The sequence below is a fragment of the Tenrec ecaudatus genome, chromosome 12 (assembly GCF_050624435.1).
Source record: "Tenrec ecaudatus isolate mTenEca1 chromosome 12, mTenEca1.hap1, whole genome shotgun sequence".
Lineage (NCBI taxonomy): Eukaryota > Metazoa > Chordata > Mammalia > Afrosoricida > Tenrecidae > Tenrec > Tenrec ecaudatus.
The window spans coordinates 127481478-127536184 of record NC_134541.1 but is presented as its reverse complement, the minus strand read 5'-3'; the positions used below and the strand labels follow the sequence as shown (position 1 = coordinate 127536184).

Below are 54707 nucleotides of genomic sequence, written 5' to 3'. Positions count from 1 at the left end.
AAGAAAGAAAAGCTTGTAGTTAGTTCAAGGATCGTTTGTAGGCCTTCAGGAGTGTTTTCCAGTCCAGTCTGTTGGGGCACCACGCCCTGGCCCCAAAGTCCACCTTCAGCATTCCCTGGGGATCTCGCTGCTCCATTCCCTTGCTGTTCTGTTGCACCCCCCTTAGTGTTTTGCCTCGGTGTGGTGGGATGATATTTTCTTTTCTGATAAAGAATGTACCTTGTAATGCATGCTTGCTCTTCCTGAAGTTGTACCCTGTAATGCTCCCTAACCCTAGAGAAGAGTACCATTAATTTTGCTTTCTGCTTCTGTCCATGCTTGCCTAAGTCCTAGACAAAGGATAAATGAGTTTTTTGCCTTTAAAGATGGACTGAAATGTCAGCTCAGGACTGCAATCACAGAATCACTTTTAGATTCTAGCAGTGTGGCTATAACCGAATAAAGACTCTTCTAAATGATCAAGCCACGATAGTGGCTGTCATTTATCTGAACTCATGGCACACAGGGAACTCCACTTCAGTATGAGACAGAACTCCATTCACAACATCTGGGCCCGCCATTGAGGAGCAGCGTGCCTCTAGCAATCCTGCTGTCGGGGAAGACTCTTTCCGCTCTGAGGGCCTCAACGCCAAGTGATGTCAACAGGAAACGGCCTGGCTGCTGGCACTGAGGGAGTCCCGGGGTGGTCATTCGGGGTGGGGATCCCCATCTCAGCAGCAGCAGCAGTATGTGGTCTCAGGGCACCCTCCTGCTCTCCTTTCCAAGGCGGGACTTCAGTGTCCGGCAGGCCTCCACCCTCCTCACTCAGCCATGTGAGCAGGAAACGGAAGCTCATGGCCACCTTTTTGAAGTTATAGCGGGATTTGCTGCTGGATTCTTACCCACCATGAGAGGGTCTGGGTTTAGATTCAAAGTAGGGGACGGGGTCGTTTGCCAAGTGGCTCTGAGGTAGATGGAGGAGAAAATTGGTTTCATGCTGAATGCTCAGTGTCTGCTACTTTTAAGTGGGGGAGAAACCACCGCTGGGCTCAAACCGGATGTGCCTTGGACAGGGAGGAGGCTCCGCCCTCCTCCTCCAATAGGAGCCCGCCAGAAACTTTGAAAGGAAATCACTGTGAAGGCACAGGCTTTGGCGTGCACCACTCATGCAGTCAGTGGCTGGGTCAGCCAAGCCTCGTCCACCAAGACCCAGACTCCTGGCATCGTGTAGGCTACTGGAGTCCCCCAGAGCACTGAGTGTCGGCATGTGTGTACACAGCACAATATGGGGCCTCTCCAGCATGACATGACCTAGCTCATGTTCCCTACCTACTGTCTCGAGTAGGTGAGTGCCTGGTCCTCGGGCTGTAGGAAGCCACGACATCATGTATTAAGTATCACGCACCTCACTGGAGAGCAGCGGTTTCCCGCCGGCACATTCACACTGCCTCATGCACTGCTGTGGAGGCCTTGTGGAGCAGGGCACAACTGCTCCTTGACAGGACTAAAGTCCTTTCTCTGGTGGAGGTGCTGGTGGTTTCGGACTGTGACCTTTTAGCTAGCAGTCCAGTGTGTAACCGCTACCCCATCAGAGCGCCTAGCCCGAGTTAATGCAGTTTGACCGACGTGGCCCAGAGAGTGACTTTACAAATATCTGAAGAGCCCTTGGCAGAAATAAGGTTCCTCACCCGGTTTGAGTGTCTAGTTAGAGAAACCTAAGAAATGGGCTATTTTTAGTAACCTAACAGAATTGGACCTAGCCTATCCATCGGTCCTTAACTGGGCCCTTGGACGGTGTGGTGGTGAAATGTCTTAAAATGGCTCTTGTATCCATGGCTTGATAACGCCCACAAATGACTGGGTGGGGTTACACAAATAGGGTGTATGACACACCAACACACACAGGAGATCTGCCTGGCCATAAGGATGAGCTCTCTCAGCAGGCCGAGACATCTCAGTGGGAGATCTCCATCCGAAGGAATGGGGGCTGAGAGCTGAGGCCCGAGGCTAGGGGACCTTGAGGCCGGGAAAAGGAGCAGCAATGAGACCACAGGGCTGTGAGGTAGAGCAGTGGGCTGCCTTCCTGGCCCATGGAGGCAGGAGGCCAAGGACCAGAGACTTGGCTACTGGTCCAGGAGAGGTGTGTGGCTGTGGACCAAATGACAGAATCCATGTATGTTTTCTGATCCCACCTTGTGGGAACCTATTAACTTCCCCAACAACTCCCTTGTGAGTTCCGTTGAGCCCAGCATGAGTGCGGTGGGGAAGCGGCTGGTGTGAGATTAAAGGCTGGGGGGTGGAGGCTTGTCTGACCCCTGCCTTTGGGCAGCAGGGATGAGGTCAGACACGGCTCCCCAAACCTTTCACATGTGGTTCTGTGACTTTGCTTTCTACTTGTGATGACTTATAGAAATGCAGGCTCTACATCAGGATTTTATGTCCACACTTTTTATTTTAAGAAATTCCAAATGTACAGAAACTGAAATAAATAGAGCACTGCTGCTCAGACAAGACTTTTGGATCAAAACCCCAAAACTTGGCATTCTGGACACCCTGGGCTCTGCACGGGTGTTCAGAGCACCTCCTCTGGGGTTCCCAAAGCAGCACCCCATTTCCCATGGCTTTTTACTTTTTTCAGGAAGTCTCTGTCATGGCTTTAATAGTGGGTCGACGCTCTCTTTTGGAAACTCACAACGCAGCCAGGCCGGGCGGTATGGAGCGACTCCGGTTTAAATGGAAACGAATTTGGGTGAGGCCAAGTGGTCTACCTGCTGCTCGAGGTTTCTGGTCATTCAGTGACCCAGCTGAGACTGAAGCCAAAGACTTCAGACCAGCACCTACTCACCCATCTCAGTAGCCTGTGTCCAAAACAGAACGCCAGTTTCTTCTCAAAAGAAGGAAGCTACGGCCAAGGGGTCTGGTCCCAGTTGTGAGACACGACGAACGGGCAAACAGTCACCCCTTGAGTGAGACTGTCAGCAGCCAGAAATCTTCCTTGGAGTGAAAAGGGAAAGGCCACTGGTTGTAGAGGGCAGACTGACCACTGGCAAGCTTGACAAATGCCCCCGGTCCAATCTGACTGTGTGGAACGCGTTCCCCTCTGCGGGCTGGGTCCGGGGCTTGGGTAATAGCAAATCAGACAGACAAGGATTCTGTCTCGTGGAGTTCACAAGACTAAACCACCACCCAGCAGCCACCACTGAGACACACTGGGCTGTGTGTGGTCCACATTTAGTGTTTTGTTTGGCCCAAATAAGATAAAAAGAAAAAGTTGCCAAGTCCTAGCTTCTCAGAAATGGGTAACTTCAGAAGACTCTGGAAGCCTAAGAGCCAGACCCTTCCCTAGCCCTATGACCTCTAGGCTCCTCAGTTCCTACCACTGGCTACTGTCTGCCGCCCAGATGGCTGCTGGCCTGATTCATGTAGTTAAGGCATCCAGGCAGCTTCCGGCAGCACTGATGTCCAGCCCACACAGGCGAACAAACACCCGTCCCAGCAGGATGGCATGAAGTAACACAAACCAAAGAAACTCCTGCGGTGGGTGTGGCATGACTGGTGGGGCTCTCTGAAGAATGACTTACACTGAGACCCAGTATGATGAGCATGAGGGGCTGTCAGGAGACATGGGAAAGCACCCAGGTCAAGGGCACAGGGAGGCAGGATTTCCACTCGGGGCTGTTAAGAACAGGAGAGGTGGGTTACACGGGGCCTTGGTGGCCACAGGAAGGAATTGGGACTGGGTGCCCAGGAGGCCAGGGAGTTACTGGTGTTTTAGACCAGGGACTTCTCAGCTCACCTTTACCAAAGCGTCCTCTGCTGTGTGGGGAAGTGACATGATTCAATGAGGCAAGAACAGAGTCCTGATGGGACTCTTCTCGCCTCTAGCTGGGGGGGGGGGGGGGGGCACCGAAGAATGGGAGAGAAGTAGTAGCATACTCAGGATGTCCTGTGGAGTACACCCAAGAGAAGGTTCGACTCTTGTGGGAGGGTAGGGGGTGGGCGTAGATGGGGCACAACGTTTGGCTTGCTTGGACATTCAAGGGTTGGGAAGATCAGTTCTTGGGAGCCACAGGGAGAATGTGATTGTGGAGGGGTCAATTTTGCCTAGACTGTCTTCCTGGACCTCTCCCTTTCCCCAACCTCCACTGGCAATGTGCTCTCCCCAAATCTAGCCCTTGAACTTCACACCCATCGCTTCTCTGGCTTTGACTCTCACCACAGCTGAGCCCTAACACACAGCACTTCCGAGATGAGACTGTCCACATCTCACACCCACGCTGCCTTGAATGGCAAAGCCCAAGCCCCACTGGTTCCCACGAGGGCTCAGCGCGGTGCTGGGCACGGGTAGGTGCTCAGACCTTGGATGGTGAGCTGAAAGGAGGATGCCCAAGACACGATCCAACTTCCTAGATGACAAGAGTCCTGATTTTGGCACATAACACAAAGCAGAACTAGGTAGGTCGCGTTTGCCCCACTCCCAGAAACTGCCTTGAGGGTGGGGGTGCAGATGTGTTTGTCTCTCTCCAATGTGGTTTCCAACAACCACACCGAGCCTCACTCTTCCCGGCAGCTGCTGAGTGGTACCGGACAAGAGCTACCTGGGCTCCTGAGTGGGCTCTTCCACATGCAGGGTACCTTGACCCTCATGCCCACCATCTTTACAAGGACAGTTACATGCCACTCAACAAATCAGAAAACAAAGGCGCAGAACAAAACCCCTTACTTTCTGAAGGAGCTAGCTGAAAATCCGTCGTTTCCCGACTCCAGATGAGAATGTTGACTTCAAACACAGCCCACCTCCCTGCCCTTCAAAATGGCTGCTCGATATTCAGGTGTCCCTTAAATGTTGCCTCCACATTTGCCAACTACAGGCTAATGGCCATGTTCTCTCTCTGCACTGTCTGTGGCCCCCTTTTCTGGGCTTCTGGAGGAGAGGCCACCACGTGGACCCGCGAGAAAGAGAAGCAGCTTGGTCCTGAGTCTAGGAGGTCAAGTGAGCCCCAGAGCTCTAACCAGCAAAAAGAAAGATCTAAGAATTGTTTCCATTCCACGGCGGTGGAGGGTGTGTATGTGTGTGTGTGTGTGTGTGTGTGTATGTGTGTGTGTGTGCGCGCACGCGCAGGGAGTGGGGTGGGGCGTCATGTCACCGATTAGGAGACTCCTTTCAAAAGGCTTCTAGCTGGGGAGGACCTGGGAAGGAGGCGGTGGCCCTGGAGGCCAGGCCCTGCCCAGAAAGTCATTTCTTCAGAGCCCCCAGGCTCCTCAGGGCCTCCTGAGCCTGGCTCAGCTGCTGCTGCAGCCTCTGGCGGGTGCTCTGGTTGAAGGCCCGCTTCAGGAGGCCCTGCATCTCCTCCACCACCGCACGGTGCCCGGGGGCGTTGTGGAAGAGCCGCACTGCCCGGTCCCCGCAAGAGGCCAGAAGCCGGCCCGTAATGTCAAAGGACAAGTCAGTGATACACTCCCCATGGACCTGTTCAAAGCGCTCCTCCTCCTCGCCTCGCCGGGTGTTGTACAAGTGGATGCTGGTGCCACTGGCCAGAGCCAGGACCTGGGCGTCGGGGGAGAGGGCCAGGCGGCACGACATGGTGCCTGCCTCGGCATAGCGGCCTGTCCTCAGCAAGTAGGGGTCCTGCTGTTTCTTGTATTCCACGTCTGTGTCCCAGAGTTTCCACGTACCGTCCTTAGAGACAGAGGCCATCCTGCAGCAGGGAAAAACAAGGCTCTACCAGCCCCCCAACACACGAGGAGCAGAATGGGTTACGAGTTGGGCTGCTATCGGCAAGGTCAGTTGTTCAAAACAGATCAGCTGCTCTGCCAGAGAAAGACGAGGATTTCCAGTCCTAGTAATAGTTTTGGAAATCCCCAGGGACAATTTTACAGGGCCTAACAGGGGTGCTATGAGTCAGAATCAACTTGATGGTGAGTTTGAGAGCCCTCCCCCGCCCTTGAACCACTGCAGGAGATGGAAGGACCATTGGTCAAGAATCAGAAGCGTGCCACTCACCTCCGCGAATCGTTGGAGAAAGCGAAGAAGTGGACAGCTGCGCAGTGGCCCTTCAGTTCAAAGGCTCTCGTGACCTCCTGGAAGTCCCCCTTTTTTCCGAAGCAGACTTCCCAAACCTTCACATCCGGGGTGAAGCCACAAGAGGCCACAAACCTGCACCCAATCCCGAGATCCTTTAAGACTTTATCAGGCCCAGGTTTTCTGCAAATCCACCTAACTCATTTTCCAAGACAATGAACACTATCTCACCCAGCCACCCAGCCACCCATGCAACACAGTAACCCTGGGCCTTCTAGAAGCACTTCTAGAAAGTGCTTCCATGTTCTAGACACCGACTGAGAAGATGGTGCCCTGCATGAAGCCAAAGCATTACAAGGGGGAGCCTGGGGCCCACCCTGTAGGATTTTCTTTCCACTACTGGAAATGGTCTCCTGGCTTGGCCCTCCTGCCTCACCTGCTGCACGGGGAGATGACGGCATGCGTGTTGTTCATCTGGTTGGTGTTGATGGTGGACAGCACCCGGCCTTTCAGGCTCCAGATAAGGATGGTAGTGTCCTTGGAGGCTGTCATGATGAACTTCCCTGCAGAGAGAGGTGGTGGTGACAGGCGCTGGGGAGGGCAATGGCCCAAGGGGCTGCTGTTCTCCACGGAGCCTTGGAGGGGGATCTCCGATGCCCAGAGCCAGGCCGTTCAGAGGCAGAGTACCCTGTGGCACAGGGCTGAGCATTAACGCCTTCGGGCATGGCCCAGCTGCCGAGAGGGCTCTACTCTTGACTGTCTCACCTGTGTCAGCAATGCCAATGTTGACAATGGGCGCCTTATGCTTTTTGGGGAAGTCCTCTGGGGCGGCTGTGAAGGTGTAGCCCCCATCCTCTCGCTTGTTCATCTTGAAGACACGGAGAGTGTCCCCATTGGCCAGCCAGACGATGAAGGCTCTAGAGACAGGGAGCAGGCAAGTCCTGCACTCAGGGGGACATGGAGGCCTCTGGGAGCCAGGGGCTCTGCTAGTGTTGTGTGTATGTGTATCGCTTTCCCCTCCTGCCCAATAGCTTGGGTCCACACTAAACTGCTGTTTTCTTAGAAGGTGCATCGGGAGCCAGGACTCTCAGCGCTCCTTTGCTTTCTTCCTAAAATTCAGGAAACGACTCTCGCTTCCAGGAATCCCAAGGCAGCCACGCTGTGGCACATCCGTATTGCTAAGCCCCGGGCAGTGCTCCTGCCACCACTTGCAGGGAGATCCTGGGCTCACCCTCATGACCCCGAACCAGAAATGGGATGAACCGACGCCTGAGGCCAGGTGCCTGCAGGCAAGCCTGAGAGTGTGCCCCGTCCCACCTGCAGTCGGGGCTGAAGCGCACCAGGGTGGCGTGGTCCAGCTCCACATTGGCCCTCATGCTGCGGTGCTCGCGCTGCAGGAAGTCCTTGGTGCTCCAGATGCGGACTGTCCGGTCATCGGCACAGGTGGCCAGGTACTTGCCATTGCTGCTAAAGTCCAGGCAAGAGATGCTCCCACTGTGGCTCTGGGGAAAGGGGGGTAGGGAGTATGAACAGAATCCCCTTGGGCAGCCCACCTGCAGCCAGAACTCTGGGACTATGCATAGGCAGGAGCGGTTGGGGGTGGCACATCCCTAAGGATTTGGGTGTCTGCGGAGTCTGCAACATGCATGGCACACTCACAGAGGGAGGCTGAGATGCATACATGCACGTATGTGTGTGTGCACGCGCGTGCCTGGGTACCCACATACCTTCAGCGCTGCAGCCAGGAGCCGGTGAGTGAAGGTATGTTGCTGAGGCTTCTCCTTGCGAAGCCGCTGCTGCTGTTTCTGCTTCTTGGAGCCCACAGCTTTGTCAGGGGGCACTCCATTTGCTTTGTGGCCTACAAGGAAGGGGCACATCATTCACCCACTTCCCTGGTCCAGGAAGCATGTCCTGGTCACCCATGAGATGCTGTAGTCTGGGGTGGGGACCGACACCCCAAAAGCACTCTGCTTATGGAAATATCAGAGGATCAGGTCTACCCAGAGGAACCAGAAAGAGCCTGGCCGTTGGCTTCTGGTAAAGCAGCAATGGGAGGCCAGTTCTACGAGAACACAGTTGGCTTAGGCAGTAACTGGCTTTACCATCTGCTGAGCCCCGGCTGGGTCCAGAGGGATGAGCCAACCAGATGCAGCAAGGACCCATGTCCTTGAGAAGAGAATCCAGACACAGAGGGTTCTGGAATGGCCTGGGTTCAGGTGCTCGCTACCCCAAGTAGTCCTGAGGAGGCTGCTGCCTGCTCAGTCATCTAATCCAAAAGCGGGCCCCCTCCCCTGACAGCTCTGGGGGGCTCACAGCCCAGGGCCCTTCAAAAACTCAAACCCACTGCCGACAGGTTGATTCTGACTCACGGCGACCTGAGGTAGGGAATAATGTGTACGGTGGCCTTAGCTGGTGGTCCTGGCTGTGGCCAAGTTATTTCATCCGTCTAGGCCCGGGCTACCTTATGGAGGTTGGGAGAAGCGGGTAACGCTTACCACATGCCCGCCACAAGCATTCAAGCTCACCAGCTTCCAGGCAATCAGGGATGAGCAGAGCAAGCTATGCCGAGGATCGACACTGGGTCCGGCACTCTCATACACTTTTGTATAAAATACCTCCTCTGAGAATCTGGTAGGCATTCTGCCAGGCTGCTACAATAACCTCCACACTCCTGGACCAGGAATAAAAAAGATGGCCATGACGGGGCCCCTGCTAACCCCCTCCCCAGCCTTCTCTACCAATCTCACTCCTCTCCCCTCACTCTGGAGTCAGACCTGGTGTTCCTTCAGGGAACTTGACCAATGGCAGCCATGCACTTTTCTTGTGATCTCCTGTCATCTTCTCATGCCACACTCGTTCCTGGTCCTGACTCACCTGCTCCCTGCTCTCATATTTCTCTGACCCTTACCTCTCTCTCTCTCCCCCACCCACGGGGGCTGGCATAGTGGTTCCGCTTTGGGCTGTCAATCACAAGGTCTGCAGTTCGAAACCATTAGCTGTAGCTGCTTCGCAGGAGAAAGAAGGGACTTTCTCCTCCTATAAAATAATCTATAACTTATCAAGGGTTCCTGAGGGCGGGCGGGCAGGCGAGGGAGGGGTACGAAATAGGGAGCTGATAATCAGGGGCTCAATTGGGAAGAGAATGCTTTGGAAATGATGATGGCGGCATATGTGTGTACATGTGCTTGACACGTAGGAGGAATGTATGGATTGTGCTAAGAGATGTAAGAGCCCCCACTAGATGTATTAAAAAAAAAAAAAAAGTCCTGAAACCATTTTCAAAGATACAGTTGCGAGTCATTAAAAAAAAAAAGTCACAGGCTTGGAAACTCACAGGGGCAGTTCGAACCCTAAAACCTTTCGGACGTCCTCTAGACCAGACCCCTTGGAAGAAAAGCCTGGGGCAACAACGCCCGCTCGGGGCGACCCCGCGCGAGCGCCCGCCATCTTCACAAAGTAACGACCGTGCGGGGCCGGGCGCGGGTCTCTCGGCGACGTTAAAGTCGCGAGGCCCGGGCCCGAGAGGGGCAGCGCCACGCGGGTGCTCCCAAGTCCTGCCCAAGGGGCGTGACCACCCTCCCGGCCACGGAGCCCACTCGGCCGCCCACGACCCTCCAGGTGCAGGGCCGAGCCGCCCCCCCGGGGCTCCCGCGACGCACTCTTCCCGGGAGTGGAGAGCCCCGTCTGGCTCCTGCAGGACGGCTGGTGGGTTCAAACCGCCGACCTTGCGGCTGGCGGCCGTGCGGAGCCCGCGGAGCCACGTGGACGCTGCGTCCCTGGAAGCGCAGCCCGAGCCCAGGAGGAGAAACGGAGGTCCGGGAGTCAGCGCCGCCGACCGCGGACGGCAGGCCGGACCCCCGGCGGCGGCTCCCCGCGGGCCACTTACCGGCGGGCGGGGCGCGCGGCTCCGGCTCCGTGCGCAGCCAGCCCCGCGTGACCACCGCCGTGGCCACCAGGGCCAGCAGCCCGACGAGCAGCGACAGCCCCATCAGCTCCGGCATCTGCAGGAGCTCCATCTTGCCGGGACTGCTGCCACCTCAGCCTCCGGCGGCGCGGGAGCCTGCACGTCTCCGCGGGACCGCGCACGCACGCACGCACGCAGGCACGCACGCGGGGCGGGACCGTTGGGGCGGGGCGGGGCGAGGGGCGGGGCACAGCCGTTGGGTGGACTAGGGTATTGGGGAGGTCATGTCGACAGGTTTGCCTGGGCGTCTCCTTGATGGTTTTACGGGTGTTCCTCGGGCCTTCACCGCTCTGGGTCTTTCCAAGGAGCTGGGACTGGTGATCCCATTGACGGATGGGAACGACTTAATAGTATCAGGGCGAATTCATTTGGGCCGTTACTCAAAAACAAAATAAAAATGATTGTACAGCTCTTACTATGATGGAACTATCGAGTTGTATGATATGTGAATTAAATGCCAATAACTGTTAAAAATTGGTTCCACCTAGCAAATAAGTTTGAATAATCGAGATGTTAAGAAAGTAGACGAATGTAAAAAAACAATTATAAACCTCACTGTCATCAAATCAATTCCAACTCCTAATGACCCTAGAGGACAAGGAAATGCCCCTGTGGGTTTCCAAGACTGTAAGTCTTTAATGGAGCAGAAAGCCTCATCTTTCTATGGACAACCAGGTGGTGCTTTGAAGTGCTCACCTTGGCGTCAAGTAGCCTAACTCTTCACCCATTATGCCAGGGCTGTTGGGTAGGGTTTCAGTGGGGAATGAATACGAAGCGAAAGGGCACTGCAGGAATTGGCGTGCAGCAAGGACCTGAGAGTGAGGGACCCCGGGTCTGAGCACCAGAAAAGGCGACAGAGAAGGTTGGAATGGAAAAGTTGTGGATGCTGAGTCCATCGAGCAGAGGTGATCGAGTCTTTGATGGTTGTGAAAAGGAAGCATAAGGTCAAAGTTGGGAGCCTCCGAGAGTCTGAAGGGATCTGGGTGGGAAAAGAACAAAGAGAAAGAAAACCAAGAAGTCCACCGCGTGGTGGCAAGGCCCCAGGAGGAGGATGCTGATACGGCCTGGAGGTGGAGGTGGCTTGGGGAGAAGAGAAGTCCTGATGGCACATTGGGTTAAGCACAGGACTGCCCGTCAAACTCATTGGGCTGCTCTGCAGGAAAATGATGAGCCTGTCCGCCTCCATAATCTTTACAGCCCTGGAAACCCTCTGATTGGACTCTGTCCTAGAGGCTTGCTGTGATTTGGAATTGGCTAGATGGCAACGGGCTTGGTTTGGGATTGTGAGCGGTGCACAAATGCTGGTGTTTGACGACTAACTGAAAGGTGGGTGGTTCAAACCCACCCAGAGGTGGTTCGTATCCACCCGGATGAGCCTTGGAAGAAATGCCTGGTGTTGTGCTTCCGAGAGGCAACAGCCATGAAAACCCTGTGGGCTCCGGTTCTTTCTCCTCTGCAGCACGCGGGGTTACCGTGAGTTGGAACTGACTCGAGGGCAATTCGTTTGTTGAGAGCAGAAAGGAAGTTGAAAAGGAGGTTTTTACGAATAAGGGCAACAAATTTTATTTTGAAATAGAGCCCAGAAAATGGAAAGAACCAAGTGCATGGGGTGGTCTCCTGGGGTCGTCATTCTGGTTCCCCAATGTTCCCCAAAGAACGCTAAGCAAAACCACCTCCACTCCCGTGGAGTCTGTTTCAACTCGTGGCCAAGCAGAGCTGCTCCGTATAGCTTTCAACCTTGACGGAAGCACACAGTCTCATCTTCCTTCCCACAAAGCAACTGGTGGGGTCCAACCCCGGTTAGCATCCTACTGCTTAATCCATTGCTCCACCAGGGGTCTCTGTAGACCTCCCCCCCCCCCCAAAAAAAACCCAAAAACCAAACCCACTGCCACTGAGGCACTTGCAACGCAGAGTGACCTTATAGACTCGGGGTTCCAAGGCTGTCCGTCTCCGCGGGAGCAGACAGCAGTCTCATCTTTCTCCGGAGGAGTCCCTGAGGGGTTTGAAGCACCAGCCTTCCAGCCCAGTGCCTAACCCACAGCATCCCCAGATGCTTTGGATAACTGTGGTCAGCCCATCAAGCAAACGGGTCATCCTGGAGTGGATTTGGATTCAGGGCAACTGCGGGTGTGACAGAGCTGCACTGCTCCGTGAGGGTTTCCTTGGCTGCCACCATCACACAGGCCGTTGGCCAACACTTTCATCCTGGGAGCTGCTGACCCTGTCCTGACCACCGGCTCTCCAATCAGCAGCCAATAGCTTTCCCCACCCAGGGAGCTGCATCAGCATAGCATCAACTTTAAACCGGGCATGGGGAATGCCTGACGCTCAGGCCTTATCAAGCTCAAAACTCATTGCTGTCCAGGGAGTCAATGTTGACTCATCGGGACCCTACTGGACAGGGTAGAACTGCCCCTCTGAGTTTCCTAGATTGTAACTTTTTTCCCCTTTCCCATTTTATTTATTTATTTTGTTCCCAACACTTTGGCATATAGTTCACATGTCATACAAGAGATTGCAACTCTTTACGGGGGTAGAAAGCCCTGTCTTTCTCCTATGGAGTAGCTGCTGGTTTTAACTGGTTTTAAACAGTTTGAAGCCCAATGTGCCCGAGAGATCAATACTAGTTAATGCCACGAACCTCAACAAAGAGAAGCCATTCTAGCCAGCACATCACCAAACCCACTGCCATCGGGTTGACTCGACCTCATACTGACCCTTTAGGACCAGAAGAACTGCCCCTATGTGTTCCTGAGACCAACTGTGGAGTGTCCCCCTTTCCTCGGCACGATTGGCAATCAATCGATCAATACATCACAGGGACGGGTGGGCTGCAGAGCTGGAACAGGGCCAGAATTGATACACAGACATTATGTTAGAAGAATCTACAAGATTGGTCCGGGGCCTTCTGACCAAGGCAGTTAGGGCTTAACTCTTCGACCTCAGTGGAGCCGTCTCCCTCCATAAGGGACGCCCCTAAGGGAGACTGCCCTGTCCTGAGCTGGTCAGAGAGGGTGGAGGAAATCCACTGTCAAAGACACTCTGCTCAACCACACGGCTGTTCGCATTTCAGTGAAATGATCAAAATGAATTCCCTGGAGGCTTGATCCACATGAGGACTCTGCAAATGGATTCGGGGCTTCCCGTTATCCACAGCCTTTTGCAAGCTGTGTTCCGAATGTGAACTCCAATATCAGCCTAAGTTTAGAAGAACCTCTGAGTAAACAGGCTGCCGCAGACAGACGGACCCACAACCCCGGCGGAGGAAGCAGAGCCAGTCAGAGAGCAAATAGGCATTTCCTTCCCTTTTGCCTTTTGAGGGAACTGGCATGGACTCAACTGTAGGCAGTGGGGAGGCAGGCGCAGAGGGCGTCCGGGCCACCCCGAGGCTTCTCTTCCTTCCTTTGCTGTTTGAAACTGCAGTGCCAGCCCTGGTGCACCACTTTGCCAGCCTGGAGAGAAACTCGCTGCCTGCCATCCAGTTAGTTCCAACCCCGAGCTGCCCTCTCGGACAGAGAGTTTCTGAGGCTGTGAATCTTCCCGAGAGGGGACAGACTCATCTTTCCCCCTCAGGGCGCCTGGTGGGTTCCAGTTCCTGATCAGGCTCCTTATCTGGAGACAAGGATGCTCATTTCCGAAGACTCTCATTCCCGGAGGATGTCGGATGAGTGACGAGAATGGGTCCAGGAGCTTCCCATTTCCTTGAGTCTCCCCACCTTCCCATTCCACAGATTAGGGAGACGGAGGCTGTACGTGGCATAGTGGTTACATGTTGGGCTGCTAATCCCAAGGTCCATTGTTCAAAACCACCAACTGCTCTGAGAGAGAAAGAAGAGGCTTTCTACTCACATAAAGAGTTAGAGTCTCGGGAGCCCACAGGGGAAGTTCTACCCTGTCCTGTAGGGTCACGATGAGTGGGCATCGACTGGATGACAGTGGGTCGGCTTTTGAGAGGCTCCAGGAAATTAGGGTAATGGACTCAGAGGTGGCAAGAGATGAGCTGGGGACAAATACAGGCCTGCCTGGCTCCCTTCCTATTGATCTGCCTATTGATTGGACAAGTAAGAGAAACAATTCTTTGTCCAGCTCAGACTTTGAAATTCACAACGATAGGTTCAGTGGATGCTTATAGCAACTTTTAAGACAAGGGATGCTAATAAATAACTTCCCTTTTTAAAAAACAGATGACTGCAACTGCGACAGTCACATAATCTGGTGTCAATTTGGAACTTGAGAGGATTAAGAATGGAGTCTAGTCTGTCAATCAGGTCAGAGCCAATGAGGCCTCTGTATGGGCATGGCCTTCCCCTGAGGATTCTGGGAACTCCTGTATTTCCTCCTTGGAGACTGGAGACACTCTTTCTTCGGACTCAATCCCTGAGAGATGCTCTACTGACAAGACACATGGCACTTACCACCACAAGGATTTGCACGACTGGTCTGTGATCTTTCTGCATTCAGTGTCATTGCATGTGTTTTGTGAGTCTGAAAAAGACTTTAAAGATTGTTATGTGACCTTTGGGCTAGTATCGAACTTATGGACTTGGTCTGAACTGGCCTGGGTGTTTTCTCAATATTCAACTGCTCTTGTATATAAAGCTCTTTCCTTTACACATATGAGTGTCTCTATGGATTTTTTTCTATAGTTTACCCGGACTAACACAACAAGGAGGCTCATGGCAGTCAAATAACTTGCCCAAGGTCAACCAAGAAGCAAACGCAGGTCTGCTATACTCCAAGATCCACATTCCTGCCTTCCATTGACTGGTCTTACGCTGAACCCTGATGGAGTTGGGTGGGTCACTGTGAGTCAGAATCGACCTGACAGTGGTGAATTGAGAGATTCTTCTGCTCAAGTGTCATAGTGCCCACTGGAAGCAGAGATGAACACGTGGATAGACAACTAAGGACACAAAGCTGATTTGGGAAAAGCTTGGCAGATTAGGAAGGGGGTTGACCCGATTAGATCCAGCCAAGGGGAGCAGAGTGTGGGAGCGAATTCTAGGTGGAGAGTAAGGCAGGTGTAAAGGCGTGGAGGGGGAAAGATTCTGGACAAAAGGGAGGACTAGGCCAGCCTGCTTGGGTGAAGGTTGCAGGTTGTGCAGGGGGGAAAGATGCAGTGGGAGGTGGGGCATGCAGGGAACTCCCAGCCTTCCCTTTTCACGGTGACCATGCCAGGCAAGGGCATCCCAGAGAAATGCCACCCAGGCACCATTCAAGATTTAGAATGCCTTGAAATGTGAGGCGGGGGGGGGAACTATGCAAAAGAATGAAGCTGGGGCTTTAGCAAGGCTCGATCCCTAAACACCTCGGACATGTGTTCAGAGACCTGGCCTTCCTGGGGATGAGCATGAAGTGAAGAAGTAGTCGAAGCCCACGAGAACCAATGTGCATTTCTTGGAACTCTTCCTGCCTCTGGTGAAAGAGGTCTGAGGTCGCTGTGGGCTAGGCATTGGGCTGCTCACCACAAGGTGGCCGGTTGGAACACACCACCTGCTGTTAGAGGGGAAGATGAGGCTGTCCACTTACAGAGTTATAGTCGTGGAGACTCTCAGAGATCATTCACCTCTGCCCTACAGGGTTGCAGTGAATTGGGCTCTGCTCTACAGCTTTGGGGTTGACTACCTCTGGCCTCTCTTAGGCAGAAGGATCTATTTCCTCATTGTGTAAACAGGGGTTCTTAAAAGATGGTCCCAGACAAATGAGAGTGTCGACGATACAGATGCTTAGTGTGCTCGTCTGGGTTGACTAGAGAAACAAATCCAGAGACACTCATATGCATATAAGAAAGAGCTTTATAGAAAAGAGCAATTGAATATTGAGAAAACACCCCAGCCTCGCCCAGATCAAGTCCGTAAGACTGATAATAGTCCACATGTCCAATACCAGTCTATAAATTCCTCTTCAGGCTCATGCAACACACGAAATCACACCAAATTCAGGAAGATCAGAGGCCAGTGAGTGTAAAGTTTTGTAGATTCAATGGTGGTGGAAGCATCTCATTACTGGCATAGTTCTCCATGTGGCTCCTCTAGCTCCAGAGCTCTGGCTCCATCAGCATGGCTCCATGTGAATTGTGATCAGAAAGACCAAGCAGAGAGAGTGTGGGTCCCACCTCCAGGGAGGAAGACCAGAGTTCCCAGAACCCTCAGGAGAAGGCCACGCCCACACAGAAGTCTCATTGGCTATGACTTGGATGACAGACTAGACTCCACCCCTTCACTCAAGTCGACAGGAAATTATGTAACTGCCATAGACCACCCCTTTTCAATGAAACACTTTTCCACAACTCTTTAGCCATCTACAATTTTAAAATAAAACAATAATAATGTTATATCTGTACCTAATAGGATACAACTAAAATGCATGCAATTCAATATGTTCCAGCCTCATTTAAACATAACAGTCTATAAGTAAACAAAGCAACAATATTCTATGCCTAACAATTGCCTACCCCAACCTATAATTCTATCAACATACCCGCCCCCCACCTATGAAAGTTTGTAAGCCTGCCAATTCATGCCTTCAATCCAAATTTTGGGTATACGACTTCTATGCTGCCTACTTATATCAACCCAGTGCCCTGAAGAGACAAGCATTTCACTAGATATGAAGAATCTTCATTCCAGTTGGAACATTGTGAGTCCGTATCCGTAAGCAAGGTCAAATCAGGACAGGTCATCCATAAAGTCAGCAGCAATATGGACCAGTTCACAGCCTCAAATATCTTTTATTTTAACCTGGTCGGGTTCTGCTCAACTCAATGTGGGCCACCTCACTTAGCTTCACCAGGGTGCCCATTGGTCGCCTTGCCTTTAGACCATGGGCACTGTCACAAATTCTCAACAACCCTAATCCCCTTGAGTTAGGTCAAGAACTTCAGATCAGTCAACCCACTCTTGTCTTCTCCTCTAGTCCCTGTGAAGCAGGTCCATAGGTGTCAGTGATCAAACTCACCTGTCTCTTTATTGTTGCATTTCTCTCACTCCCAGGTGGTCACCTCACTAGCATTTCAGCCTGCCCCCAGGCTCCCTTTAACAGTTCAGTCCTAGAGTGGAGCATTCCTTCCATGGATCCAAATTTTTCTCCAGCTTCTGGCACAAACCACTAGTTCAAAATTAAAAAAACACCCTTCAATAGCCCCCTGGGCAGGTATCTTCAAGACACTGGGTGGGGCTCAGCTTTTCAGAGCCTTTTTACAGGCACGTCCTACAGCCATTTAAATCCCAATTTAATGGCTGAAGGGAAGTAGGCTTACAAACTCTCTATTTTTACTTCCCAATAATCATATCAATCATTATATCAATACCCACCAGCAGAAGAAAACAGGATAAACCTAGTAGACCCAGATGCTAAACTCAATCTTAAAACAATCACATTCTATCCTTACCTAAACTTATCCCACATGGGTTAACTCAGGCCTTTGGCTGAGTTCCTTCAAGGCAGGGCGAGACCTTCTGTCAGCCGTTCTGACCTAGGCCAGTCATTTTCACTAAGCAGCATGATCTCAGAGAAGTTCAAGAGGCAATGTTGCCACATGAGCTCAAGATTCACATTTATCACAATAATTTTCACTATTTCAGATAGGATTAACCAAGAACAGTTTCTAGGAATCAAAACTTTAAATTCCCATATTCTTTCCAGAAAACAACCCAGTAAACTGCATGGCCATATCTGACCTCTGGTTAGCCAAAGAAGAGAAACTACCATGAGGCAAAGGTCACACAAGCATTTATTCTCCATCTTTATGATTTGTTTCCCTAGTACCGCACTCCTAAGGGATAATGTGTTCGTCTGGGTTGACTAGAGAAACAAATCCAGAGACACTCATATGAAATAAGAAAGTGCTTTTAGATAACTTATAAGTGCACATCATTGAACTCCAACAAAATATTGTAAAGGATAAATCATAATGTATTAAAATTTAAGGAAAAAGAAAATAACTTTGTATAAAATAGTAATTGTATATTAAGAAACATTCCAGGCCAGTCCAGATCAAGTCCATAAGTCTGATATTAGCCCATATGTCTGATACCAGTCTATAATTCCTGTTCAGACTCATGCAACACATGCAATGATGCCGAATGCAGGAAGATCACAGGCCAGTGGGTGGAAAGTCTTGTGGATCCGGTGGTAGTGGAAGCACCTCGTGCTGGCGTGGGTCTTCACATGGCTCCTCCAGCTCCACGACTCTGGCTGCATCAGCATAACTCCATGTGGCTTGTCAACAGGAATGTGTAGCAGAGTGTCTGGCCTCCAGTGAGCTCTTTATCTCCGTTGCACCTGCAAGTGAGGTCATCAAGCTGCGGCCTGATTGACAGGCTAGACTCCACCCCTTCGCAAGATGACAGTAGAAAATGTAGCTGCTACACTTAGACTCTACCCTACTCTGCTGTGTCAGAAATTGTAGGGTGCTTCACCAGGAGACCCTTCCCTGCCATAAAACAAAACAAAACACACAGACATTTCCCATCCAGACAGATGTTTACCTGTGTTCCATCGACAATGTACAGACATTTGATTGTATAGAGAATAACAGATGATGTCAACATGTAAACATTTGACTGAATGGTGTCAAATGTATAGCATCCGACAAATGACGTATAACATTCAACATTCCAGAACACTTGGTTGTGCTCAGGTTCCACCTGTGCATGGACCAACGGACAGCTGCTCAAGACGGAAGCCTGTTCTGCTATCCAAAGGGTCACCGCCCTTTGGAATCGACTCACTGACACCGAACAATAGGTTCTACTTTGGGTGATCCCATGTGTTTGCTTCCTGACTGCTGCTTCCATGTGCATCGATGGTGAATCCCAGTAAAATGAGATCCCTGACGACTTCTACTTCTTCTTTTAGGCGACCCTCACAACTGGACCAAGTCAAATCTGCTTGAAGATAATTCACCAGACGCTGCAGCAGCACAGTGACAGGGAGCTGCCAGGAGCTCAAGCCCGATTCAGAAGAGGCCATGGAACGAGGGATCTCATGGCTGACATCAGATGGATCTTGGCTGAAAGCAGAGAAGATCAGAAAGGCATTTGATTGTGTGGGTGATAACACACTCTGGATACCATGGGGAAGAATGGGAATCCCAGAATATTTAATCATGCTTGTATGGGACCTGTACATAGGCAATTGTTTGAACAGAGTCAGGGAAGACTGCATGCCTTAAAATCAGGAAAGGTGCGTGTCAAAGTTTTATCCTTGCCTCATAAGTACCCAATTTCTATGTGGAGCAAATACGAAGAACGTGGCATCCGGAGGGGGGGGGGAGTTTATTAGCAACCATGTAGATGACACAACCCTGCTTGCTCAAAGCTAGGAGGACTTGAAACCCTTGCTGATGAACATCAAAAACTGCCAAGACTACAGTCTTCAGTATGGATTGCAATTTAGTGTAAACAAAGCAAAACATAAAATTTTCACCACTGGATGAATAGACAGCAGCCTGGTAAACAGAAAAAGAGCCTGCAGTTGTCAAGAACCTCACTTTGCTTGGCTCCACAACCAGCACTCATGGACACAGCAGTCAAGAAGTCAAAGGACTTACTGCAGTGGACAGATGTGCGTTGCAAGCCCTCTTTTCCATGTTTGCGAAGGAGATGCCACCTTGAGGATTCAGGTGTGCCGGAGCCAAGCCATGGCATTTGCGAGCGCGCAGATGCATTTTTCACATGCATGAGTGTATGTGAAAGTGGGGAGATGAATCAGGAAGACCACGAAAAGACTGACACACTCGAACGACAGTGCTGGGGAAGAATATTGAAAGCACCACGGACTGCCAGACGAGCAGACCAATCTCTCCTGAAAGCGGTAGCCAGAATGCTCCTAACAATGGTCATGGCGAGACGGCTCGCACGTCCTTTGGAGAGACGAGTTCCTGGCGGTCAGCGGGAAAGAGGAAGGCTCTCGAGGAGATGGAGTGATGCGGTAGCTGCTGCAGCAGCGGGCTCCAACGCAGACCTACTATGAGTCAGGGCTGACTCCGTGGCACTTAGCAATAGCTAACATGTGTGTCAGAGACTGACTGGACTCCAGAGAGTGTTCAGTGACTGGGACTTTCTCTTTTTTAAGAGAAGTAAGCTTTCATTTCCTTGTTTCACACATAAAACTAGCTGCTTTGGTTGCTTTCTGGCGACTCGTCAGATCGATCAAATCCCATAGCCTTGTCGGATTCCTCTGACTTCCTTTGCTTCCATTTTTAGCTGGAGCGGAAGCAGCAGAAGCAAACAGCAGGGTGGTGGCAGCCCCAGGGACCCCAAACCCAAACTCAGTGCCTTCTAGTCGATTCCACCCTATCAGCCGAGAAGGCTGTGTCCTTCCAAAGAAAACCACTAGGCTTTGGTCCTGAGGGGCTCTCTGCTCCCACAGAGTTCCAGTCTCAGAAACTCACAGGGCGTTTCTACCCTGTCCTACAGAGTTGCTGTGAGTCAGCACTGAATTGACTGCGGTGAGTTTTTTGGGTTTTGGTTTCTGTTCTGAGGAGGCTCTGAGTGGACTGGAACTGTCAACCTTTTGTTCAGTGGTCTGATTCACCTGCTAGGGGCCAGCCAGTTGGATTTTCCTCAGGCTTCAAGGTGATTTGCTGCAGATAAAAGCTTGAGAACCGCTCATCTAAGCTCCAGGTGTGTCCTCTCAAGCCACTCAAAGCCTCTTATAATGATGTTCATTCTTGGATGCACATTGAGTCCCCTGGGGGGGAAAAAGTGTAAGGCCCAAACTGCACAGTACATGAACCAAACAAGCAAATTCTCCACCAGAACGAAGAGTGAAGAAAAAGAGTCAAAGATGCTTGGAAACAATGTGTCCAGTGCATGAATGGACCACATGAGCATCGGCCTCCACAGCCCTGAGACCAGAAGAACTAGATGGTGCCCAGCCACCACCACCAACTGTGTTTCTTTCATCTCTCTCTCTTTTTTAGTCACTCAGAGCACCATGTAGGCCTGAAGGATGAAAAATGTGGGGGGATTTTCTTTTACATGAAACATACTATATATCTTTACACAGCCAGTCTCAAGAAATGAAATCAACAGCAATATCCTGTTAAAACCTTCTGATGTGCAGCCCTGGGTGCTGGAGCAGCCGTGTGGAGACCCCTGCCAGCACTGAGATGCTTGCACATTCACTGATTTGGCTTTCCTCCTGCAGTTGGCATCATAGTGTGTATTTTGTGAGATGGAGGAGGACTTTGTGGATTGGTGTTGGACATATGGGTTAATGTTGGACTTGTGGGCTTGGGCAGCACTGAGTTGGGATGTTTTCTTGATGTGCACTTAACCTTTATATCAAACTCTCTCTTATACATAAGTGTCTGTGGATTTGTTTCTCTAAAAGTATCCAGACTAATACAACCAGGGAGATAGGCTCTCCTTAGAACCAGGAACCCTCTGGGATTCTGAGGACAGCATTTTGCCAAGGACCAAGTTCAGAAAGGTTAGGAAAGAAGGAGGGATGAAAATGGGAAACAGGAAAGATGCGGAATCAGCACTGGCACCTTGTGGGGTTTGCAACCAATGACAGGAAACAAAATGTGTATGAACTGTTGATGGAAAACTGATTTGCTCTGTAACTATCCCATTCACAATATAAACATTAAAACATATCTATATAGATACATATATATTTTTAAAGCCTCTCCCAAGTTAGTCGTGCGTAATTTTAGTTGCAGAAGCAGCAGTAAGGGACACAGGGGGATGACACAGAGTCCATGTAGAGGTGATGTTCTTCTGTTGGCCCCGAGGGTGCCTGCAGACCTAGATGTTTGCTTAGGTCAGATCCCTAGGCCTTTGGGAGTGGATACCACATGGCAGTGTGCAGTGGGGAGGGCTGGTGTTCCTGGCTTGCTCATGTCCCTGGAGGGTGAGGACCACGCACGGCAGGAGAACACAAGTCCATCTTGGAAGAAGTGCAGCCAGACTACAGGGTGGTGAGACCTATTTCTCGACCTTTTGAGAGACACGTTCCTGGAGGACATCCTGACCCATCAAGGAGAGGGTCCGTGACAAAGAGCTGGACCCTCAAGGACCTGGAGCGACACAAAGAAGACCCTTGACCAGACCAGTGGGCCTAGTGGCTGCAAGAATGGGCTCAAACGCAGCAACAATTGTAAGGTTGGCACAGGACCGGGCAGTGTTTGGTTCTGTGGTCCACAGGGTTGCTACAGGTTAGAACCAAGTCAAGGCCATCCAATCCCAACAGGCACCGGAGAACCCCCTTCCCCAACCCTGGTGATGAGGTCGTCATCCTTAAGAGACCACACAGATGAGGTCACATCCTACAAACGTCTCAGGAAGGTAGGAGATGTGAAAGGATCCACCCAACCCGTGAAGGCTGACTCTGTGAAGGGAGGGAGGCAGCAGCGAACAGAATCCCTGGAGCCAAGACCATTGCCTAGCACATAGTAGGTTCTCAAGGAACCAATGAATGAACTATTTAACGGACAGTCACACACCCTGTCTGTGGCCTGGATTGCAGGGACTTTTTTTTTTTCCTTTTGGGGGGCAGGGGCAGGGGCATCGTTCGCTTGACAGAGTCCCCGCATAGCCCAGCTCCTGGAGAGTTGGACGGTGCTCTCCTGCCATAAAACTCGGCAGCGCTTCGCGCATCGGCATGCCATCCTTGACGCAGGGCCACGCGAATTGTTGCTGTATGGTTCTTCTCTGAGTCCGCAAGCTGTGGTTTTCGTTTCCAACCCCTCAAGGAAACAAAACGGGACTTTGCCCGCGCAGCTCGACTGCAGCGTCACCCACCACGACGGAGCGACGGAAACCGCAGGCGAACGGACACACCGACTGCGGCCCGCGCACGCAATGGACCACCACGCAACCAGACAGAACCGAGACGCACCCAGGAGACTTCTCACAGAACCCACCAGGGCGCAGGCCGTTGGGAATTTGGCCTTGTAAAAATTCCGGCCTCCTGTGGTCCTTAGGTGCTATCGAGTTGGTTCGGACCCAGAGCGAACCCGGCCCGGTCTGCGCCGTCCCCCAGTGGAGCGCATTGTTGCAGCCACCTTGTCGCTGCATCTCCTGGAGGACACTTGGTCGCCGTTTGCCAACATCCTTGTTAGGGGCAGTGTTGGTGGAACTTGACCCTGTAGATGAAACCCCCGCGACCCAAAGTGCTATTGGAACTGGGTCACAATGACAGCTCGAACCGCAGCCCCTTCCAAATGCCAACTCACTGCCAGGGGGCGATTCCCACTCACTGCACAAGCAGCTGTGGCAGTATCCTGGCTTAGGGAAACAGCATGGGGTTACCCACCGCCAGGTCCCCAGTTAGCAGCCACCAGCGGCTCTGGGAGAAAGACGCTGTCCCAGACTGCATCAATGTTCCCCTTAAATTATGTTTCAGGTTTGGGGGGGGGGGTGTCGTAGTGACTCCAAAGCCGGCAGTTTGAAACCACCAGCCACTTCTCTGGAGAAAGACAGGGCTTTCTACTCCCACAAAGACACGCAGCCTCAGAAACCCATGGGGGCCCGTCTACCCTGTCCTAAAGGGTCGCTGTGAGTCGGCATGGACTTGGTGCCAGTGAGCATAGACGTGTCTACCACCACCAGTTGCCTTAAGTTGATTCCGGCTCGGGGCGGCCCTGTTGTGTGGCAGAGCACACAGGCGCTCCCTCGGGTTCCCAAGGACGGATTTTACAGAAATAGGTCCCCAGGGCTTTCTCCGGAAGCACCTTTGAGTGCGCGCCAACTTCCAGCCTTTCAGTCCGCCACCAAGCCCGCTAACCCTTCGCCTAGGCTACCAGGAAGGGGTGACAAGCTGGCTCCCCATTTTTGCCCTGGTTAGTTCTGTCTGAGCCCGGACCACCAGAGTCTGAAGCTTAAAGGGAAGGGATGGGCCCTGGGGAGGGGAGGGGAGTGGAGCACAAGCAGGTTCCGAAGCTCCATGGTGGATCTCTTAGCCTTGGTGAGTCCAGATCAAAGAGGCCTTATCGAGCCTGCCCTGTGGTCCTTTCCGCCACCCTCTCCAGACCCTCCGCAGAGGCAGGCCCATGCAGACCGATGCCAGGCTTGGTCTGAGAGAGGGGGCAGCCCCGCCAAGGTAATAGCAGCTCCCTGCTTCTAGTGTGTCAGCCAGAGACCCGAGTCTTTTCTCTTGGACTCCTCTGGGTGTGACTTGCAGGAAGTGTCCAGAGTCCCAGCTCTTCCAAGCTCCATTCTTGCCCTAGTCCCAGCACGGTCACCTCTCCCTGGGATCTTGTTGCTGGCCTTACCCCATCACAGCCTGGTCTAATCTCAGAGAATCCGAGGCCCAAACCCAAACCCACATCAAGTTGAATTCAACTCCGCGTCGGCCTCGAGGACAGAGGAGGCCCAGAGAGTTTCTGTACAGAAGCCGACGGCCACATGGCGCCATGGTGGAGTTACACTGTCAACCTGTTGGTTAGCAGCCAAGTCCATTACCACTGCATCACCAGCCAGAGGCCGTCAGAAGTGCCATCTAGCCTTGTCCTCTTTCCACCGGGAACCCTCCAGTGACTTCCAGTCTGGCTAAGAGCAGGTGTCCTTTCGTGACTTACTCTAACCAAACCCACTGCCATCAGGCAATTCCGACTCACAGCGACCCTACAGGACAAGGGAGAACTCTCCCTGTGGAGGTCCCAGACTGTCCATCTTTATGGGAGCCGGTAGCTTCATCGTCACTCCCTCGGAGCACTTGGTGGGTTTGAACCACTGACCTTAGGGTTAGCAACTGGGACCCTCTTCAATCAATCCCACCTCCTCCACCCACTTGCTCCAAGTGAGACATGCAGGCAATTTTGTTTTTTATTGGTCAAGAACTTTTACAAAATACACACACACAACCACACACACAAGCACCACACCCAAGCTCACACAGGGCGCCCGCCCCAGTCCCTGGGAAGCCATCCTGCAGCCCCGCCTGGACTCCTGCCCGTGGGAGAAACGGCATCCTATCCCTCCTCCAAGCTCCCTGAGATGCCAGTCTTGCCCCAGTGTCCCAGCTGGGCAGAATGAAGACCATCTTCTGGTTGAAGCTTCCTTTCTCCCATGGGCAGCCTGAGCGGTCCAGGGTCCCAGTGTGAGCGGGTGGGGCAGGGGGTGGACTCAGCTCTGTGGTGGGAGGAGACTCGGTGGTGTGGCCAGGCTGCATCCTCCGGGAGGGGACCGCCAGGCCCGGTGCAGACAGTCGTCCTTAGATCCCACAGCCAGGGCAGCCGAGGGAAAGGAGCCACCAGCACTACATAGGTTTGCGCAGGTTGCCTTCTGTGACCGCCTTCGTGGCTTGCTCAGGTATGCGGCCTGGCTCAGTGAGGATGCAGGTAGATGTGCTCAACTGGCGGAGAGCACTCAGGACCGCTGGCAGGAAGAGAAAACGGGGTGATGAGAGATTAGTCCTCTATCTGGAGGGAAGACCTACTCCCTACCCTTGGAGGGTGAACACAAAGGAAGGGTGGTCCAGGTGGGGGTGTTGGTGGTGGGGGTGGGGCGGTGCTTGTTGGCAAGCTTATCTGTCCCTCCCAGGACCTCGGTCTGTGGCCATCCCAGTGGCCAGAGGACCATCCAGAGGACATAGTCACTCATTACCGAGGAATTCATTTCGATTCATAGAGACCCTAAAGGACAGGGTAGAACGGTCCCTATGGATTTCTGTGACTGTAATGGCAGTAACGCTTCTTTCTCCCTTGGAGTGGCTGGTGGTTTCAAACTGCTGACCTGTGGCTAGCAGCCCAAAACATAACCCACCACACCACCCATAACCCAGGGTGCCAGGAGGGCATGGTGGCGTGGGCTGGGCTGGTGCTGGGGCCTGAGCTGGGCTCCTGCAGGGGGGCGCACGTACTTGGTCGGAGCGCGGGCAGGGAGCAGTGCTGATCCAGCCAGGCCAGCGAGGTCTGGCGGAGGCTCTGCAGACTAGCCGTGGACACCATCCCATTGAAAGACTCGAACAGAGGCCGGATGAGGATGCTGAACTGGGTCCCTCGTCAAGGAGCAGGCCTGTAGCCCATCAGCAGCCCACCCACTTCATAAGTCACTGGACATCCATCCCAACCTTGGGGAGGGGCCAGGACAGGGCAGAACTGCCCCTGAACTTCTGAGGCTGAAAACTCATCTTTCTCCCCAATGAGCTGCTGCTGGTTTCAAACTGCCCATCTGTCTCAGCTCAGCGGGTATCCACTACACCACCAGGGAGGGGCCAGCCGCTCTCTGACCTCTGTGCTCTCTCCTCTGGGCCTGCTGGACCAACCATCTCCCCTCCCACCCCCCCACCCCCGCCTCCTGGGGTCCCTGGGAGGATACCACCCAGAACTTCCAGTTGTGCAGTGTGCGAGTGCGGATGTAGTCGTCAAACATGTCCCGCATCTGGTCGAAGCGCTGATGTGTGATCGGCACTCCCGTGGCGGGCAGCTGCTGCTGGCATTGGCTGGGGGCAGGGCGGGGTCAGGGGCTGGCGCCCAGCGGCGGTGGAGGGGCGGGGGTGGGGTGGGCCTGGCCCTGCACCCGCCTCCCAGGCCTACTTAATGGCGGCATTCAGCTCCTCGATCTGGTCTCGCAGCTGCTGGGCCTCCTCCTGCAGCACCGCCCGCTCCTGCTGCAGCATGGCTATGTATTCCGCCGTCTTCTGCAGCGTGGTGGCTTTGCTGACCTGCGGGCGCCGGCGGGCTGTGAGAGCGGGGCCTGAGCGCCCGCGCTCCCCGAGAACCCACGGGGGCCCTGGGGGCTCACCTTGATGCTGGGCTGCGTACTGAGCGTGCTCACCAGCCCGTGCAAGGTGTCGAAACCCAGCTTGATGTTGAAGCGCCGCTTCTGCTCCGCCGAGATGTGCGTGACACGCCGGCTCTCCGACTTGGGGGAGACCAGGTCGGGTGATGAGTCTGAGCCCAGGATGAGCCTGGAGCCGGCAAAGGGCTCTTGGGGTGGGAGGAGGGCACCCACCTTGCTGCTGTCAGGACGCCCCCGGCTGAGGGTGGGTGGAGATGGAGAGATGCAGATGCTTGGGCCTGGGATGGAGCCGAGCTCTCCAGAGAGCCGTCGTTCACCACCTGTGGCAAGGACAGAGAGGACAGACAGACCAACCTCAGGGAGAGGGTGCCACCGCTTGGTCCGTCTTCCCCTTCTACCTTGAGGATTCCCCAAACCTGGCTGCAGCCCCTCCTCCTTACCGCTGGGTGCTGGTGGGGAGAGCCGCTCTGCTTTGGGGACAATCAGGGACCCAGGAGGGGCCAGTGTGGCTGGGCCCGGAGGTGGCCGGGGCGGGGTAGGAGTCCGAATTGGGGGCAAGAAGGTGCAGGGGAACTCAGGGAGTGTTTCCTGCTGAGGTGGAGAAGGGAGGTGAGTTGGGGTAAAGCTCCTGGGCTCACCTGGACATCCAGGTGCCCCCCATCTTACCAGGGACCCTGTGGGCAGGAGGAGGCTGCTGGACATGTGTGGTGGATCCAGAGCTTGCTCAGGCTTGGCTGTAGATGGATAAAACTGTGAGGGCCCTGGAGCTGGCACCAACACCCTTATCCCAAGACCCATCCCTCTCCATCCCTCTGGGACTACGGACCATGTTTGCAGTTTGTTTCCACCGTCCCCTCACCCCCCATTGAGTTCCCCCACTGGCCTTTCCCCTCTGTCCCTTTCCTACCCATCTCACCTGCTGTCAGTAGCTGGGTGAGGCAGGGGTTGGGGCCTCCACTGGTGGCAGTAGGGCTGACGGTGGCTGGGATCAAAGTGGTGGGGCTGGGCTTCTGCACTCGAGGACATGGGGTTGGGGGCTTGCCCCTGGGTCGGATGCCCTGGGGCACGGCAAAAGCAGTCCCCAAAGCAGGCTCGGGATATCTTGAGGGTAGCAGGTCTATAGGGAATGGGGCTGGGGCAGGGCCTGAGTCCGGCTTGGAGCTGGGCAGGAAAGTGGGGGAAGGGGAGAGGGTGGGCAAGCCTGTGATAGAAGGGGCCACAGAGAATGGAAACCTGGGAGAGAAGAGGGGCTCTTCTGGGAGCAGTGTAGGGGGTGGAGCCATGGGAGGGTAGTGGGGTGGAAGGCAGGGCTCCAGGCCCGGCACCTTGACTGCAGCTGAGTAGGGGAGTGGGTAGGGTGGGGGTGAAGGCGGGGATGGGAGCTTGGGCTTGTGGTCTTCAGGAAGGAGGAAATCAGAGCTCAGGTAGGCACTGGAGTCCAAGGGGCTAGGGCAGCTGTTCTGTGCCTGGGTGGAGGGACACAGAGAGACACTCAGAGAGAAGGAGGGCCAGACCTGGCAGGCATGCCGGCAGCTTCCTGCCTGGCTCAGTGCAAGACTGAGCGTAGGGGAGAGAGAAAGAAGACAACTCCTCCAGCACACGCGTGCACGCGCGCACACACACGAGAACACATTTATAGACAAATTAGGTGTGAAAAAGAACATCAGTCTTCCTGCTCATCCATTCATCCATCAACCCATCCACTAACTCATCCAGCCCTCCTCGATGTCCTCCACCCATCCACTAACTCCTCCATCTCTTCCACTAATGCACTAACTCCTCATTCCTCCTCCATCTGCTCACCTCCACCCACCCACTCACTCCTTCATCCCTTCCCCATCTCCTCCACCCATCCACTAACTCCTCCATCCTCCATTTCTTCCACTAATCCACTAACTCCTCATTCCTCCTCCATCTGCTCTCCTCCACCCACCCACTAACTCCTCCATCCCTTCCCCATCTCCTCCACCCATCCACTAACTCCTCCCTCCTCCAGCTGCTCACTTCTACCCATTCCCTAGTTAATCCATCCATTTACCCCACCCCCGCCTCCTATTCCTTCCCCATGGCTAGCTCACCTGCCTGACCCACAAGTTTATCCAACCACCTTTCCTTCTTTCTTCCATCGACCTACCCGTCTGGGTTTGGGGTCAGTGTTGAAGAGTCAATTCTGACTCAGTGACCCTGTGTGACAGAGGAGAACTGCCCCATTGGGTTTTCTAGGCTGGACTCTGTATGAGGGCAGCTTGCCAGGTCCTTTGCCCGGTAAGCGGCTGGGTAAGTATGAACCACCAAGCCTTTGGTTAGTAGCTGAATGCTTAACCATTGTGCCACTAGGGCTCCTGAGCCCCCATGATCGCTCTGCCCACCAGCCATACATTCACCAACTGTTCATCCGCCTACCGGTCCATTCACAACCTATTGCCATCAGCCTGAATCCAACTCACAGGGCTTTTGAGGCTGAAAATCTGTAAGAGAACCGATTGCCTCATTTTTCTTCTATGGAGGGGCTGGTGATTTTGAGCCACCAATCCGGTGGTCAGCATCTGCCTAAGTAGGTATCCACCTGCTAACTCATCCAAGCAACCACCTTCTGACCCATACACTCGCCAACCATGGATCCACCACGTTCCATCTCCACCCCATCCAGCCGTTGTCCGACACACCTGTCCAGCTGTCCACCCACTTGCTTCCTCATCAATCAACCATCTGCCAAGTGCCTGCTCTGTTCCATACTGGGCTGGGGGTGGGGGACCCAATGGAGTCAAGCAGCTCCCAGCCTAGTGGAAGAGAGAGACACCTCAGCTCTCAATTCAACCAAACCCAAACCTCACGGCCTTCGAGTGGATTCTGACCCAGAGCGACCCTACAGGACAGAACGGAACTGGCCGTGTGGGTTTCTGAGACCAAATCATTACAGGAGTAGAAAGATTCATCTTCTTCCCGTGGAGCTGCTGATGGTTCTGAATTGCCAACCACCAGCAGTTGGGTTGGCATTGGGTTAGCAGCCCAATGCATAACCCACTGTGGTAGTTACATAAATTCATGTCAACTTTGTAAATAAGTGGAGGGGTGGTGTCTAGCCTGTCAATCGGTCCATAGCCTGATGATGCCTCCTGGTGGGCGTGGCCTGTTCATGAGGATTCTGGGAACTTCCTCTCTCTCTGTTTCACCTTCCTGCTGGAGAACCCCTTGGAGACCTGCTGCAGACCCGCCAGACCCCTAGAGATGCAGCCACCGATCCTCAAGCCTGTGCACCCAGCAGCCTGTGATCTCCCTGAGACGTCCCTGCATTCTGCATCATCGCTGGTGTCTGTGTGAATCTGAGGAGGGATTTATGGACTAGTATCCGACTTAGGGACTTGACCTGAGCTGGCTGGTATGTCTCCCTGGTAGGCGACTACTTCTTGATACAGAGCTCTCTCTTACACATCTATGAGTGTCCCTAGATTGTTTTTTCTAGTCAACCTGACCCAACACACCCACTATGCCACCCCGGCTCTTGGTCAACTACAGCAGCCCCTGGAGAGTCTGGTTCAGGAGGGAAGTGACACCTCGACTCAACAGCAGGGAGGCACCATCTGAATTGGGCTGGGAATTCTTGAGCCCCAATGGTAGTTCTTCTGTGTCCTAGACATTACAGCTTAGCACCTTCTGGCCTTCAAGCTTCCTTCTGGGCTCCTTCCCATCAGACTTGCCCTCTGCTGGTCTCTGTCCAAACTCTAACCATTCACCAAGTCCCACAGGCACCCTCACCCCACTCCCCCCGACTCCAGCAGGGCCCTGCTCTGACTTCCCAAGCCCACAGTCTCCTTGTGTCCCGCTCTGGCCCACCAGGGTCCTCCACCCCTCTAGTCTCCTAGTATCAAGCAAGCCCAGGGCTGGGCATTCAAGAGATGTAGTGAACATCTCCTCTACATGGAGTGCCCAGAGGGGCTGGGCACAGCCGGTGGGTGGGCAGAGCCAGCTCACCTGCAGGCAGTTGCCTGAGAGGTGGGTCAGACCTGACAAAGATGGTGGCGGAGGAGCAGGAGGCACTTCTGGGCTCAGGACCCCGCTGCTGAAGAGGGAGTTGGCCATGGGGTTGAAGCTGGGGGGCTCCGGGAAGTGTAAAGGCATGGGCGGCTGTGGAGGGCGGTAGTTGGTGAAGAAATCTAGAATGGACAGACACAGGAAGGCGGCGGTGAAGGCTCGGGTGGCAGCTGGCAAACAGTGGGCAGGACAGTGGCCTGGTGCCCTCACCCCAGGCTGGGCCGGTGGTGGGGTGGGGGCCTTCAGACGGGGTGGGGGGACGCCTACCCCAGGAGATTGTGAAACTGGGAGTTTCTTGCTCCCTCAGGGGAAGCTGCAAAGGCCCGGGGAAGGGGAGGAGGACGGGTTTGAGGGGTGAGCGAGGGGATGACCCCAGGATGTGCAGGGACCCCAGGATGAAGCTTTCTCTCGTAAGGCCCCCTCCTCACCCTCAGACCCAGGAAGCCCCAGGCCTGCTCTCCTCAGCCCTGTTGGGGGGAGGGGACAGGAATGGAGGAAGGGGGATGAGCGAGCCAGCCTGTCAGGCTGGCTCCGCAGGGCAGGGCAGAGGCCTGTGGCAGACAAGAGTTCAAGGGGTGAGCTAGCATCAGAGGGGTCAGAAGGTCAGAGGGCCTGGAGTGTGGGTTTGTTGGCAGGTCAATGGGTGGGGTACAGGGTGGGCCTAGGAGTAGGCGAAGGGTCAAATGGGGTGACAGTCCGGGTTGGAGGGTGGGCTTGGTGAGGACAGGGGTGCAAACCCACCGGAAAGCTGGAGGTCGTGGCTGTGGCAGGGAGGTGAGGGGCCAGATTGTTTGGGGTGCAGTTGTGTAAGACTTTGGCTATTCTGGTTTTGGGAAGCAGCTGCCTGTGGTCTAACCACTTCCCGGGCCTGGGTGCCACTGGACCACCCATTCCCTTCCGGGCACCTTTCTCTGACCTGGAGCAGCCTTCGGGCCACACCAGCTCCTGAGGCCTGACCCCACCTTGGCAGCCCCCAAGAGGCCTCTGGCGGGTCTCACAGCCTCGTACTCTGTTCTCTGCATCCCCTACCCCCCCCCCCCCCACCAGACAATGGTGGCAGTCAGCCTCTGTCCTAGCAGCCACCTCCGAGGAGACCCAGAGTGGGCTAGGTCATCTCCCGACCCCCAGCCTAGAGCCCAGCAGGGCCAGACTTGTGCCAGTGGCACTCAAGGGCAGCCCCGCGCCGTGCGTCCATGCGCAGCCCTCCCTGGGGCCTGGGAATCAGCCCTCTGATGGGCACAGTCTAGGCCTGGCTGGTCTGAGCCTGCGTCTGGGCACTCACGCTCACGCGCCTTCTGCACGTGCCATTCCCTGGGCCTCATGGTCAGGAGACCTGCCAGGATGCCCTCCTCTAGCACAGGGGTGGAGTGCGGGGTCATTCTCCCCCCACCCCCAGGGACCGGGGGCTTGGCCTAGCTGTGGGCCACACAACAACTTCCTGCCCACTGCGGTGCCCACTACCTGGGCCCTGCTGCGAGTCAGGGGCTAGCGGTGGGCTCCTGCCCTACTGTCTGCTGCTGCTCATAAATGCCCCCACCCCACAACCACTGGGAAGCCACTTCCTTGCCCCAGCCACCCGCCAGACCCTGAGGGACTCCCAAGCCCTGTCCCCGTCCCCCACCCCCCAATGGACAAGGCAGCCCATCCTCTACAAGCCTGGTTCTCCCTGCTGTGAGCAGCTAGCAGGGTCTAGCCCGAGGACTCCCTGGCCCTGGGCGACCTGCTCTCCCAGCCCACTGAGCTTCTCAGAGGCCCGAGACGACCCAGTCCTCACAACGCCCCCCCCCCCCCAACCTCAGCTCGCCCATACATGTCCTCATCCCAGTGGCACCCCTTGTTAGGAGACCTCATGTCCCAGCCCCAGCAGGGTCTTGAAACCTCTCCAGGCTAAGCATGGGGTCAGCGGGTGCCTACCTGTCACAGGAGTCCGTGGGCCCAGACAGGGGAGCTGCCCTCCCAGGCTGCTCGGCTCCCAGGGCACTGCCATCAACACTTCTGCCCCTAAGCCCTCACCTCCCCGGGAGTCTGGGGGTGGTTCCTCATTCCCTAGGCTCCACCCCGTTGGCCTCCACCCAGTGCTGGACAAGCCCAGGACCCTGGGAAGGAGAGTGGAGGGACGCTGACCCCTTACCCCTAGGGACCCTCCTTCTCCCTCTCGGGACCGGGCTTAGGCAGACTGAGCCCTGGTATCCACTGGGCCCCCCAAAAGCCCCCTGAGGCCAGGAGAAATGTGGGGGCATTCTCTGAGACAGGCTGCTAAGGGGGAGCAGAGGCTGCTGTGGAAACAACACTGTAAAGAGAGGAGCCTCGCTGGAGGGCCCACGTGGGTCACCTTCCAGAGAACCGGTGGCCAGGGTCAGGGGTGGGGCAGGTAAGCAGGACACGTGTTACTTTTAAAAACTGCATTTCAAGACAGGAGGATGCCTGGGCTTCACTTAACAGGTAACGAGGGAAGAGAGAAGAGGTGAAGTCTGGGGGGCAGCAAGGCTGGCGGCTAGCTAATTCGTGCTGAAGCCGGCTATTTGTTTGCACATTGGAATGTTTCTGTTTTACGTCATTTAGGAAAGTGTCTCATCGACCCTAAAGGAACCCCAAAGCAACACAAGTCCCTCCCTGCCCTGAGAGCGTCTCTGATGTCCCGGAAATCCAGAGAACACCTTGCGGACAGGATCCACGCCTTGGGCTCACCGGAGCCCACAGCAGTCTCATCCCAAAGGTCTTGGCACCACCTGCCGCCAGCCCCCACCTGCTCCCGCACCTGAGATCTCCATGAAGTCATCCAGGCTGGGCTGCAGCGGTGTCAGGTCCGGCTGGATCATGTCGGCGTTGCCCGCGTAGGCTGCAGGGACAGCAGTGGCAGGCGTCAGGATGGCACTGCCCCTCCCCATGCCCAGCGGTCCTCCCTGGCCGCTCCCAGCCCACTGCCGGGGTGCCGGCCCTCACCATCGTCGGGGGGCAGCGGCAGGGGTGGGGGGCCGGGCTGGGTCATGGTGAAGAGGGTATCAGAGATGTCGGACAGGAAGCAGTCGAGGTTCAGGAGCTGCCGCCCCCGGGGTTCCTCCTCTGGGTCCCCCAGCAGCATGGGCACCACGCTGGAGAAGAGCTGCTGGCACCATAGCTCTGGCTGCTGCCAGCCCCCCTCCGCCTAGGGACACAGAGGCATCAGCGCTGGCCACAGGGCTCCAGGGCCCACCTGGGGGGGCGCGCGGAGGGGTCATCCAGCCAGAAGCCCCCTCCTCACCTCTCTCTGATGGACCCTTCTTGCTGCCTGGAAGGCCAGGGCCACCCACTGGCCCCAAACAACTCCCTCCAGGAGATGCACTGGGGTGGCCCACTGAAGAGCTAAGGGTCCCCTTCCTGTCCCGCTCCACTGCCCCATTCCTTTTCCTGTCTGAGGCCCTCCTGCTCCCCAACCCACTGCGGCACCCTCCAAAGCTTCCCTTCACAAGGGTTGAGGAGCTGAACCAGAGGCACTGCCCACCCTCCCCGTCCATCACTGCCCTGCCCACCCAGCAGCCGTTGTCGGAACTTGGTGGCCCAGGGAACACCCACCTGCTTAGGGGCCAGGAGGTCACCTTCCCTGCTGGACTTGCGGAGCTGCAGGGACACACAGAGTTGGGCATTGGCTGCTTTGGCCCCTCCTCCTCTGCCCCAGCCCGGACACCAGCCCTTGGCTCATAAGCTCCCATCAGACCCCTGGGGTTCCCCATATCCCCTCAGGAGCATCCTCCAAGTCAGAAGGGTGTGAGGAGATCCTGTGGCCACAGGGTGGTGCTGCGACCGGGCCTGCGCCGTGTCCCAGCGCAGGGTCCGGTCATCCTGCATCCCCACTGACCCGCTTCTTGTAGTAGATGCGCCACTTGTGGTACTCCCGCATCACCACCTCTATACGCCGCTTCCAGTAACTACCCTCCAGTACGACGGCCTGGGGAGGGTCAGATGGGTGGGGGGGATGGGCTCAGTGAGAGGGGTGCCAGCGCCCCCCACTCCCTCCCCAAACCCCGTTTTAGCCAGCCAGGGGCAGAGAGGGAGCGGGCTGGGAAGGCAGTCAGGTGGAGATGGGGGAGAGGTCCTAAAGCTCAGCTACCTGGGGTTTCCGGTGCTCGTCAGCCTCAGACCCTTGCAGGGGGGTCACGAAGCTGCACACCGGGCTCTTCTTGCGCTCCACATCTAAGGGAAGGGGTGCCCCGTCAGGGTGTGCCTGGCTCCCTCATCTGTCCGTCCCCCCATCCCACGGGACACAAATGACACACCACAAAATTCTGCCTGGCCTTCATTGCAGTGGCCTCCCTGGAGTTGGTACCACCCAGTGGGGGACCCCGTGGTATGTCTCCCCCTACGCCCCCACCCTCGCCCCACCCCCACCCCTGCCCATCCCTCACACACACCCATCCCCCACCCCCACCCCCACCAGACCATGCAGAACCCTTACTCCTGCTTCCTATCCGTTTTAATCATAGCACAGTACATGATGGATCAAATTGTACATTGCTTAGACACAATGAGTATGTCTTAGATCATGAATATTAATGGATTGTTTTGCGAATGTCTCTGCTTTGTTACAACTTGGTCAGGTAAGCATGACTGGAACCTGAGTCGGCTGATGAAACCACGTGATCTGAAGTGCCATTCTACCTGGGGACCGATGACAGCCCAAAGGCTCACTCACTGCTGTGGAGTTGATGTTGACGTCACAGCAAACGGAGCCCCACTGGTCTAGTGGGTTACACACAGGGCTGCTGTGTTGGGCTACGAACGGTCAAGTTGGCAGTTTGAAACCACCAGTCGCTCCATGGGAGAAAGACAAGGCTTTCTAAGATGCGTAGCCCTGGGGCGCACAGCAGGTCGTTCCAGTCTGACCTATAGGGTCGCCCTGTTACGGGGGTGTTTTTATTTAAAACAATCAGGGGTAGAACAGGACACGGAAACAATATAGTCATTTTGCTGTAGTCCCTTCTAACAATGTCGCCTGGTACAAGATTCCCAGTACCACCCCTACCACCCCCGCATCCCTAGAGGGACACGATAGCTTCATTGGCCAGATTATGTGCCGCCTCCTCCAGGAAGCCTTCCTCCCTACTCTAGCCCTCCCCAAACCCCCTCTTCAGTGCAGACTGCGAGATGAACCTCTCCAGCTCCTGTGCCTGAGAGCCTAGTAGGTGCACAAGCCATGCGTGCTTCCTGGGACTGTGGGGCGACAGGTCACCTGGAGTATGGAGCATGCAGGGTCAGAATGGCAGGCCAAAGGTCCAGGGCCTTGAGTCCCCAGCCTCGGTCTACTCCGAGATGCTCACCCCCATCTCAAGAGATCACCTTGTCAACTTCAGGCCAGCTGAGCCCTCAGTCCACTTCTGCCCTCCCCCCCACTTTCCCAGGGCCAGTCCCAATCCAGGCTCTCCCTTCTCTCTCCCTCCTTCGCTGGCTCTCAGCTCTGCTCCACCAATGAGCTCTGCTTCCATGCCTCGCTTCCCCTTGGCTTCCTCACCAAACTCTGAAAACTCACTTGGAAGAGCCCACAACACTGACCACTATGCTACCTCCCCTCCCAGTCTCCCTGGCCCTCAGCATCTATCCCCAGGCTCCTCAGAGCCCGTCTGTTCTGAACCCAAGGCTCCAGGCCTGCGGCCCGTTCCCTACCCTCAGAAACTGCACTGGCCAAGCCCCTTGTCACCCCTGCCTCCTCCTTCCTCAGGCCCCAGAACCTTTCCTCATTCTTCTGCATTCCAAACTCCTTGCACTCTCTGAGCTCCACCAGTAACCCCTGTCCAGCAGCGCCAATGTCCTAGCGAGCTGCCTGTGACTCTCCCACTAGGATGTTCCAGAACTGAGCATGCTCAGGAAGCTTGGGGACACTCCTCCCAGCCCAAACTCCTGAAAGCACCATTTAGACCCGAGACCCCGCGGCTCCCCAGAACCTTCAAGATAAAGCTGACTCACCCGAATGTGGCTTTTACCTCCCTCTCCCTTCTCTGCTTCTCCTGCTCCCAGTGCCCTGTTAGTCTCTGACCTCGAAGCTAGACTGAGCCTGTGGCCATTCCTACCCCAGTTCATCCTCAGACCTTTTTCCATATGGGAAGCACCCTGCCTCATCCCCATCTCTGGCTCGCCCCTTCATGAGAGCCCTCCTCCTGGAAGCCCTGCCTCCGGCCTACGGCCCTGTCTATCCTGCTCACATCAGCAGTGACTTCTTTGCGGGTTTCTCTCTCTCCCGGCTGAGAGGGAAGCAGGAGCCGTGGCTGTTGGCAGGCTCAGACCTCAGGCCAGAGCAGGCCCTCAGCAGAGGCCTGGTCCCACACAGAGTGGCAGCCCTGAGCAGGAGGTGGAATGGGCCCTTCCCCATCCCCTGAGCAGCCTGGCCTGAGACAGAGGAGGGAGATGCCCGGAGCATGAAATGCACTGGGACCTTTCACCACCTCGAACAGTCTCCTGCCTTCAAGGGCAAGGAGCTGGGGCGGTGGGGTGCTTTAGGAACAGGGCTACTAACCGGGGGTTTGCTGGTGCAAACCCACCAGCTGCTCGGCAGGAGAAAGATGAGGCTGTCTGCTCCCATGGAAAAGATTTCCAGTCTCAGAAGTCCGACAGAGGGTCGCCGAGTTGTACTTGACTGGTAGGCCTGAGTCTGGTCTTGGTCCTAAGGGACAGCTCCCTCCACAGACACCCCAGAGCCTGGGAGAGAGGCTGAAACAGCCCTGGCTGTTCAGCCAGAAAACAGAGAGGCCTGTGGGTGCCTGGCCCTCTGGGGCATTACAGCAAGGAGGGTCTCCAGGAGTTATCTGGCCCTGAGCTCCCCTCCTCCACCCAGGGACCCTGTCCTCTCTATAGAGGGCAGTGGCAATGTGGCTTTCCCGGGGCTAGGGCTGGGGCTGGGGCTGGGGCAGGTTTTATGTAACACAGACACATTTACCTGTTCCCTCAGCCACCTAACTCTTTGCACCTATGCTGGGCAAGGCTTGCAGGGGTGAGTCAAGGCTCTCACCTGATAAGGGCAAGCACACTCAGAGCAGGAGATAATGTGCCGCAAAGAGGTCCTTCCCAGAGAGGGGCAAAGGGCTTGGGAGACTCTGAGGACACCCAGGCTACTTAGAGGTATGGGAGACCGGGGAAAGGCAGCAAACTTGGAAGCCAGGAATCTACGCAGAGGCGAGGCCAGCAACTTCCCTGTCGATCCTGGGCTCAGCCGGCCCGGCCCTTCTAGTTCGTCTCAGCCCAGGATCGACAGGGAAGTTGCTGCTTGGTGAGGGAGGAAGTGTCCCAGCAGTCGTCCTGTGCCTGCCTTGGGCTGCTGCCTGCGTCACAACAGTTGCAATGGGTCCCACCAGCTAGCCCTCAGGACACCCCTACTGTGTGCCGGGCCGTGCTACACTACAGCAGATTCCTGAAGGACCCAGTGTTAGCTGTCCCATCTGACAGATGAACTAGCTGGGAGGCTGGGGACTGCCCCAGGGTCACTCAGCCAGGAGGCACTAGTCTTGGAATCAAGGCCAGCTCGGTCGGTCTCCGTCTTGGAACCTGGGTCTTGCCAGCCACTTGCGCAACCAATGAGGGCCAGGTGCTGTCTGGGGGAGGATCCTGGAGGGCCTGAGTTTCAGCTGTCATCATAGATTCCCGGGTGTCTAGTCCTGCCTCGGGGGTGGGGGTAGGGTTGGGGGTAAGGCTGACCCTCTGCAGGGATGCCGATTGCCCCCTGTCAACTTCCTAGTTTGGCCAGGGCCCATCCTGAAAGTTCTCGGAAATGGCAGCAGCGACTTGCCTAAGCCCAGGGTGCCAACCTCACCCATGGCTCTGCCGCGAGGCGCCTGTGTTCTGAGCCGAAGACTGGGAGCCGGCCATCTGGCCGCTGTCCAAGGGCACCCGCGCAGGGAGGCCCTCGCCCTGCTCCTTTCATGTTCTGCGACCCTGCACGAGTCACTCGCCTCCCAGCCTTCACTGCTCATGCCTCGAATGGGGCCAATAATGCCCAGGGTGGCCAGAGAGCTCCAGGCAGAGGTAGATGATGAAAATCCTGGACTTCATGAGCTCAACTTTGCCTGGGGAGAGCCCAGCACCCAAGACAGAGGAGCCCTCGGGGGCTGTGAGTTCCCAGGGCAGCATGACCCTTGACCCTGTGGCCAGATCTGATTGAGCTGGGTCTCAGCGCTGGGACCTCTGTGGCCCTGCCACTGGGGCCTGGCTCATTTTCCCAAACCATATGCCCAAGGTTACTGAGTGCCCGCTACCTACCTACCTATGAGGCTCTTCCATGCCCATGACCTGATCGCTGTGCCAGCCTTGACAAGGAGGCCCCGTGGCCTCTTCTCACAGAAGAGGGAACAGGTTCAGAGAGGCCAGGCGACCTGCCACCCCAGACAGCCTGCCCTGGGCAGAGGCAGGGAAGGAAGCTGCACTGGGTGACTGAGTCCAGCATCCTTTTCCCAGCTCCCCCACCTCCTGCCCCCCTGTGTTGGTACCACATGGCCTCTGGGGGTCCCCTCCCAGATCTTTGGAGTTGTACCTGCGGAAATGCAGAAGAAAGCGCCCGAGGGGTCTGCGCTTCCCTCATTGGTAAAGTGACCTGAACGGCCGGCCCAGATTGTGTCAAAAGTGCCAATGGGTATTGCAGCCAATGGGGGCCAGGCTCTGTCTTGGGGAGAACCCTGGAGGGCCCGAGTCTCGTCTGGTCATCAGAAATTCCTAGGTGTCTTGTTTTACCTCGGGGTGAGGTTGGGGTTGGGGGTAAGGCTGTAGAGAGGAGCGGCCCTGAAGGGTGCTCCTGAGATAGCCATGCTGCCGGGGTGATCAGCCTCTGACTACACCCCAAACGGAAAACCCAAAACCCTGCTCACAGTGATTGAGTCTGTTCTGACTCCCAGCGGCCCTCTAGGGCCAGGTAGAATGACTCCTGTGGGCTTCCAAGACCATAACTCTTTATGGGAATAGAAAGCCTCATCTTTCTGCTGTGAAGCGGCTGGTGGTTTTGAACTGCTGACCTTGTGGTTTGCAGCCCTATGTGTAACCATGATGCCACCAAAGGGGTAAAGGATGGCCTAAGGCGGCCTCTAAATCTCTGCCTAGAACTTGGGGTCTGGAGGTGGTGGGAGAGTGACTCAGAGGGAGCCAAACTCCATAGGGGTGACATTCCCCCAAACCCTCTAGACATGGCAGATGCTGTCCAGGCTCCTGGTGCCCCGCCACTCACACTGGGTGTACCATGCCCTCCAGATGGCGTTGTTGAGCCGGATCTTGTCTCTGCAGAGCAGCTTGAGGCCTTTGAAATTCTTCCACTTGGGGGACACCAGCTTGCCACTGTCGGGGAAAGGGCTGGGTAAGCGGGATGGTGGAGAAAGGGGCAGATGAAGGGGACAACTTCTGCTCCGGTGGCATTTTGAGGGTCACCTCTCAAATCTTGCCGCTTCCTGTAAAAGGCCTGAAAGTCTAGTCCCGAGAGCCGGACCTTCACAATGCCCACTGGGCAGGGCTTGGAGGAGGGTGTGCTTGTGATCTCTGGGCGGCCTGCTAGATTCTCTACCTCAGGGTTACAGTCAGGCTTGAATCGGTTTCTCAGCCCTGTCCTTAGAACTGCCAAGACCATCAGCCTCTCTCTCCTGGTCTTACTTAAGGACCTGGGGGGTAGGAAAGGGAGGGGGAGTGCCTAGGATCAAGTGACAGGACCCTGCAGCTTTCTCTCCCTCATCCACCCTGCCCATTAGGTCCAGCAGACCCGGGAAGGGGTGTGTGTGTGCCTGAAGTGGGCCTGGGTGGCAAGGGGCTCTTGCCTGCATAAGAGGGGGCTTCCCAGCAGCAGCAGCACCACCACCACCTCCTCACTATCTGACTGCTGTCTGTCCTGTCCAGAATCTCAGGGCAGGGGGTGATCTGCAGGCTGGGAACCTTCCCAGGGCGATGCACAAGAAGCTAGCCTCAGGGCCCAGGGGTTGACAGTCTCCCAAGAGATCTAGCCATCAACCAGCAGGGTGGGAGGGAGCTGTTCTACTCTCTAATGGGGGAGGGGGAGGGGAAGGGGGGGGGAAGTCCCCCTCCAGGATTCCCGCTGGTTCCTCAGCCTCTTGCAGGAGGCAAATCCGCCCACCTTCTTTCTCTGGCCAGGCAGGAGATCCTGCGGGTGGAGTGGCAGTCTGACCCCCTCTCCCTACAGCCCCTTGGGTGCCTGGGTCACGGGGTCCCCTCTCCTCTCTGGTCTCCAAGCTCCTGTATTTGCTTTGGAAAGAGGGAGGGAGGGAGGGAACTGCCACACAGGGGACATCAGGCCTCATTACCCAAATAGAGACCAGTACCCGGTGCCCTGGCCCGCTGGCTGGCCCCCTCTCTCTTGGAGTTAGATAAACACCATCTGTCCAGCAGGGACACATGGGGCGGGGGGGTGGGGGGGAGGGATGGGGGGAGTGGCAGGCACACCAGGCGGGTTTCTTTTGATGGCACCTGAGGAGGACTACTGGGTTTGTTGTCCTTGCTTGTGTCCCAGCAGACCCCTCCCCACAGCCCCCTCAATTCACCCAGCATCCCACTCAATGCCCTGCAGGGTATGGGGTATAGGGTATGGCTCCCGTTGCCATGTGTGGCCTGGCCAGGGCTTAGGGAGACATGGGCAATCGCCAAGGCCAGAAGAAAGCCTGGAAGTCAGGTTGGGTGTCTCAGGAATGGACTGGGGAAGCCGAAGGAACTCCAGCGGTTGGAACTCGGAGTTCGGCTCCCCCACGGCCTCACCACGCCCTCATCTACCCACAGCAACAGGCCGTCCTGGCATCCTCCCTGGTTAGGAAGGACAGTGCCTCCCCCACATTCTAGACATTTCCTGGGACAGCCTAGCCGGCCACAATCTTTCTCCTCTAGGGACCCGCATCCTTGGGGTTCTTTGGAGTCTTAACACCCTCCCACTGGAGTCTCATTGGGCAGTACTGACACCAGAGTCCCTGCCATCCCTGGGGCTCAGCTTCCCCCCATATTCTGAGTGCCTGGGTAGAAACAGCTCTCTTGACCTCAGCTAGCCCAAAAGCCTCTCGGAGAGGCAGGTCTTGGGGTATATGCTCTGTTTTCTATTATGCCATCTCCCCCAGACCTCTCTCTCCGAGGTCAGTCTCCAGGCTGGTGGATGAGGGGCAACTCTGCCCAAGGTGAGAGCTATGTGCAATGTCACATGGGAAGCCAGAGGCAGGGGTAAGTGGAAAATGGGGAGACCCAGGGGCCTGGCCAGAGGGGTGCCCATATCCAATGTACCAGCAACCCAGGACCTGAAATGGCCTGGAGGCGGTCCCATGATCCTGTGGGGACCTGGGGGGAGGGGCGCAGGGGGACAGGAATTTGAACAGGGCTCCGGAGCCTGGACTATCCGGTTGCAACATGACCTGGGCCGGGGCCAGAGCTTGTGGGCCAAGGTTACATCGCCTCCAGCCAATGAGTCAAGGCTCTGCACACAGGCGAGGGGTGGGGTGAGCAACATACCCTGACAATCCGCCCCCACTTCTGCCGCTGTCCCCCCCCACCCCCCCAGCTCCTGCTCCTCTGAGGTCGCAGGTGCTGTCTGGGATAGAAGTTCTCAGAAGGGAGGTGCCAAGGGGCAAGAAAAAGTGTGTTTGCAGAGAGAAAAGATCAAGGCCGGCCGGTCCCCCTTTCTCCTCTACAATTCGGTTGATAATTGATCCCGGCCCCTGAGCTCCTGGGAACTTTGCTCTAGGGCACTGGGCCAGGACACTGGTTTGCACGCTCCTAGGTTCGCCAGGGTGCCAGCGGGGCTCGAGCAGGGCGCGCGTCTCTGGGAGACACCGGGCGATGGTCCCAGGGACCCCAGGCTGAGTTAGGCACTCAGCTTCAGCTTCGCAAACCAGACCCCGAGTCCAAGCCCAGGGGACTCAGCCTGGCGCGGCCTGCAGCACCCTCTGCCGGCCCAAGCAGTCGCCTTGGCTAGCTGCGACCCTCCGGCTGGTAGGGGCACCCTCCTCTGGCCACCTTTGACCTATACTCCTATACTCATGCAGAAGGGTGCCTGGGCGATTGAGGCTGGACAAAGGCCGGGCCCATTTCGGGCGACGTGGGATGAAGTGAGTGCAGGTGTCGGCCGGCGCCACAGGGGGTCAGGAGGAGTGGTTCCTGAGTGGGGGGTGTGGCTGGCCCAGGATGACCTAGGGGGCGAGGAGAGCGAGGGGCAACCTGGCATTCCTTTGGGGGGCCAGTGAGACTATGGTGGGCGGTGGCCGCCGAGGAGGGCAGGTGGCCCACGCCCGTGGGTGAGAGTGGTGAAAAAAGAGACGTCCCAGACCCTGGGGGTCGAGGAGGAGGGGTGACCAGAGCGTGGCCGAGGTCTCCTGGAACAGCCAGCGTCCTGCGCTCCGGGGACCCCAGCGCACCGACGGGCCACCAAGGGCTGAGAAGGTAGGACCCCCTAGCTACCCTCACCTGTAGGCCAGGCTCATGCACTCGAAGAGGCGCGTGAGTGTGGGGTCGATGCTGCGCGGCCCGAAGTCGCCGAACCCCACGGGCCCCTCCTGGGCGCGCCGCCGGGTCAGGGAGTCTCGGTGCGGCGACGACACCATGAAATGACCGCTGTGGATGACCTGCGAGCGGAGCAGCCCGCTCGCGCTGCGCCGGAGGCTCGGCTCCTCCGAGTCGGTGTCTGAGTCCGAGTCCGGGCTCGGGCCGAGCCGTGGGCCGTTCAGGTCCGCGGCCAGACCTACCAGCGCCGGGGCCGAAGCCATCGCTGCAGCTGCAGCTGCCGCTGCCGCTGCCGCTACCGCGCCCGAGTTCAACTAAGTGAATCACGCTGAGTTCAAGACTGGCCTGGCCTCATTAGCATGACCACGCCCCTTTATCCCGATAGGCCAGTCTGGTGGGCCGGACCCCGAGCCCTGGCGCGTGGGCGGGGATGGGGCGGGGCCAGCAGGAGGGTAAGTCACCTGCCAGGTATATATAAAATGAGCCCAGCGCCGCGGTTGGGTAGTTTGCAAGGCCATACCTCTGTTGTGTGGCACGGCAATGCAATCGCGGTAAAGAGACTGGCGCACGAGGAGGTCACAGAACCCCAGTCACTCTTGTGATCGTTACTAGATCGACACAGAGGAGACCTTGAGCTGTCGTTTCTGGGACAGCCCCTAGGCAGCTGCTGTGTGGCAGGAGCTGCGAGCTAACCTGCCCCTACTACTGCCCTGAGGTCCACCTCCTGTTTTTCCTTCATACCCAGGGGACAGAAACCAGGCTATTCCGTCTGATGCCTTTACACCTGTCACCTCACTGGAGCCTTAAATAATCCTCAGGGACAAGTGAGGTGCTGTCCCACTGCAGGAGGGGGTGCCTCAGGGAGTGTAGACACAGTAAGGGTCTAGGGCAGCGGTTCTCAACTTGTGGGTCTCGACCCCTTTGGGGATGGAACGACCCTTTCACAGGGGTTGCCTAAGACCAACGGAAAACACATCTTTCCCATGGTCTTAGGAACCCAGACACGGCTCCTCTATCCGTCTCCAGGCGGGTCCGCCCACATGCAGATACGCCCACCTAAGTACTCGGTGTGAAGACTGTTACCCATGCTACACCATGCTTCCAGGCAAAATGTCATTGATTTGTCATTAGAAATAAATATTTCACAATAAAGAATTACATCTTGTTTTTGTGATTCATCACTATGCTTTCATGATGTTCAATTTGTAACAATGAAAATACATCCTGCATATCAGCTATTTCCATGACAATTCATAACAGTAACAAAATGACAGTGATGAAGTAGCAACCAAAATAATGTTATGGTTGGGGGTCACCACCACATGAGGAGCCGTATGAAAGGGCCGCAGCATGAGGAAGGTTGAGAACCACTGCTCTGGGGAGTAATAAAGCCAGGATTGGGTGGAGGTCTCCAGACTTGACCCAGGGCTGTCTCTGCTGGGGAGCGGGAGAGGGTTGGTGGCAAGTACCAACCTCCCTTGGCGTTGTCTAGATGCAGACAAGAGGCGTGAAGGGCCAGGTGAGCCACCTCCTCTCCCTCTCTCCGGTACTGCAGAGACCCTAGCTCCAGGGGTCCTGGCTTAGGCAGGGACCTGAATGGATCCTTGTTCATCCACTAGTTTCATGAAAGACCTTAGGTAAGGTTCTTCGTCAGGATCTGCCTCTTCACCTGTCCAAATAACTTGACTTCTATAAGTTCCTGGCGTCCTACAACTTGAACCACCTCTGTTTCTAGCTCAGCTCTCTGTGTCTCCCAGCTCACCCTACCATGCTGTCCTCTGGGCTTCCTGTCCCCAGGAGAAAGTATCAGGGACTTTAGGGCCTTTAAGATATTTTCCCTGAGCTGAGCCTGAAGGGGATGGGAGGACTATAGGTAAAATTGGCAACCTCACTCTGCCCACTTCTGCCATCAGTTGCCCAAGAGTTGTCTACACCCATTTTTGCCATCCTCAAGGCCTGGCCATGCCTCAGAGAGCCCCAAGAACAGCAGCCCTCCCTAGTGTAGTTCAAAACAAAGCAACATCTAATTGTACCCAAAAAATGCAAGGAAATCCACAAATCCTGGTATCTCCCATGGTGGCATCTTCGATGTTTTCCTTTTGAAGATGACAAAATGACAGAAAAAGAAACATCTGAGACCCCTAACTTTGTTGGTGTCTTGAACTTGTGCTTCTTCCAAACACATCTGCATGCCCCTTTGGGGGGGACCTTCGATGGACCCAGTACTGTGCCCAGATTGTATATGTATCATTTATTCATTCACTCACAGACTCATTCCCCACCCATGGTCTCCCACTCATCGCCCTCAATGCATAGCAATGCCACAGGCAAGCACAGAACCACTCCTGTTAGTTTCTGACAGTGTAACGCTTCACAGGAATTGAAAGCCTCCTCTTTTCCCCACAGACTGACTGGTGGTTTCAAACTGCTGGCCTTGTGGTTAGCATCCCATATATACTTTTAATGGTGGTGGCAAATTAAATATCCAACAGATAATTTGTCTTGGTTATGCTTATCCTATTGTTCAACCTTACTATTATCCATTTCTCAGTTTCCCCATCACTCTGAACGGGAGCTCAGCATCCCCAACCCTCAAGTCCCCTTTTCCTTTCCTCCCTATCTGCTCCTGCTGTTCTTAGACCTCTGACTCATCGCGACCCAATGGACATCGGAACAGGGCACTGCCCAGTCCTGTGCCATCCTTACAACTGTCTGTTCCTCTGCTCAAGCCCCTGCTTGTCGCCACTGTGTCAGTCCATCGGGCCAAAGGTCTTCCTTTTTTTGCTGCCCTTCCACTTTAGCAAGCGTGATGTCCTTCTCCAGAGACTGGTCTCTCCTTGCTACCATGTCCAGTCTTCCCTTTGTTGCTTCTAAGGAGAATTCTGGCTGTACTTCTTCCAAGAGGGAGAGATGCTTGTTCTTCTGGCTGCTATCTTCAGCATTCTCCAACCCCACAATTCAAATGCGTAGAGTCTCTTTTGGTCTTCCATATGCAACGCCCAACTTTCCCATGCGTGGAAGGTGATTGAAAGCACCATGGGTAAGGTCAGGCGCACCTTAGTCCCCAAGGTGATAGCCTTGCCTCTCAACATTTCAAAGAGGTCTCAGGAAGATTTGCCCAGTGCAATATGCCACTTTCTTCTCTTGACTGTTGCTTCCGTGGGCATCGACTGTGGATTCAAGGAACAGGAAATCTGCTCCCGGTAACCTTCAAAAGAACTTAGAAAAGTTCCGCCTTCTTTTCATTTCACTTTTCCGCGCGCTTTTTGAAGCCCCACGTCTCCTACAGCACTCTAGTTTCTAGTTAGGTTTGAGAACTTGTCACAAGGACCACACAGAGCTCACAGAAAATGTGCACAATAAGGGAGTTTATTAGGAAGTTAGCAGGTGGCCATTGAGGTAAGAACCATTCAAGACAGCTGATCACTTAGGATTGTCCCGTGTGCCTTGCCTACAGGCAGGCAGGCCTCTCTCTAGCCCTCAGTCTCCTGGCCTGGCCTTTGTCCTGCTTGGAAAATATGACAAAACTTTTAGGGCTGCTGCGAAGCCTGCAGTCCTCAACCCAAATGCACTCAGCTCCAGTTCACTGGGTCGGCAAACGTAGCTCCCCCAATTAAGTGTCCGGAGGCACCCCGCTCCACAAGCCAGCCTTCTACCCCAAATTGCTCAGCTTGACTTGCGCTACGGGCTGGGAAGTCCAGTGCTCTGTCTCATGCTCGGGTGCTAACCCACTATGCCACCAGCCCTTTGTTCCCCTCCACTAGACATGTAGGCCTATTTACAATGCCTGGTGGGAGAAACATTCAACAGCCACAGGGCAGTCCAATGAATATATAACCCTTGACCTTTCAAAGAATATATCCACATTTTAGCTCCTTTTCCCCATCCCTGGACCATGTGTTTCCATTTATATGCATAGGGTCTTGGGCCTTTGGCAGGATGCTGTCAGTAGGCTTTGGTCCCCTAGTAATCATCTGACTGAACCAGCTTAGTTTCCCCTCCCAGGTCACTCTAGAAGCATCTTTTCCCCTCTCAATGGTAGCATATAGTTTCTTACATTCTTTTCAACCATTACAGTTACCAACCATCAACGTAATCATTGAAGAATCTAAAGTTTTACGTCCTTTCTTCTCCTATAAAACCCCGTGATTTTCTAAATCTGGTGCCCACTGCTCTGTCCCCCACAGGAGCCTCTACTTTCTAGCTGGGTTTGGGAATTCATTTCAATGGCCACACAGAACTCGCAGTCCATGCTGACGGTGTTGGGGTTTATGAGGAAGCTCACAGGTTGCACGTGAGATGAGAAATTGCTCAGGAATCAGTCATTCCGCCAGGACAGCTTCTGTCTCTTGACTTGCCTATGGGCAGGTCTCTCTCTGGCCTGGTCTCTGCCCTGCTTGGGAAATCACAAAGCTCTCTTAGGGATGCCAATAAATGCTCCCGGGGCATGCCACTGCTCTGTAACCACCAACCCAAAGTCGCTCCGCTACAGCTGCCAGGGGTAGCAGACTCAGCTCCCCCAATTAAGTGCTCAGAGGCACCCTATTCCACAAGCCAGCCTCCTCACCCAAAGCACTCAGCTTTATTTGCTCTGTAGACTGAGAAGTTCAGAGCCCAGCCTCATTCTCTGGCTCTTGGTGCTGCTGCTGCTCCTCCGGTGTCCTAACCCTCTCCTTCATCCGGGAAGTCCAATGCACAGGGATCTCTGGGTCCAAATGACATGCTCTACTCTGGCTCTTTTCTCCTGCTGGAAGTAAACTCCACCCCACTTCCTGCTTCAAAGACGGCTCTTTTTATACCGAGCAAGATGGCACTCACATTTAACCCTGTTACAATCACTCACTGCCCAACCATATAATCCAATCGGTATCTTCCCCCAGCTTCTTGTCCAGGCCCATCATGGAAAGGTCATTTTGTGGGAATAACAGACTAGCTATGGCTAAAAGAATCATCAATAATGCACAGCACTGCGCCTTCTTATGCTTGATCTCTCTACACTTGTCTCGCCTAGATACTTTGGAAGAAGTGGAATCATGTGTCCTTTCATGACACTCATTTCATTTGTACAGTGTAGTAGGTTCTCCTACTACTGAAACCAAGAACTGAACCAGTATCAATAACGCATGTTGGTAAATGTTTAACAACGAGCTTCCTGTGAGAGTTCAGAGAAAAATTGTCCTCATCTTTAGCACTTTTCAATTTCCAAGGTTGATGTCAAGCTACAAATGATTTAAACATGAACTCTCACAATTTCTGAAATTTTAACAATTGGCTTTGGTTAGTCATTTTGACCACCGCTGGTGTGTTAGTCCAGGTTGACTAGAGAAACAAATTCATAGACACTCAAATGTGTTTAAGAAAGAGCTTTATATAAAAGAGCAATTGCATATTGAGAAAACATCCCAGCCCAGTCCAGATCAAGTCCTTAAGTCCATTATTAGTCCCAAATTCCGATACCAATCTATAAATTCCTCTTCAGACTCACGCAACACATATGCAATGAAGCCAAAAAGCAGGAAGATCACAGGCCAATGGGTGGAAAGTTTTGAGGATTCAGTGGAGGTGTGAGCAGCTCAGCACTGGCAGGGGTCTCTATGTGGTTCCTCCAGCTCCAGGGCTCTAGTGTAGCTCCAAGTAGTTTGTCAGCAGAATGTCTTCCAGGGAGTGAGCATGTGTCCCCCTTCCAGTAAGCTATTTACCTCCTTAGCGCCTCCAAATGAGGTCATCAAGCTGCAACCTGACTGACAGACTAAATTCCACCCCTTCACTCTTTTTAAAAAAATCATTTTAATAGGGGCTCATACAACTCTTATCACAATCCATATATACATCAATTGTGTAAAGCACATTTGTATATTCATTGCCCTCATCGTTCTCAAAACATCTGCTCTCCACTTAAGCCCCTGGCATCAGCTCCTCATTTCCCCACTCCCTCCCTGCTCCCCCTTCCCTCATGAACCCTTGATAATTTATAGATTATTATTTTGTCATATCTTACACTGTCCGACGTCTCCCTTCACCCATTTTCTGTTTTCCAGCCCCCAGGGAGGAGGTTATATGTAGATACTTGTAATCGGTTCTCCCTTTGCACCCCTTCACTCTTAATAGTCTCCAGTTGACAACAGATGATGTAACTGCCACAACCGGCCTGTCAGTTTGGCTTTCTGTGACAGGTGATGCTGGAAGCTATGTCACTAGTACTTTCAATGCTAGCAGGATCCCCCATGGTAGACAGGGGTCCACAGAGCTTGCAAACTAACACAGACTGTCACGACCCTGAGATCTACTTCTGGAGAAAAAGAAGGCAGGGGGGCGGGGCACTGAAAACCTCCTGGAGAGCAGAGGAACATTCATCCCAGAGGATGACTTCCTTGGGATGGAAGGCGTTTAAAATACGACTGGGGCAGAGCTGCTTCCTCAAAGTAGAGATGGCGTTGCAGCAAAGCTTTGGGGGACCTTTGTTTTGCACAGCTCAAAATGAGGAAAACCCGCTGCCAATGTCAGGCCATTTCGTTCTGTTGGACATGGGGACATAAAGAAGGGTCATAAACAAAACACACACACACAGAGTCATAAACAGCTGAAGACACAGACCCAGAGGCTAAGCACTTAATCAAGGGGCTCCAGCCAAGATGGGCACAGCCGGGCTGACTCTGAAGTCCAGGTTTCTGCATTTCTCAGGGCTGAAGCCCTCTCCTTTCTGTAGGATTGGAGACGTTCCCACTGGGGTTGGTGGCTGGGGCTGGGGACAGGGGCAGGAACAGACTGGAGCGCTGGCTCTGGGCACAGCTGGCTGCGGGGGCTCAGGTGATGGTACAGACTTGGTTCACCTCTAACTGCTTTTCCCATTGGGCCTCTATGAACCACCACGTATGTTTATAGCTTCTCTACAGACTCGTCTAGTTCCCAGCCTGTAAAGATGCAGGACCAACTCTGACCTGTCCTCTAGGATCTCACCTGCCCTTGTCCCCACCCACCCACCCACCCCCCCAACCTCCTCGCCTCTCGACTTGGCTCTCAGGAGCCCTCACCCGGAATGCCCCTCCAACAACCAAAGCAGCTGCTGTTCTGGGGTGCCAGGGAGCTGGCTCTGGCTCATAGCAACCCTGTGCACAAACGAGCACAACACTGCTCCCACCGTCCTGTGCCACCCTTGCAGGGGTTACGCATGCGCCCACGATGGCAGCCACGATACCGATCCATTTTACTGCGTGGTCATTTTCGTTTTTTACCAAGCACGGTGTCCTTCTCCAGCGACGAGTTCCTCCCGAGAACACGTCCAACGCACGTGAGACCAAGTCTTGCCATCCTTGCTTCTAAGAAGCCTCCTGGCTCTACTTCCTCCAAGACAGATTGACTCGATCCTCTGGTCCTCCACGGTCCTGCCAGTATCCCTCTCCAACACCAGAACCCAAAGGCACCGGTTCTCCTCTGGCCTTCCTTATTCCCTGTCCAACCTTCACGTGCATAGGAGACGATCGACAATGCCATGGCGCGAGTCGGGCGTGCCTGAGTCCTTACTGCGGCCCGTCTGTTCGTGAACGCTTCGGAAAGGTCTTGTGCAGCACATTTGACCAATGAGATGCGTGCGTCGTTGGGCTCTTGACCGTTCCTTCCACGGGTGTTGGTTGTGGAGGAAAGTAAAATGAAAACCTGGATAGGTTTCCTTCCCCCTTGATGGTGATGTTGTCGCTGGGCCCGGCCGTGAGGATCTGGGTGTCCTTGAACCGAGTTGCAATCTAAACTGAGGGCTGTCATCTTGATCTTCACCAGCGGGGACTTCAAGCGAGCGAGGCTGTGTCCTCTGCGTATCCCAGGTTGTGAAGGAGCCTGCCTCCAATCTTGATGCTGCTTTGTCTTCACGTCCGTCCGTCCATCCGTCCGTCGTCCGGCATCTCGGGTTAGTTGCTCAGCACACAGACTGAATCCGGAAGGTCAGATGACCCATGACCCAACCCAGCCTTGAAGGCTCAGCCCCAAGGCCACCTCCTCTAGGTCACCTGCCCTGGGTTCTAGGACAGTATCTCTCAGAGTCCCCCCAACCCCCAGGCTGCCCTGGTGTCAACTCGGCACTCATTCCATCCCTCTGCACATTCACAAGGAGCCTCGCTGGAGTAGTGGTCACGCATTAGGCGGCTCACCATAAGGTCAGTAGTTCGAAACCACCAGTCTCATGGGAAACAGATGAGGCTTTCTACTCTTGTAAAAAAGAGTTATAATCACAGAACCCCACAGTGGCAGTTTCTACCCGGTTAGAACTGCGTTCACAGAGAATGGTGCACATGCCTCTCTTCACCACTAGAGGGCAAAGGCCCTAAAAGCATGAAAAGTCTCCCTATTGGCCATTTCCCTTCCGGTGCAAATGGATATTTGTTGAACGAAGAGAAGTCTGTATCTACCTATCCATCTATGGTGTCCCCCTCCCGTGTCTGTCTGTCTCCCCCCCCACCCCCACATTCATAGATTTGCTGTGTGCATAGTATGTACTTGTCCCCATACCCACTGCCTTTGATGTCGATAGCGACTCATAATGACCCCACGGGGAATTGCTCCCCGGTTTTCCGAGGCTGGACGTCTTTTCGGAGGGCGCACGGCCTCATTTTTGTCCTACAGGATGGCTGGCCTTCCAGTTAGCAGCCCAGCAGTTAACCCACCAGGCCACGAGGGTTAGGTATTTCATGTTGATGTCTTCAAAAGTTAAAGGATACAGGCGTGCCAGTAGGAGGCCCCACCCCCCTTTTTTTTTTTAAGGAGGCCCCTTTCAACGTCTACAGAGCTAGAAAGTAAATTTGTGGCGGCCTGGCGCTGGAGGCAGGAGGTTTGGGGGGCTGCCAGGTAGCATTTAGCTGCTAGCTGTAAGACCGGGGGCTCCCAAGGCCACCAGGTGCTCCTCGGGAGAGACAAGGAAAGTCCAAGCCAGAGTGACACAGTACAACTGCCCCTTCGAGTTTCCAGGACTTTAAATCTCTTTCTTTCTTTTCCCCAAAACAATTCACGGCAGTTTGTTTGGTACCTAATGTTTGACAACAAAAAGAAAAATACAACTGCAACTGTAGGAAAATGAAGCGAGTCTGTCATTGAAAGAAAAACGCACGCAAAAACTTTAACAATTACATGAGACTTTCGATCTTTACCGGAACAGCCTCAGATTTCTCCTACAGAGTAGCTGGTGGCTTTGAACTACCGACCTTGTGGTTAGCAGTTCAGCGTGTAACTCACGACACCATCAGGGCTCCTGGTGGGAGCAGGAGAGTGGGAGACCTCCAGTGGGGGCGGGGTTCCTTTTGGGCGTGGCGGCAATGTGATGGAGTGAGATAATGGTGAATGTCCTTTCAAATGTACGCTCTATGAGGGTTAGTTTGATATTATCTGACTTGTATCTCAACAAAACAATTCCTGGTAAGTTGTGGTGTTCATCACCCCACTGGCCTGATGACCCTCTCCACTGAGTGTGCGCGAGCGGGGGCATTTTCATTGCCCTGTTACATAAGAGGAAACAGGCTCTGGGAAGGGACCACTTGTTCCAGGGGGCAGTGGCGAGAGTTGGCTGTAAGCAGGGGCTCTTAGGGAGCGCTGTAGTCACCTCCACTACAAGGGGGGACAATCGGCCTGCTCTGCAGACAAGGACGTGGGCAGAGTTGACAGTCCCGGGGGGTCAGACGAGAGCTGGGTGTCTAGGACAGGCAATGTTGGCCGCCTGTTCCATCGACACCCACTCCTAAGACCAAGGGCAGCCCTGCGCTCCTCCTCCGGTTGCCCTGCACCCAGGGTCCCTACAGGATTCAGCGGGTTCACACTGGTTCTCCGCAGAACCGTTATGCAATTTTCTGTTGACTCGGGTGGACCGTTAATCAGGGTTCTCTATAAGGAGATCAAAGATTGACATTCCTTGCTCTCTTTTAGCGTTCATCTGTGCGTAGCGTACTCCAAGAGCCCGTAGACATGTCCCCTCCACCCATGGGTACAGACAATTAGAACTCTGCTGGTCATGTTTATCTGTTCATTTTATAAAAATCATTGTACTTGTGATGAGATATTGCATGTTTATTCCCTCGCGTCTGTCACTTGAGTAAGCAGACGTATCACACACAGAGAACAAGTGCCAATCACCGGAGGCTGACACGCCGTCCTTCGCTTCAGCTTTGGGTTACGCCCCAAATTCCCTCGAGGAGTGAATTATGCAATTCCTGAAAGTGTTCAAAGAGCTAAGAATATTGTCATGATCATGGCTGTGAGTTCCGCAGACGCAGAACGGGGTTTTTCAAAGATGAACACATGGGTTCCGAGAAGAGAAGTCCCCTTACCATTCCTAATCTATCAGACACAATGACTATGGTCTGATTACCCTACTTCTACAGCAGTGGTTCTCAACCTGTGGGTCTTGACCCCCTTGGGGGTCGAACGACGCTTTCACAGAGGTCACCCGATTCATCACAGTAGCAAAATTACAGCTATGAAGTAGCAACAAAAATAATTTTTATGGTTGGGGGTCACCACGGCATGAGGAACTTTATTAAAGGGTCACAGCATGAGGAAGGCTGAGAACCACTGCTCTAAAGGAATGGGACCCTCCTCCCACTGTGAACAGACGGTGAAGGAGACACCACGCAGCCCACGATGCTCAGATGAAAGCGAAGAACACTGCAGGTGAGAATCCCAATCAAGAAGCAATATGGAAATACCTTAATTTTTATGTTCAAAATGAACATGTGTGTCATTAAAGACCCCAAGTCTACTTCGGGTTTATGTCTCCTCCTGTTTTAAGCCACTCGGGCCAATGTTAAGATCTGAGGGGCATCGAATCTGGAAGGGTGGAAGTATCCAAAATAACAGTTTTATTGCTTGTATTTGATACTTTTCTTTTTTTTTTTTTTGATACTTTTCATTAATATTTTAAACTGATAACAATCTAGTGTTGGGTACCTCTTTTCTTGTTCTCGCTTAAGTATGAACTATGAAATAACAGACTATCTTTCGGGACATCTTTTTTTAGGGGTAAAACGGTCACGAGGGCAGTGAAGTAGTTGCTGAGTGATTTGAATCTCACCGCTGGTCAGAACCAGTTAGAAGAACCCTAACAACCACACCAGCAATTGTTCGCAAGGATGGAAGCAACCACCGCTCCTGGGAGGGTGACTTGGGGACACACTCACACACTCACACACACACACACACACACACACACATCTTGAGAGGCAGGGGTCCCACCCAGATCTGTGCATATGTGCCCGAGAGGCATGTACAGGACCACTCAGTGCAGTTGTATTCTTGCTCACCCACTCCTGCAAACAACCCAGTTGTCTGCCCAAGGTGACTGGAGAAATACACCGAGGTATCAATCACTGCCACTGTATCCATTCTGACTCACAATGATGCTACAGAACTGCACCTGGGAGTTTCCCAGGCTTTACAGAAAGCTCTTTCTTATACACACGAGTGTCTCTGGATTTGTTTCTCTGGTCCACCTGGACGAACACAGGCACTAAAGGCAGGGTCTGAAGCCGGAAGCCAAAACTGTCTGAGTGCCACGCCGCGTCCTCTTGCTCAGGGAGATGGAGGGCTGGCTTTCCAGAGGAGGCGATGAATG

The 54707-nt window shown here is 54.5% G+C and overlaps 2 protein-coding genes across 2 annotated transcripts; both read right to left on the bottom strand.

Moving 5' to 3' along the window:
- Positions 1–2411: 2411 nt before the first annotated feature.
- On the bottom strand, positions 2412–10068 carry TBL2 (transducin beta like 2). Its single transcript, XM_075564867.1, has 7 exons — positions 9888–10068; positions 7729–7859; positions 7319–7503; positions 6767–6918; positions 6438–6564; positions 5984–6136; positions 2412–5678 (listed from the first exon to the last, which is right to left on the bottom strand). The coding sequence occupies exons 1-7, from the start codon at positions 10015–10017 to the stop codon at positions 5216–5218; spliced, it is 1341 nt and encodes a 446-aa protein (XP_075420982.1). The 5' UTR covers positions 10018–10068; the 3' UTR covers positions 2412–5215.
- A 14692-nt stretch (positions 10069–24760) lies between these two features.
- On the bottom strand, positions 24761–43383 carry MLXIPL (MLX interacting protein like). Its single transcript, XM_075528496.1, has 17 exons — positions 43085–43383; positions 39873–39979; positions 34785–34867; positions 34533–34622; positions 34250–34294; positions 33641–33842; positions 33456–33536; positions 30638–30819; positions 27582–28131; positions 27332–27399; positions 27106–27256; positions 26879–26985; positions 26669–26788; positions 26461–26588; positions 26243–26366; positions 25785–25914; positions 24761–25300 (listed from the first exon to the last, which is right to left on the bottom strand). Exons 1-17 carry the CDS (start codon positions 43381–43383, stop codon positions 25182–25184), a joined length of 2586 nt encoding a protein of 861 aa, XP_075384611.1. The 3' UTR covers positions 24761–25181.
- Positions 43384–54707: the final 11324 nt, after the last annotated feature.

What these genes read in the sequence shown, in the direction of transcription:
- MLXIPL (XM_075528496.1), bottom strand. Translation starts at nt 43,383, where the DNA reads ATGGCTTCGGCCCCGGCGCTGGTAGGTCTGGCCGCGGACCTGAACGGC. An exon ending in ACGAGCACCGGAAACCCCAG is followed by an intron (nt 34,623 to 34,784) that starts GTAGCTGAGCTT and finishes GACCCTCCCCAG; the next exon opens with GCCGTCGTACTGGAGGGTAG. An exon ending in GGCGTCCTGACAGCAGCAAG is followed by an intron (nt 26,789 to 26,878) that starts GTGGGTGCCCTC and finishes GTCTCCCCCAAG; the next exon opens with TCGGAGAGCCGGCGTGTCAC.
- TBL2 (XM_075564867.1), bottom strand. Translation starts at nt 10,017, where the DNA reads ATGGAGCTCCTGCAGATGCCGGAGCTGATGGGGCTGTCGCTGCTCGTC. An exon ending in CGCTTCAGCCCCGACTGCAG is followed by an intron (nt 6,919 to 7,318) that starts GTGGGACGGGGC and finishes CCCTGTCTCTAG; the next exon opens with AGCCTTCATCGTCTGGCTGG. An exon ending in TTCTCCAACGATTCGCGGAG is followed by an intron (nt 5,679 to 5,983) that starts GTGAGTGGCACG and finishes TCCCTGCTGCAG; the next exon opens with GATGGCCTCTGTCTCTAAGG.